This window comes from Pinus tabuliformis, chromosome 1_2, assembly GCF_031772625.1.
Source record: "Pinus tabuliformis cultivar Carrire ecotype Pingquan chromosome 1_2, CPIR1, whole genome shotgun sequence".
Lineage (NCBI taxonomy): Eukaryota > Viridiplantae > Streptophyta > Pinopsida > Pinales > Pinaceae > Pinus > Pinus tabuliformis.
Genome location: NC_142298.1, coordinates 958,640,954 through 958,713,042, shown reverse-complemented (window position 1 = coordinate 958,713,042; position 72,089 = coordinate 958,640,954). Strand labels below are relative to the sequence as shown.

The following is a 72,089-nucleotide window of genomic DNA, read 5'->3' as shown; positions in this document are numbered from 1 at the left end:
GGGTTTTCAGGGGCTGAATCTCTATATGCAATGAAAAAACTAGTTTAAATAGCACAAATCAAGATTTCACATCAAAAACTCCAGCACCAGAAACTCCAAAAGGTCTCACTAAATAAAGACAACTCCATCCAAAACTCTCCTTGATGATTATATTTTTGTGGGGTAGTTTAAATAAAACCTATAAAATAGTCTACAAAATTTGGGTAAGAACTTCATCCAAAACTCTGGTTGATGATTATATTTTTGTTGGGTAGTTTAAATAAAATCTATAAAATAGTCTACAAAATTTGGGTAAGATTATGAAAAATTCAGGCATAAATTTTTTAAAATCTTGGTTATAGCTGTCAAACTGCAGGGTTTTGGGTGCCCCAAAATTTTTTAATGGTGTTGAATCCATTTCCACCATAAAAACGATTCAAACACTCCAACTACTTAAATTTAAGAATAAGTACATCCATCATAAATTCAGTAATCACTAGTTAAATCTATTTGAGTTGAGTAATCTCTCATTAAATCTGTAAATCTGTGTGAGAAACACGAGATTTATCATTAACACATTTTTTTATTAGACATGGTTTAACTATTAAATATTTAAGAGTTTTTTAATCTAACTAAATAATTTTAATTTTTTAGAAATTAAATAATGACTTTTTATTATTTAAAATAAAAAACTCTTAAAACAAAATTCACAACTCAATTTCAAAAAATCCTACTCATTTAAAACATATATATATATATATATATATACATCTCAACATATATATATATATATACATACATCTCCACGTGTATTGTGATCCCCGTCAAAATCAATAAGAAGGAAACAGGTTACAAAATCTAGAGTTCACATTAAAGCGGCCCTTTTCCAAAGGAAACATGTTCCGGAATTTATAGTTGCCTTTAAAACGGTCATTTTTCTGGAAAAGCTCCATGAATTTAATCAGCTCCCTGTGAATTGATAATATCCGTGTTGGAATTTGAACATTCTCAGATGATAATATTTTCACAAGATGATTCCAACTGGCTCGACTTAATGATTCCTCTGGTTGACATTAAATCGGTCTTTCTCTAAAGGAAATATGTTCCGGAATTTATAGTTGCCATTAGGATGGTCGTTTTTTGAAAAAATCCATAAATTCCATCAGTTCCCCGTGAATTGACAATAATCACAGCGTTGGAATTTGAACATCCGTCAGAATGAGGGCATGGTACAACGGTAAATTTATTATCGGATACTAATATTTTCAGAAGATGATCCCAAAAGTCTAGACTAATGATTCGTTCAAAGAAAATTATATTGTCACACTTAAATTGGGTAAGATGCCCGTTAACACACTTGATTTTAATTTTCCCCTCCTGTAGTTGATAAGATAAAGATATCATTATAGTTGTACTGTTTTATATTTTGTCATTTTATTAGCATTTGCTTGGTTTGATGAGATTATAATGTTATAATGTTTTATGGTTCCATGAGATGTAATATTTCTAAAGATACAAATCTTTATTAATCTGGGCAAAAATTATATTCAAAAGAATTTGATTTAGTATTGAATATATGGAGATTTAAATATAATTATGATTATTTATTTATAATTTATTTATTATTATTTAATATGTAATAAACATATTTTTATAAATATATTTATATTCAACTTTAAGAAATAAGATGCAATACTTTTAAAAATATTTTTTAATATTTTTTTTTAATTTTATTGAAATTTTTAAGTGAAAAAATTAAGATCATATCCAATGAAATTTAATTCAAATTTTAATATATCACAATTTAAATATAACTATATTTATTATATATAATTAATTTGTTATTATTTTGATGAGTAATGAAGTTAATGGTTTTTTTTTAAATATAATTTTTAGCAATAAAAATAAAAGTTATAATTTCTTAAAATGTGGAGTTTAATGGATAACTAAATTTAAAAATAATAAACAATTAAGAATTTTATTTGATGTTCTTAAACCTTTTTCTTCAGGTCTAAATCCGTTTTTGAATCGATGGGCTTATCATTAACGAACAATGGTAAACCTATTCCATAAGCACTACTTTCACAAAGCGACTTTTTGGTTTATTCTGGGGCAGATTTTATGTATGGTGATTTTAAAATTGTTTAAAAATTGATTAATAAAAATTATTAAATTTAAGTTATTATTTTTAATTAATTTTAATATTTTTGAATATTTTTATCTTTTCTATATTAAAATTTCACCAAAATTTGTACTACAAAATTTGGATCAAAAAGTCCTTTAGCTAAAGCCAAAAATTTCACTCATCCCTAAACAGCTATTTACAATCGGTATTAAAACGGCAAATATTTAAACGGTAAATCCAAAAAATTGGTACTAAACGGCTATTTTAAAAAGCTAATCCAAAAATTTCACTCATCCATAATCCAAACTATCACATCTGGGAAATTTAAAAGTACTTCCGAATATTTGTGATATACCTGATAAATCTCATTTTCTGTTTATGATCTTTAAAGGACAATCGAAAAATCTATTAGCCTTTCCACATTTTCATGTGTGAATTCCGCAATAAAAAACTAATGTACAGTGTGACCATTAAATTACTTGATTTTGCGTTCCTCCCAAAGTAGATGACGATATCATTTGTGGACTTAAAAAGCATTGCACCTACATATAAGTTATAAACTAAATAAGATGAAGGTACACAAAAGAAAAAAAAGCTTACAGCTTTAGAGTACAACTTACGTGTTAAACCGACCAAGTGCACGGGGGGACTTTTCATTGTTTAAATTTTTTATTTCAGATTTGGCGTTAAACTATTAGCCAAAGATTAAAAAACTTGTTAGCTAAGTCAACTCTATATTTCCTAAGTATGATAATATAAACTAAAAAAGATAAAGGTACACAAGGAGAAAAGAGAAAAGCTTAAGGTGGGCTAAACCAACCAAGTACAATGGTGGGCTAATTCAGATTTAGAAAACTTGTTAGCTAATTCAACTCTAACCCTCTTTTTCACAAGCATGATTACATTATGTATAATATATAGGGGAAGAATAATGGCATTGTAAAGCGCTATCTAAGTTATCAAAAAACTTATTATAATGCTTTTATCGAGTTTGAGTTTGAGCCCGTGTAAAATGATGAGGAAAAATATTAAGTAATGAAGAGTTAATTATTAAAATATATTATAATTGGGTTATTAAATTAGTATTAAGGATAATTATTATTTGATGTGAATTATTTTATTTGTAAAAATTTGTTCCTAATTTATAATAGGATAGTTTTTTATTTATATTAAAGTATTATGAGTATTGAGATGTCATTTTTTTAAGAAAAAAATAAATTTTTAACTAAATAATGTAGTAGTCCCTGTCAAGTGGATGTTATGTTTTTAAAAAAATATTACAAATTTATATATAAAGTGGAATATTTAAGTTATAGTTTTTTCAAAATGTGTATATATAAATGAATCGCAGTTCTGGTTTTTACTACTTCATTTTATTTTGATTTGGGAATATTCATGATTTTTTAAATGGATGGTTATTGTCTTTAAATCCATTTGCCCCAGATATGCTTAGATTTACTTCATGGCTGTGTAGTTTGAACTTTCATGCAAAATAAAATCTAGTATTATTGGTATTGGTGGTTCTATATTTTAAAAGAAAAAAATAGTTTCAACTAGGGCTTTCAATTTAGACTTGTATTTATAGGGCCATAGACACTAATAATTAGATTTAAAATAATAGTTAGTTTAATTTTAATAAACAAAATACAAATTTTAAAATTGATAATAATAAAAAAATTGTAAAAGTTTTATATATATGTTTAATACATTTAGAATAGGTTGTTTTAAAATTTCTGTGGCATTCCACTTTGGAGTTCCTAAGGGAGGTAGTCATATATTTTTGGGGCATGTTCTCGACTTGTGAGGGAGTCAATATTGAGGACCAATTATGGGGGATTGAGAATTACCCCACTATGTTTATGGACTCTACAAATGTTTCACTTTTCTGCCCTATCACTATGGATGAAATTATTATGGTCCTCAAGTATTTTGCGAAGGAAAAAAAGTTTCGGTCCAAATGGCTCAATAATGGAGTTGTTCTTACATTTCTTTGAGTTGATGGGACAGAATCTGCTGGATATGGTTGAGGATTATCGCACTACTGGAAGCATAATAGAGGCCATAAAGTCCATTTTTTAGCTCTCATTCCCAAGGCCTCGCATCCACACACATTACTAGACTATAGGTTGATTTCCCTCTATAATATTACCTATAAAATGATATCCATGATCATTGTTGGTCGTATCAAGGCCACTTTTTCTGAGCATATTTCTCAAGAACAATTTGGTTTCCTTTCAAACCGGTTGATACACGAGGCTATTACCACTGCCCATGAGTGCATACATTTGATTTATACTAAAAAGTTGGAGGCCCTTGATATGAAATTAGATCTTCAGAAGGCCTATGACTATGTTGACTAGACCTTTCTTCGTCTAATTCTTACTAAAATTGGACTCTCGGTGCATAATGTAGAATGGATCATGGCTCGCGTTACCTCGGTAAGTTTTGTTGTTTTGATTAATGGTTTTCCTTCATACTTCTTCAGGGCTTGCAGGGGATTGTGATAGCGTTACTCCTTATTACTACTTCTCTTCATACTAGTCATGGATGGTTTAAGCTTGAAGATTGGAGAGGCTATACCATTGGATACCTTTAGAGGACTTAGGTTGGCTCATAGAGTTTCAATATCACATATGTTCTTCATTGATGATGTTCTCACTTTTGGACTAACCTAGCGATCTCAATGGACTGTATTACATTCAATACTAATGAGATATGGAGCAAAATATGGTTTGGTAGCAAATGGTGGTAAGTCAACCCTTCGTTACTCTAATGGCGATAGGGAGGAGCTTGAATTCATATTTGGCTTTTTTGGAGTTGAGATAAAAAACTGGAGGATGGGTTAACCTACCTAGGATTTAGATTGAAGCTTAATAAATACAAAGTTTGCTAGTGAACTTGGCTTCTCGATAAATTCCATAACATATTGAATAGATGGACTCACAGGTGGATCACATTGGGGGGTATATATACTCTTATTCAGTCAATTCTACAGCAATTATCAGTATATTGGACACTTTTGTTTTCGCTTTTGGTGTCTATTGTAAAGAATATTCAGTCTATTGTGACGTGATTCCTTTGGTATGGTACTCGTGATATACAAAAATTTCATCTAGTAAATTAGGAAGCGATTACAAAGGATAAGGAGAGTGGTGGTTGTGGTTTATTGTAATTGCGGGTTTTTGGTTGGGCTTTTCTTATTAAATCCCTCTGGTGGGCACTTTATGGCAAGGGACTATGGAAGAATATTATTAAGGTGAAATACATGAAGCAAAAGACTAGTATGGAATGGTTCAGAAGGGGAGGGATTTGTGTTAGATCAGGATCTTACATTTGGTTGAGCTTCTACAAAGTCAAAAGATGGTTTTTACATATGCTCCGGTGGTACTTTGGAAAAGGGAACCAAAATTATGATTGGTATAGATTCTATGATAGATTTCTTCTCCTCTAACTGCCTCCTCAAGGGATTAATTGATATTCTTCATGCCAAAGGTATTTCCTTTCTAGACCAGGTTATCAGTCAATAAAGAGGCTATTATCCAAATTGGAAGGACGTGATGGAAATTGGCATGTGTGGTGAATATACAATAGCTTGGAAACAATATATTCAGAGTCTATGCCTAGCTGGTCTGTGTCAGAATGAGAACGAGGACTCACTTACATGGTACAGGAAATTACAACATGGCTTTATGGTGGTCTTGGAAGTATATAGGTATATCCTATCCTCATACTACTCCTTGACTAACTCATGTCAGTTTCAGAAAATTTGGAAATGGAAAGTGCCCTTGAAGATCATCTTTTTTGTTTGATTAGTCTAGCATAATAAGGTCCTTACCTGGGAAAACCTATGCGAAAGGGTTTTCCAAGGACTGGAATGGTGCCCATTTTGTAGGAAATCATTGGAATCAATGCTTCATCATTTTTTGCAGTGCTCATTGACCTTGCATATATGGACTTGGGTTTTGCTGGTAAAACTCCCACTTTCCAACAGTTCACCACATTGGAACTATGTCTCAAATGGTGGGTATCTAGCCATGGGAAGCATAAGTCTGTACCATTATACATATTTTGGGAGCTCTCGCATGAGAGAAACTTGTGTATTTTTTAGAGGACTCCTGCAAATGTTTCCAGGAAATGTTCCTATATTTTGGCATGACTGAATACACAGGGGGGCCTACGAAATATTGTCAAAGCATTGGGATTAAGACCGTGTCACACTCAAATACATTTTCCAGCAGGGTTATTTGAGAGTGTCACTCATGGAGGCATCTGTGGTTACGGTGTGTGGCTCAGAATCTGCTCTCGATCACATTATAAACTTTTCCAGAGTGGAGGACCTCGTACTAACACTAGAGAATAAATCATGACACTTTGGGCACTATTATGGTTTGTTAAGAGACTATCGTTGGATCACATCTTCATTTATGGGGATTTAAAGGCTCTCATTGACGAGATCTTGGGCCAAACCAATTTCGCGCCCCCTAATCTAATTCGTTGGTTGGATCGTATATATACAGGGAATCAAACACTATGGTGTATGGTTTATCAAAATAAGGACTCCATGTTGCTCTGGGCATCCTATGCTATATCTATATTATGGATGGTACTACTAGGGAGGAAGGTGTGTTGCCTCTCTTATAACTAGTTGTTTCTTTTCTTTTGCTATGTCTCTTCAGACGGCTTTTTATTTAAGTTGAATATCTAGTACTTGAGGTTTTTATGGTTTGTTGAACTTAAGGGACTATAAAGATATATATGTTTTTGTTTTTATGGGGATGGAGACATTTTTCTTGAGTTGTGCATTAATTTTTAGATTTTTGAGATCCCTTCCTATCCTTCATATATTCCTAATGAGCTTCCTTGGGAAACAAATATCCAATAATTTATGTTATAAAGGTGCATAACTCAATATTCCAAATTAAAGAATGATCTTCGGATGTTGGAGCTCCCTACAGAGGGTCGGGAAAAATTTGAAATAGTTTTGCACTCTCTAAGTACATTTCTTGATATTTACAAGAACCTTGGGCCAACAACTGATGGCTTTATAGATATGATGAGGCGTAGAAAGGAAATAGTGATGGCTCCCGATAAATGGGTCGACGTAAAATGAGGGTTACAAAAAATGCATGCCAAATCTATGTTTAATTTCAACGAAGAGCTGAAAATAAAGATGTTGAAGGTGCAATATTTCAGGCACCCTAAAATTTCCCACCATTTGTATGATAGATTCCTTGCAGCATATGGAATCACATTTTCCTTATGATGAGTCTTATGAAATCTATGTGCCCATGATGTAGCAATGGATATGGATTTCCCATTTGAACGAACAAAGTTGATTGTACGGTGGAATCGTAGCAGTATGTTAAAGTTAAATATTTCAGGAATAAAGCTATTGTGGGATGCCAATACTCAGTGGTGCCCATTAATCACCACAAGGCATGTTATGACCTATATGATAGTTCTGGAGGCAGGGATTTGCCATGGATTTGAAATACTTTCGATGTGAGGAAGCCTCGCCAAGGGATGGATTGTTTGAGGGACTAAGAAGTAGAGAAGGGGATGCCTTAACTTGGAAGGTGAGTGACTACACAGAGAGGGAGTAATCAGATGGCCTGAGGGACTGAGAAGTAGAGAAGGGAAGGAAAAAAAGTAAATTGGGGTTCTTAGTCATGAGCGTAACTGATTGGGGTCAGAAGCACATTGGGGGTGTGCCCAGAAATAATGAGTTGAAACTATACAATGAGGGAACGAAGGAAACAACATAACAACACTGGAAAAGAACAATCTAAGTTGGTCTGGACATGCCTAAAGCATCCAAAGACTACAAAGAGGATCAATGAAGTTGAATTATGAGTTAATGTATATCATACTTTTATGAGATGGTTGAATTCTAACTTGGTTTTTACCATATCTTGTTTGTTGGTGCAAATGCTTGGAAAATTGTAAATCTTGTAAAAAGTTGAGTCTATAAAGCTCCATGAAATAGTATGTTTGTTTTTCAAGTGTGTTTCATTGTATATGTGTCATTGAACATCGAGGACGGTGTTCCCCTAAGGGGAAGGGGATTTCTACAACATAATTGCTTATTCCCATGTATGCAATGTAAATACTTTTAATTGAGGCGGATAGACATGGATTCCATCAACTGAGGCAAGAGATTGCTTGAGGGAATTATTTTTTTAAATATCAGTCCTAGTTAGTTGAGTGGGATGACTATGTCATAAATTAACTAGTGGAAAAGGGATAGGGACAAGTGTCCTTTGACTCCCTTAGCAAGTCGGAATAGGAAAAAACATTAAAGGAACATGGGATATGTTGTCCAAGAGAAGGGGACTTCTACAACACCATGGAGTAGAGGGGGAAGTTAGTCGTGGATGAGGACCCAAAGGTTATTCAACCCAGGGATACATGCGCTCTCAAGAAGGATTGAAAAATACACAAACCAAAATACGTAGAGGGAGAAAACCTCTTGGCAAGCAAAATCTGCAAAAGAAGCAGAGATAGTGACATTTCAGGACTACTGTGGAAGAGGCAAAAAAGGTAGCAACTCGAGCTACAATTGTTGGGTACTAGAGAGAGCTATAATCTAGCTAAAGAGCCCTATTGAAACTTTTTGTGCATATGCATTACAAAAGATCAGTGGATTTTCTTGAATATGAAGGCATGGTGGCTTGGTGGTGTTCTAGTTCAACTGTGCATTTGTTGAAGGCTTCCCTCTGAAAGCACTCTACCTCAAGCTTTGGAAGTTGGCTCGAGTTGATAGCTACAAGTAATAGTGGTTTTAGCTTGTCTACAATTGAGTGGAGAGTCATTGTGCTAAACGTAGTTGCCAATAGATCTTAAGATAAGTGTTTCTCATGTTCTTTATGTATAATGAAAATATGTTTGCATCTCTAATTTGAAATGGTTCCATTGTTGTGTTAGGTATGATATGTGATTGTAGTATTTACTCAGTTGTCTGATATGGTTGATTGTCATTACTCTTGGAATGTGTTGGATTCGATGTGGTAGATTGATATTATAGAGATTATTACAATTAGGTTTCTTGGCTTGGAGAATGCTCCAATGGTGTTGCATACATTGTCTATTTTATGGAAACCAACATGCTAGTCTTTTAACACTTACAGTGATATAACCATGATTTTATTGCAAGCTCCTACTATCTCTAATTTGTAAATTGGAGTAGGAATAATGGAAAGCCCTTAATCCCAAGCTATATTGGTCACCCTATCTTGTATGGTTGATTTTCCAAGAGAAGTATGTTAGGAATTAGGATCTACATTCCATCCTTCTCAAGGTCTAGGCATAACTAAATCGGTATAAGTCTTGTTAACTAGGGTTTGTGCTTCCTGGACTAGACAAGGAAAGGGTTTAAATGCATTCCCTATTATTATGTTCTTGTTGGATTGTTGATTGATGTTGTGCTTTTGCATGACTGGTTTATGGTTTTCTATGCTAGAAGGAAAGGTTGTTGTGATAAATGTCAATATGTATTGTGACCTTGCATTGGTGATTCCAAGCAAGGAATTCAAATATGAATACCTATCCCAATGTTGTCTATAAGAAGAATAGTTGATCGTCTTAATCTTGTAAGCTTTAAATTTCCGAAGCATGTCTCCTTGGCACCATGGCCTTACACATAGTGCCATCATATAAGAAATTAAATACGAATGCCTGACTTAATTTTTTTGTATGAGGAATGGCTGTATCCATGAGCTTGAAGGCTTTAGACTTCTGCAAAATGGTCCTGGATGTATGTTTGGCACTCATTCCTTTCATGTAGGTATTGCAAATGTGAATACATCCATGTGAGTGCAGGGAACACATGCTAAAAGGACTGCATGTCTTGGGCACTTAGTCCTTCGTATGATTGTTACAAAATTGGTTGAAATTCCCTATGTGTTATATGGCTATGGGACATAGTGATTTTTTCTACTCATAGGGTTAAGTCAATCTTTGTGTATGCTTGAGAAATTAATGGGGTTAGTGATTAGCTTGTGTTGACAACAACATGGTGCACATTATGTGTGCATGATTGTCAATGATATGGATGTGTGTTTAAGTTGCTAATGAGGAGAATGGTTGAGCCTCATGAGCCTAGCAAGGAGCACTAATGTACTTACTTCAACCCAAAATGGTGGCAATCCAAGTGGTGGATCCTTTATAAAACCAATAGGTTCAATACTGCATGATGAAATTATCACTCAGTCCGGTTATGAAAGATACATGGAGAATGGGAGAATGCCATTATGAAAAACCACCAAATTTTAGAATAAGTATGTCATTATGGCCCACGTTCTAGGCAAAATTAGTGTGGCCAAGCCATGGTTAAAATCATTTGTAGATGTTCCATAAGAAAAACCAGATGAAAGTCTTATCTACTTTCCTTAGCCTTTTTACCTTGTCCATGGTCACAACGTGATTTATCAAGCTGAGTAAGGGTTGGATTCAAGGCCAGATCGCTAGCCCATATGACCGCAAGGCATAACCAAGCACAATGCCATCTCAATAATGGTTGGGATTTTTTACGAGAGATCAATGATTGACGAAGAATTCAGGGTGACATAGGGCCATAGGTCATGCCCTAGAATCTCACAAACAATCACACAAATGGTAATGCCCAACTTAATAAGGACGTGGAATATGTGTTAGTTGACATACGTCTCAGACCCTACAGAGGCACAAAGACAAGGTGTGTGATTGGTTGTTTGTAGATTGTCACATGACGTAGAGGGGAAACTTCCAGTTCCCCGAAAACTCTCTCCCAGAAGGTTCAACGGAGTGCATCAGTGAGGCAAGCCGGGGTGACTCATCACTGGGAGGATGTGGTAGGAGGGTCCACCCAAGTATTGGGGAGTGAGGGAACAACTATTGCGTAGAGAAAGGCCCACATAACCAATCACACTGCACACATCATCCCCGTAGGGAAATCACGAGAGGAGATAAAGGTGCACTCCATGGAATGGTTTGGACAGACGAGGCACAAGGGTGATGTCATCCTTGAATGTGGATGCCCAATGAGAAAGAACATAAAGGATTCAGTCAATAGGAAAGGACAACTACTTTTGGATTAGCATAAGATGGGAATAAAAGATGAGTTAACCTGGAGGACCTTTCCCTAAGAAAATCATAAAGGGATAAAGTGTTAAGAGTTAGGGTAACAAATCCATGTGACGGGAAAGTCGTTGATAAGAGATGACCTATCAAATATGTGTGTGTGTGTGTGTGTGGTGAGCACAAAAGGTTAGGTGGTCTGAATTACATATATCTTCATATTAATAGGCGAGACCCAATCCATGAGCAGGTCAACAACCAATAAACAATTTCCCAGTGGCGTCGGGAGGCTAGCCAAGTGGGAATAGCCATGTGGCCAAGCCGATGAGGTGGCGCTCTCTAAACCGTCACGACTTCAACGGTCACATCCCATGATCCGAAGGTCAGATTGAGGTAAAGTTTTATATTGCTAAAATTGTCTCGACGAGATGAATGCAATGGTGATGTCAAACTATGGTTTTGAGGAAGTTGAATAGATCAAAATTTTTAGCCCCCATTTCCAATGACAACACCTTGGATCTTGGGTCAACATAGTAATCACCTCCTCTTAATTAGTGCTATGGTAAAGATTTGGAGGAGGTTACTATAGACACTGTCAAAATAAAGAGGACACAATACCATTGGAAAACTCTCTAAAAAAAGAGAAGATACAATACCATTGAAAGTAACTTTGTGGCAAAGTGAATATCACCAAGTTCAGAGGAAATTCAAAAAGCATGGAAGAAACCTCACATAAATCATTACCCATAAAAATGGCTTCTCTAACAAAAATCATTATTTACATAATTAAAAATTTATTTATTTATTTTCATTTAAAATAATAATAATAATAATTTATATATTAAAAATATGATTTAAATAGAATAAATTAACTATTTAATTAACAATTATATTACTACCCATTAAAGTAATTATAAAATAATAATAAACACAATAAACAAATCCTTAAATGAAAACATTCAATATACAAAGCTTTTTCACAATGTGAATGAATGAGAATCTCATTTAAAAACAGTTAGTTTTTAATGAAATTTTATTGAAACTAAATTATATTTTTCAAGATAATTCTGGGGGTAAATCACATTACAGATTCTTTAGTGATATTCTCAAATAATATCCCATAATATACCTACACGGGAGGGTTATTGCTGATAAATTTTGACAATTCCGACTAACGCTAATAAAGGTTTTCAAGAGAATGGTCGGTCTAACTTTTTTAAAGCGTTGTAGAGATGCATCCGTCATTGCCTATTTTGCTAAGATCAATCATCGTCTTAATTCACCTAAAAATAATCTCATTTTCTTGAAAGTCGACTTGGCTCTCATACGATCTGCGATTCGCATGGTGAGAAGATTATTGGATTTTTTTTATATAAAAAGCTGCTTGCGCTCCACCTTGATTTGTCTAACGCTATTTTGTTTTCACTGTGGGCACGGATTGATGCGTGCTCTGCATTGAAAGCGGAACGTGTGGAGGAGGCCCCGCTAAGAAAAGGCAGTTTACGAAGTTTGATAATTTAGTAAAGAGGAGTTCTCAGCATTCAAGGATTTTCTCATCATATAGCGATTCCAGCAACCGAATAAGCAGTGAACAACTTTCGGCCCTTGGTTCATGGATTGACTTCCAAATTCCAAATCCGGTGTTCCGTTAGAGAATGAGCCCTTAGCCGGGTCCCTCTTCATTTCGATTGAGTTCATTTAGAGGTGGTGTTTGTTAGAAATTGTAATTAATTTTGCATGTGGAGTTGGTTAAACATAGAGAATCAGTTAACTGATTGATTGAGGGTAGAGTGTTTGAGTGTTGAGTCAAATTCAGTTAAATGAAAAATGATTTTTAGTGTATGGTTACATGTTTTATGTGATAATAACAGCCGTTAATGTTTTATGTGTGAATTTATATTTTGTTTCCTCCACCTTTCCAACCAACCAATTAGTATCAGAGTGAGGAAAAACAGATTAGCACAATCCATGTAAGCGGAAAAATATATTTATTCTTATAGTGTTTGAGCATTAACACATCCTACAGTTATACACAGCGCGTTCAAGCTCACCAGAGAGCCGCGTTAGTCCTGGTTGACTTACACCGGCATGCACACAGTTTCCGTGAAGTTCTAAAACGTTAAAGACTAAAGTTGATCTCCTATTCGTGTAGAGCGTTAATCGCATGCAATCCTCAGAGGCGAAAGGTTTTAAAATTCGAAGTCAAGTTTTCATATAACATCAAGACTATAACGTGAAGGTTTTTTATTGGAGCACGAAAAGAGTTCAAGTTCAAGGCGCGTGGGAAAGCAACCAAGTATGGTCAACAATCACGTGAAGGTTTTAAATGAACTTTTGATAAAGGTTTTTAAAAGGCCGCGGAAGGATTGAAATTTTACAAGCTTTTAAGGTTTTGGAAGGATATATTCGAAAGGGATTATTAAAGTTTTTCTTTAAAAGGTATTTTGAAAAAAGAAAAAGGGTTGAAAAGGTTTATAAGAGTTATCAGTGAATTTTTTTTTGGAAAGTTGCACGTGTAAAGAAGTTTTTTGGGAGATCTTTTAAGTGATTTTTTTTTATTTAAAAGAAAATTAAATAAAAGAAAAAGATTTTATTGGCAAGAAAGTTTAAAGCTTTGCAAAGTTCATCGGTCTACAAAAATATTTTGTTTGCTTTGTCAAGTATGACAGTTTTTGTTGTGAAGATTGTGTCTTACAATGGTGCATATTGAAAATTATATTTTTTTGGGGTGATATGGAAGATAGCCTCAAGCAATGAGAAAAATAGCTATATATATATATATATATATATATATATATATATATAAGGAATGACAACAGTCATGGGTCGCAAAGCGCAACTGAAGCATATTAAAAAAAAAAAAAAGAGGCAAAGATCATTGCCATGGTTAGAGAGGTGCAGGCCGTCGCTGAGGAACTGAGAAGTCTAACAGAAGACAAAGAAGAAATCAAGGGTGATTGGTGTAGCTTTAATCTGCGACCACCTCCTATGTTTATAGTATGTGATATTTTAGCATTGAATTTTATAAAACAAGCATTGGATGAGAAATTTTTGTGTAAGATAGCAAAAGCTACAACTTCCAAGGAAGCATGGAAGTTCTTGGAAGCCGAGTTTGGTATAAGGGGGAGTGACATGCAGCAGCAGGTTATGTCACAAGCAAAGAAGTCAGTGGTAGATTTGAGCATAGATGAGCAAGACTCTGAGAGGAAAACTAAGTTTGGAGAATCCCACTCAAAAGTGGATGATGGTTGTCAAGACCGTAAAATTGAAACCCATTATGCAAGCATGCATATGGATGAAAAAGATGCAACAAAAATTGCAGAGAGAGAAGCAACAACCTTTGTGTGTGAAATAAAACAAGAGAATATAAATTCTCAAAGACTCCACTGTAACGTGAATGATACAGATGATAGTGAATCCCACTATGATGAAACACATGCGGATGATAACTGCAAATTTATATGCGAATTGGGGAATCTAGCCACAACTGATGAATTTTGTGAGGTTGAAATTGTCAATGAAATTGACAATGAGCACATGCATGCTCAGATATCCCACCATAGTGTGGATGAACATTATGTTGATGATATGTGTGGTTTCTTTTTTGAAACAAGGATTGATTGTGGAAATATGGTAAGCGCAATGTTTGATGAAACATTGAAGGTTGAAGCTACCACTATAGCAACAAGATATGAAGCAGTTGGAACTGTTCATGAAGCGATATGTCATCTAGCAGTAGTTGATGATAAAAAACAGGATAGAGTGTTTGAAGAGTTTTTAATGAGAATATCCACTAACAACATAATAGTGGAAGACAACCTCCATGCAGTTGAAAAGAAAGCAGATGTAGAGCAGGAAGCTCTCACTGAAGAGAGTCATAATAAAGATGTTTTTAACATTGTTTTTTAATATGGAGGTGTTTAGAATAGCACGGGTGAAAAAGTTGAAAACAAGGTTGTTAATAAATTTAATGCAGATTTGAAGCTCATTGAAGAATGGATTCATAGACCAGTAGAAAAAATTGAAGCGAGCCTTAAAGCAATAACAGGAATACAAGAATTGAATGAAATGGTGAATAATGATCTTCAGTATGCAGATTATAGGAAAAAAACAACAATACCTGAAGATGAAAGTGAAAATAATGATATGGATGCTTCTGAAGACAAAGATGAATGCACTGAAACCATTTTTCAGCAATGGAGTCAAGAAGAGATAAGATTTTGCTATCCGGAAATATGGCAGAAAGAAAGTGAAGAATATGAAGCACAAGAAGCAGAAAAATAAGGCAGTTTGAAGATGCAATGTTGTGGCAGCAGTTCATGGTTGAACGAATATTTGAAGAGGAAGGTGTAGAAGACATGATCCAATTGTTTTTCAGAACAAGTTCAAAACAAGTCAAAGAAAAATTGCAGTAGCAATAAGTAAATAAATCCTACAGCAAGAAAGTTCAACAGAGAATGAAGCAATTTCGAGGATTTAAAATTTGGAAGAAGAGAAAAAGAAATTGCAAAATTGTGAAAGTCTTGAGTCATTGTAAGCCTAGCTGAGACATAGAACAACAGGCATGTTTGAGTGACAGTTGAGTTGTGTTGAGTTATGTTGATTCATACAGTTGTAATTAAGGGGGAGTGTTAGAAATTGTAATTACTCCCGCATGTGGAGTTGGCTAAACATAGAGAATCAGTTAACTGAGTGATTGGGGGTTGAGTGTTTGAGTGTTGAGTCAAGTCGAGTTAAGTGATAGATGACTTTTAGTGTGTGGTTGCATGTGGTTGCATGTCAAGTTATTTTAGGCAAGTCACTAGTTGGAAAAGGTTAAATACCCTTCATCGGGTTCATTGTAAAAATCATGTTTTGTGTGATCAATAGAAGAGTAGCAGCTCGTGTTTTATGTGTGAATTCATGCTTTGTCTTCTCCGCCTTTCCAACAGGTGTTTCTCCTTCACCGACAATTGGCGGATCTCCCGATTCTAGCTGTGTGTTTGAGAATAGCGATGGAGCTTCAGATTCTGCATGTGTGTTTGAGAATAGTGGTGATCCGACTTAGTTATGTAATGTTGTATCTACGTTTTCAACAAATTTAGTGTCCTCCCCCAAGTGTTTTAGTTTTGGTTGACTTCTACGCCAAGTTTGATGACCGGTTATGTTCCGATGGTTCAGTCAACGCATCAGCGTCACCGTCCAACCTATCTGTCGATGCCGCTTACTACTCTGGGGTTGGATTGAAGTGTATAAGCTTCAGTCTTGTCCCGTCCCTTCCCCCCTCATCTACCTTTCGGTCATCTTCCTACCCTTCGAGTTACCCCATTCTAACCTCCTCCCCGAGTCTCCCATCCCTTGTCCGTTCCTTTTTAGAAATAAAATAATATATTCAATTTAATCTCCATAAATAATAATTAATAATTATAGTAATATTATTAATAAAAATAATAGCATTTATTTTAATATTAATCATAATTTTCACATTAACTGTGATAATAATAATATTTGTTTATATGAAAAGACTTTTAATAGTGATATTAATTTATTTTGTAGTGATAATTATGGTGGTAATGTCTTAATAATAATAATTTTAATTTCACTCGTAATATTAATAAAAATTTTATGTTCCTCCCTTAAGAGTGTGATTAATATTTTTTCATTCTCAGTTTTTACTTGTTTAGAAAAGGCTAAATTTCTCCTTTCCTCCTAGAAAGATCCTTGCAGAGGATATTATTTGTATAATAGAATTTGGCATTAAGGATATGGTTGATAATTTGAAATATGTCATTAAGAACGATTGCGCAGTGGTTCTTAGGAAGGCAAAATCACCTAAAAGTAATATTAGTAGCATTGAGTTTGAAGCCCTTAAGTCCCTTAACAAGAACCCTCGTATTGCTATTCTAAAAGTGGATAATGGTGGTGCAGTGGTTATCATGGATAAGGATGAATATAGAAGAAAGATGTTAGACCATTTGTGTAACAATGGTAGTTATAGGAAGCTACAAAAAAACCCCATTAAAAAAGTTGCTAAAGTGGTGGTTGCTGCTATAAAATCTAGTAGCACTGTGTGCTCCATAAACCATAAGCTTATTGAGAGCAACCCTATCATGCCTAGGATTTATGCGCTTCCGAAGATTCATAAAGAAGGCCCCCCCTAGACCCATTCTTAATACAATTGGTGGACCTATTTATCTCCTAGTGAAGTATTTAGCTCGTAAGTTTAAGCCTCTTGTTGGTCATTCTAATTCTTTTGTGAAAGATTCCTCCTCTTTTGTCAATGAGTTGAAGAATTTAAAATTTGAACCAAATGACACTCTTGTCAGCTTTGATGTTGTCTCGCTTTATACCAATATCCCTATTAATGAGGCTGTTGAAGTGATCAACTGCATCATGGATCTAGACAAGGGAAAATTGGTAGATATTTTCCTTACCTCTATCTTTTTTAGTTTTGAAGGTGAGTTCTACGAACAAACCTCTTAGGTTTCCATGGGTTCCCCGCTCTCCCCTATTGTTGCAAACCTTTTTATAGAAGATTTTGAATCCAAAGCCTTAGCTTCTACTCCTTTCAAGCCTAAGCTTTGGAAAAGATTTGTGGATGATACCTTCATCAACTGGCCTCATGGTCGTGAGAAGTTAGATGTTTTCCTCCAACATCTGAATAATCAGTCTAGCTCCATTAAGTTCACAATGGAAATTGAAATTAATGGTAGCCTTCCTTTTATTGACGTTCTTATCTCCAAGAAATATTATGGCTCTTTCTCTCACCAGGTCTTTCGGATGAAAACCCACACAGAGCAATATATTCACGCTAGCTCCCACCATTTTTTGGCTCAAAAGGTTGGTGTTCTCAACACATTGACCACTTGGGCTCTCAAGGTTTCAAATGATGAGCACTTGGAAAATGAGAAAACCTATATCCTTAGAGTCTTTGAGAATTATGGCTATAGTAAGCTCCAAGGTCTTAGAGCTTTCTTAAATGTGAGCAAAGGTCTGAAACCAAGGAAGAACCCTAGGGATTTGGTTGGCAGTGTTCAACTTCTATTTATCGAGGGTACTATTGACAAGATTGCTTGTATTTTAAGGAAACAAAAGATCTCTTCAACCTATAGACCCTTCAACACCATTCATGGTTCCCTCCAATCCGTTAAAGACCTGTTGGACCCAAAGAACATGAAAGGTGTCTATTTTATCCCTTGTTCCTTTGGGACCCCATACATTATGGAAACTTGTCAACCTATAAATCAAAGAAATCAAGAGCATGCTGCTGATATCAAGCATTGTAGCGTGTGGTCCTCAGCTCTAGCTAAACATGCTGAGAAGACAAAACACAACACTTGTTTGGAAGAGTCTAGGGCCATTGCTAGGATTAACCCCCATCACCGCAAGTTTTGGGAGGCTATCAAAATAAATAAAAAAATCTCTCATACGTTGAATATCGATGACAAATGGAAAATTAGCAGTTGTTGGATCCCATCTCTTTTCTCCTAGATTTTTTCCTTCTCCTTCGTATCTTCCCCTTTCTTTTGTGATATGTCCCTTTTTTCTTAATTAATTAATTAATTAATTATTAATTATTATAATTATAATTATTTTATTTTATTAATTAGTGATAGATGTTATTATTTATTTGATTCCTTTATTTAATTTAATTTAATTTTTATTTGATTTCTTTATTTTAGTTTCATTTTATGCACTTTGAGTGGGTCTAATGGATAAGAGCATGTGTTTCCTCCTAAGAGGTTAGAGGTTCAAAACTAGAGGGGTAGAGTATGTATGTCTCTCATACACTAATTTGGTGTCTAGGTTATTATTCATTTATTTTTATTTTTATTTTGATTATTTATTTAATTTTAGTTTTTATTTTTTATTTAATTTATTTATTTATATATATTTGTTTTGTTTTTTATTTTATTTTTGGAATTATGATTATAATTGTATTAAAATAATTAGTGTTGGTTTTTTTTGTTCAATCACTCTTAAGAGATGGTTTCTAATAATATTAAGAATGGTTAAGGAAAATAATAATGTTTTTTATTGATTAGATATTAAATTTTAGGGAAAGATTTCAGTTATTAGTCATTTTTCATTAAATAATATTTTATTAATTCTTTTTTATAATTAGCAATATCCTAGTGTATCCCTTGGCAATGACTTTAAAATTGGATAATAATAATAATATTTTTTTTTTCATTTTTCTTTTCTTATGTTAAGTTAGTTATTTGGTTGTATTTTCAATTCTTTATTTTTTTATTTGTTTATTTAATTTATTTATTTATATATATTTGAGTTTTTTTTGGAATTATTCTCTTGATTATAATTGTATTTCAATTGGTGTTGGTCTTTTTTATGATTAGTTGGAGATGATTTCTAATAATATTAAGAATAGTTAAGGAAAATAATAATGATTTTATTAATTAGATATTAAATGTTAGAGAAAGACTTTAGTTATTAGTAATTTTTCATTAAATAATATTTTATTGATTCTTTTTTTATAATTAGCAATATTTTATCTTTCATTTTTTAAGGTTCAATTTAATTATTTAATTATTTTCTCTTCAAATTTTATTCAAACACAATTATGTAGTATATATTAAATTGTATGGATCAGAAGGTTCATAAACAATCTTGACAATGAACCATACTTAATAGTTAGAAACAAATGGACTCAAAAATTTGTAATGTGATTTACCAAAAAAATTATCATAAAAAATCACTATAAATCATAAAAATTTACATTCTCAAATAACTCATCTATTTTTTTCGCATTCTCGTAACCTATTTTAATCAGAGACATTGATTGTTGCAGTGACATTATATGAGTAAAATTGAAATACCACTAAAAGAAAAACCAAATCTTATTAACATATTAAACAATAAACAATGTATAAATCAATTCTCGAACTCATCTTAGATCAGCTTAAGGTAAAAGTCTCTCCTCGTGGACATGAGTGCCACTGTCAATGCTACTACATAATATCCAGCCAATGATATTTATGATTTGAACTATAACGATTCGAACAGCTAATCTATCTTTTCCTATGAGAAAACCTAGGTTAATATCATGCTACAAAGAAAAATTCTGGAAACCCTCAATCCAATCCTATAATGGGTTCAACCTACAAAAACTTTAACCAATTTTGTGACATTCGCCTCGAAAATGCATTTTCTTGTTCATTGATGCCTGCAAACGCGAGCAATTGTCCAAATTTTACCCGATTTGCAAAAGAATCCATGTTGTGGAGAGAAATGGCGATCTATTTTATAGACGCATAATCCATCGAAAGCACATCTGTCTCGCCATCTCTGAACTCTGGCCCATTTCCATTTGCCCAACACAACATCCGACCACTCGCTTGAGAAGAACCCAAATGGATCAAGTCTCTGCTTTACCTCCAAGAATTTCTCTAGGTTCACAGCTCTTTGAGTAGTTCCATCGAATGTAAACACTCGATTCTTCGCCCAGTGTGGCCTTCCACCATATTTTTGTAGAAGCAGCTGCTTAATCTCTTCCATTGTTTGGAATTATCAGAAATTCCCACACACTCCAGATAAACTAAGGAAGAAGTTGGACAACAAAGGGGAGAAATGTATTTTCATTGAATACAGTGAGTAATCCAAAGCTTACAGATTGTATAACCCATCCACCAAGAAGCTTATTGTGAGTAGAGATGTTCAGTTCATTGAGGAGGAAGCTTGGGATGGAAGCATAGAGAAAACAGTGAATGTTAAAAACTCTTTGTCACATGATGAAGATGATGTGGAGATGGCTGAAATACATCCTCAAACAGCAGCACCAACACAAAGGCAGCAAGGGACACCCACGAGGAGAAATGAAAGTGCTTCTCCAAGCACATCACAAGGAGGAAATTCAAGTGCTTCTTCAAGCACTTGTACACCAAATGAAAGAGGTAAGAAGTTCAGAAATCTAAGTGACATTTATGAACAAGAGGCAGCAAATGAAGGTATGAATTCTTTGTTTGCTTTATATTGTCATGTTGATGACCCTGTTCATTTTGAAGAAGCAATTAAGGATAGGAAATGGATAAAAGCTATGGATGAGGAGATCAATGCCATAGAAAGAAACAAGACATGGGATTTAGTTGAATTACCAAAAGGAAAGGAAGTCATTAGAGTTAAATGGGTCTACAAGACCAAGAGTAATGTTGAAGGCAAAATAGAAAGACACAAGGCAAGACTTGTTGTCAAAGGATATAAGCAGTAGTATGGGAGAGATTATGAGGAAACTTTTGCACCGGTTGCTAGAATGGAAACCGTGAGAGCAGTGTTGTCCATAGCAGCACAAAACAAGTGGAAAGTTTACCAAATGGACGTGAAGTCAGCATTCCTAAATGGAGTGTTAATGGAGGAGGTTTACATTGAACAACCTCTAGGCTATGAAAAGAAATGCCAAGAACACAAAGTGTGCAGATTGAAGAAAGCTCTTTATGGGCTGAAGCAAGAACCAAGAGCGTGGTACAGTAGGATAGATTCCTATCTATTGGAAAATGGATTTGAAAAATGTGAGGGAGAACCCACCCTCTACATCAAAGAAAAGGATGGTAAAATACTAATTGTTGTGTTATATGTTGATGATGTTATTTTCACAGGCAATGATGTTTATCTTATTGAAAATTTCAAAATAATCATGAAAGAAGAATTTGAAATGACTGACATGGGTTGGCTGAGATACTTCTTAGGAATAGAATTAGAACAAAATGAAAATGGGATTTTTATCTCACAAGAAAAATATGTTAATGAAGTGTTGGAAAGATTTAATATGCAAGAGAGCAAGGCAGCAATCACTCCCATAGTGATGGGATTAAAACTCAGCAAAGAGGACAACAGCAAGGATTTTGATCCTAGTTTGTACAAGAGAATAGTTGGCAGCCTCATGTATTTGACTGCAACTAGGCCAGATATAATGCATGTTGTTAGTTTAATTTCCAGATTCATGGAGAGGCCAAAAGAAGCACATTGGCAGGCAGCAAAAAGGATTCTGAGGTATGTTAAAGGTACTAAAAGGTTTGGCATTTTATATACCACTTCAAAATGTTCAGATCTAATTGGATACATTGATAGTGATTGGGCTGGAAGTGTAGATGATCGGAAAAGCACATCCGGTTATGTTTTTCACATGGGTTCAGGAGCTATTTCATGGGCTTCTAAAAAACAGCCTATTGTAGCATTGTCTACAGCAGAAGCAGAATATGTGGCAGCTACAACAGCAACATGTCAAGCAGTTTGGATGAGAAGGATGTTAAGGAGCTTATGCCAAGAGCAAGTAAAAGGAACTGTGATTTTTTGTGACAATAGCTCAGCTATTGCATTATCCAAGAATTTTGTGGTTCACAAGAGAACGAAGCACATTGACACAAAGTTTCATTACATCAGGGAATTCACAAACAATGGAGAAATTGTTTTACAACACTGCAGAACTCAGGAGCAGGTTGCAGACATTCTGACCAAGCCATTGGGCCAGAAAAGTTTTGAGTTTTTGAGGAAATGTTTGGGTATGACTGATAACCCAGCAGATTGAAATTAAAGGGGAGTGTTGAAATTGTAATTTCAACTGCCGTGCAGCGCCAGTGACCATTAAACAACGACCGTAAAACTGTTTCCAGAAAACCAGCCAGACTTTATCGCACCGCTTTTCATGAGACGGTGGTATTTTCCGGAGGGGCAGCGATAACACCCAGCAGCAGACACATGGACAGTGGTTTTGTCAGAGCAGTTTTTTCCCAGAGCATAAAGTTCGTGTGGATTGAGCGAGCGATAACCATTCGATTGAAATCTTGGTTTGAAGCCATTCGATGGAAGTCAACAATTGAATGTACACGCCTGCACCAAATTACGTGACATAAATTAGAATTTACATTAATCGCCAGTGTTTTCCAGTAAAATGATTAATGAAATCTACGATGATTGGTAAATGTAGGTAAAAGATTTATGTTATTTTGTACGGGAGTATGGGTCATGTAAAAATGAATAGTTATGTTTTGTTGCAAAATATGTAATGTGTTCTTTTTGGTGTTCATTGTAATGCAAGGGAAGCACACAGTAGCGCGTGAGAAAAAAATTACACAGCAATGTAAAGAAAATTTGTATGCAGAGACAAATTTTTATTTTGGAATGTAGCACCGTGAATGAAGAAATTTACACACAACAGTGTAATATTGTGAAGACAGAGACAGAGTAATTTGTTCTTTTTGTGGAACTGAACCGTTCCTGGTGTAATTTCTCTGTTGAGAGGAAGATCTTTTATTTTGTAACAACTACTGCAGTTTTATTAATGAACACAAAGTTTTATGAGTGTGTGAAAACTCTGTTCTTTCCAGAAAACAACTTGTTAGCTTCCCTGTGTTAAGATCCTGTGTAAAAAAAGAGCATCATTCTCTGTTCAGTTTTTGTTTGGAATTATCAGAAATTCCCAACATGTCACTGCTGCTATTTCTTCTTTATTTTTCAAATCTGCTTTCATTCTGAGAGGGAACATCTTGTTCCTTGTCATCTTTACTTTAGCAATACATTGTTTGCTGGGTGCTTTATCCATGATGGTGCATACATCATCCACAAAGAAAACATTGTACCCCTTTTGAACAAGCTGTCCAATACTTAAGAGGTTACATTTCATTCTAGGAACATAATAAACATCTGCTATGGTTTTCTTTTCACCTTTCTTTATTAAAACTTTTACTTCTCCTTTTCCCATAACAAAAACTTTATTATCAGTCCCTAGTGTGACTTGTGACTTCACATTCTGATCTAACATAGAAAACAGGGCTATGTTTCCTGTCATATGGTTGCTGCAACCGGAGTCTAGAAACCATACATCTTCACCTTTTTCTTCAGCCATATTACAAGCTAAAAACAAATTATTTTGGCTGATATTTTCTCTAGTGAAATTGGCACTAGTTCTATTACCCATATCACGTTGCTTCTTCCTACATTCATTTGCATAATGCCCATATTTTTTACAATAGTGACATTGGACATTGGATTTATCATACTTTTGTCCTTGAGAATGATGTTGTCCACTTTGTTGGTTGCTGCCTTGGCCTTGGTTTTGATTTGGATTGATGCCTCTTCCTTGAGCATTTGCTGGACTGTTTCTTCCACCTCTGTTTTGGCTTCTGCCTCTTCCTCTCTTGTTTCCTCTACCTTGACCTCTTACTCTTCCAAAGAACATCTGGATCTTGAAGGCATGTTCTAGAGATGAGTTTTCATTTCTACTCAATCTTTGCTCATGTGTTATCAGTGATGCATGTAGTTCATCAACTCAGAAATTTGTGAGATCCTTTGTCTCTTCTATGGTGGTGACAATCACATCAAACCTTGAGGGTAGGATCCTCAATAGTTTCTCCACAATCCTCATTTCTTCAAGAATCTCTCCATGAGACCTTATCTGTGTGACCAGACCAATCACATGTGTGAAGAATGAGTCAATATTATCTGACTCCTTCATGCAAAGATTTTCAAAATCTCTCCTCAGCAACTATAGTTTTGTTGTCTTCATTTTCTCCATGCCTTGATAGGCTATCTTGAGAGTTTCCCATGCTTCTTTAGATCTCTTAGCTGCTGCTATCCTTGGAAGCACACTCTCATGCACTGCTTAGTACAAAAAACAGAGGGCTTTAGAATCCTTCTTCCTATTGCTCTTCAACAGATCCTTCTCTACCTGAGTTAAAATATTAAACTCATTTTCATCTACTGGTTCTTCAAAACCATCTTCAACAAATTCCCATAAGTCTTGTGAAGCAAGCAAAGCTTTCATAGTTATTGCCCAATAGTCATAGTTTTTTCCATTAAACTGTGGGAGCTGAGTATTAAAGATACCCATACTAGTGCTGGCTCCAACCATTCTTGCACTCTTAACTATGCTTCAAAATACTTGACTGTGTTTTTAAAATAACTGACTGTCTTCAATAGTAACACAAAAAATTGACTTGAGAAATACCTTGGATTCTTTCTTGACTAAGTCTTCACTCTGCTGGAGAAGCTGTTGCAGTAAGAAATCCTTCCTTCAGCTTCTTTGACACCTTCAAAGAGCCTGGACAAGCTCTGATACCATGTTGGGAATTTCTTATAATTCCAAACAAAAACTGAACAGAGAATGATGCTTTGTTTTTACACAGGATCTTAACACAGGGAAGCTAACAAGTTGTTTGCTGGAAAGAATAGAGTTTTCACACACTCATAAAACTATGTGTTCATTAATAAAACTGCGGTAGCTGTTACAAAATAAAATATCTTCCTCTCAACAGAGGGATTACACCAGGAACAGTTCAGTTCCACAAAAAGAACAAATTACTCTGTCTCTGTCTTCACAATATCCATCACATCTTCATTCCACCTGGGGACATTCAGTTGGCGAGAGCGATAGTAGAAGAATTCTATATCGACAATGTCCTCATTGAAGCCCAAGTAGGCCTCCGATTTCTTAATAAAACGCATCAGAAATCCTCCGTAGTAGTCTATCCCACAAAAGGCCTTAGGGTTTAGGCCACGGAGGAGCTTTATGTCTTCAATAGCTCTGGCGATACTGAAAAGAGGAATGGCGATGGACGTGTGGAAGAAAAGGCTCTCGTTCACTCTCGAATCCCACCTGCAGTTGATATCATTTGCCCTCAAATGATTTGCATTGGCCAGGCATATGTTTGCCTTGTGATTATGGTCAGTCTTGGGGTCAGACTGGCATCCAGAGGAGGACTACATGTAGTTGTTATATCCCACGACAGGGTATCCCGTGAACTTGTTCCCATCGTTCAGGAATCCACCTCCCGCCTGGATTGTCTGGCTCAGTCCGGTACTCGATATCTGGCAGAGCATGCTAACGTTCTTCGTTGCTTGTATCTGTTCCTCTGCAGGGCAACAAGTCGTAATAAACTACGCCAATTTGTATAGTGGATCCTAGGGTTCGTTAATACTCCAAAAAATTAAAAATATAGAAAACAAAATCCATTTATACTTAAAATAGACAACAGGAGCAAAAGCTCAAGAGAGTTGCAGACAGATATATGGCAATTTTATCGCCATGATGAATGGCAAAAGTTACTTAGATCTGTGGAAAATGGTGGTGGATGGGGTGATCATGAGTTGAAACTAAATTTGATTGTAAATTTCCAAAATATTTTGGAATAATCAAGTTAAGTTAAGTTAATTATTTTACTTTACTTTTATATTAGATTCCTAAATATTCATAGAATTGGCAATTAAGATAATGATGGCTTTGTTAAGCATATTACATATTAATGCTTATATATTTTTGTGGAAAATTCTAAGAATACAAATTTAGAATGAAATTTAGAATTTTTTTAAGAATATTATTAATCTGTAAAATAATCGGTTATATTTTTATAAAAATATTTAATTTTTAATATAATTGGTCATATTTTTATGAAAATATTCAAATTTTTAATAATTTTAAATTTTTAATATAGTTGATTATATTTTTATAAAAATATTCAAATTTTAATAATTTTATATAATGGTAATTATTTTTAAGATACAATTTTTTATTCTATAAAAATGGAATAAACTAAACATGATTTTTTTGTGAAAAAACCTGAAAATTAGCCTAACACTACATTTTCATATTTTCAAACATTTCGCGTTAAAACACACAATAAATCATTTTTATTGCTTTTCCATCCCATCATGGCATGAGAATAATGGAGGAAAATGCTTTTTCAACCTATAAACTAATGATTAATTTTATTGATTTTTCATTCTGTCTGCTGGATGAGAATGCCTTTTCAACGGATAAGCAAAGGATAATAAGGCAATCCAACGGATAAGAAAAGGATAATAAGGCAATCCTGCACGAATGCCTTTCCAACGGATAAGAAACGGATAATAAGGCAATCCTGCACGAATGCATTTCCAACGGATAAGAAACGGATAATAAGGCAATCCTGCACAAAGCTTAATATTGGCCATAAAACCACTACATTTCAGCATGGATTGGCTATAAAACTAAAACGATTAGATTGACATATGTTTCATTTTTTCCTTCATGCATTTCGAGCTGATGAACTGACAATAAGGAAAGATGGAATGGGCTCGCCATGAATTTGCAATGAACCTCTGCAGTGACGTTAGGTTTTAACATTAACCCACAAAAAATTAGCAAAAGAAGTAGGAATTTTTGAACATGGATTCAAATCCGATCTGTGCTCGATGCTTCTCTTGCATTTAATATGAAATTCTTCAAATAAGCTTCCTAACTAACAATTAGGATCTATGAGGGCAAAATAAGTTTCCCACCGAACAACGATTAAGTCAAAAGAAGGGTGAAAACGTACCTATTTGTCTGCTCTGGACGATAGTCTGCACTGTCTGCGGTCGGAAGAGAATCTGTAGGTTTTTTCCTGTTGGAATATTAATTCCAACTGCAGCCAAGCTCGTGGACGCAGCATGGACAACGGCGGCATCAGGACTGCGCACCCAAAACCTCAGCAGCGCGGTGGATTGACCGGAATTCGGCACCGGATTCTCTCGGGCCAGCTTTCCGACGAAGGAATAAACCGGCAAGGAGCTCCGAGAAAATTTGGAGCCGCCACGTGTCATTGCCCTGACGTAACGCAACGTCATCTTCTCGGGGGTTAAAGTCCTGCTGCAAACTGCCCTCCGATATCCACTCCAGCCGTCTGATGGGGTTCTTCGTCCTCCGCCGTCGATCGCGTAAGCTGCATACGGGCCTGTAGCGAATTAATGTTCCGTGGAGTGGAAGACTATTGGTTGACCGCCGAAAATGGAAGAGTTAATGTTATTAATGGTTGGTCGTAGTGTTTTGTTGGAGGCCCTTTAATTTGGGTATGGGCACATACGTATTTATGTTTTTTATATGTTTTATATATTTTTATATATATACGTTGTCATAAAAGTATACGGTGTGGAGTTTTTAGATAGTGCGTGCTGCAGTCTTCATTGGTTGTGTGTGCCTGCAAGCAAAAGGAAGTTTTATGGGCATGGTTGCTGCGCACGATGTAAGTGCGATTTTTTATATATATGTGTTGCCCATTAAAAACCACAGGTGAGCGTGGATTGTTTTAAGTGTTGGCCATTGTAAAAATGATGGAGGCAGCATAGTGCACAGCAGTGCGTAGTAAAGCAAAGAGGAGATGAATGCACAGCAGTGCTATCCGCAAAGATGAAAGGTGCAGCAGCGAAAGAGCAGGGAGAGCTCAGAATGAAGACCAGCATGTGAAGCAGGGGAAGATATTGCACAGCAGTGCATAGATCTTTTTATGTATTGGATTTGCATGGAAATGCAAAAGAAAAGAGTGCTCAAGCATTCTTGAAATTGTGAATGTAATTTACTGCATATGTGTAAAATATTTTTACAGCAGTATGTGTAAAAATAGTTTTACAGCAGTAATGTAAAAATGGGTTTTACAGCAGTAAACCCAGCACAGTGAACTCTCAGGTGGAGAGAAAAGACAGAGTTTTTGTTTTTGCTGAATGCAAGTTTTTGGTAGATCCCTCTGAGTGAAAGAGGATGAATGTGTATCAGTGTTTTTGTTTTAATGAATTGAAATGATTTTATGGCTGTGTAATACTCTGTTCTGAGTTATTTTTTTTGAAAGAGGTTCTCTGTGAATGATCCTGGAACAGTGGAAACAGAGCATTGTCTCTGTGTTGGTTATTTAGTTGGTTTTGGTAATTTCCCCATTTAAAAATACCCAACAGTGGTATCAGAGCTAGTCCAGGCTCCTTGATGGTGACAGAGCTGGTTCAGGCTCTTTTAAAGTGTCAAGGAAGCTGAAGGAAGGTGTTGTTGCAGCAGTCAAACCTCTCCAGCAGTGTGAAGTTTCAGCCAAAAGGGATTAAGGTATTTCTCAAAGCTTTTTTTTGTGTTACTGTTAAAGGAACAGTCAGTGATTAAAAAACACAGTCAAGTATTTAAAGCCTAGATAAGAATGGCAAGGTCAAAGAAGAAAGCCTCCAAGCCTGTTAAAAATGTGTCTCCCCCTTCTACTAAACTAGAAGGCAATCCATTAGAATACATTTTATTTGAAACCCCAAAGTTTGATGGAAACTTTGATGTATGGGAAATAATGATGAGGGCTTTCCTAATGTCTGAGGGGATTGAAGTCTGGGAGTCAGTGATTGATGACAGCAAGATGGATAAAGAATCCATGGAGTATGATGCACAAGCAGCGAAACTAATCTTGGATGGACTGCCTGATTCTGTGAAGAAGAATCTAGGAAAATATTCATCAGCAAAGGATATTTGGGACAGACTGCATGACCTTCATGCAAAGGGAGCACTGACCATGACAATGAGTCAAGAAGAACCCATCATAGAAGCTGAAAATGAAAAGCTTGAACTTATCAAGTTTCAAGTAAGAGAAAGGGATGAAGAGCTTGCCAAGCTTAAGAAGGAGCTTGATCAATGCAAGAAGAAACATCATGAAGAAGTCATATCCATGACAAATCAGCTGAATAATGCAAAGAAGCAAGCAGATGTCTTGACAAGTGAACTTGAACAAAGACAAAAGAGAGTGAACAAGCTTGTAGAAGAGATTGGACAGTACAAGGTAGAGGTCTCCTCCCTTAAGTCCGAACTACAAGAAGCCAAGAAGCAGGCACAAGGAGCTGAAAAGAAAATGAAGAGCAGTCAAGCAAAAGATGAAGAAATCTCCAAAATGAAGACAGATATTATCTCCTTCAAAATAGTAGCAGCTGAAGCTACTCGTAGCAAGGAAGAAACTGAGGGACAACTAGCAAAGAAAAATAATGAATGTGAAAAGTTAGAAGAAGAGATTGTCCTCCTCAGGAAGAAGGTTGAAGGGATGAACAAGATCATGAAGAGCTCTCAAGCTTTGGATGACATGCTCAGCTATCACAGATCTCCATATGATAAATCAGGACTTGGGTATGTAGCTGAACCCTCAAACAAGGATGATGATGCTTTAAGCAAAGGAGATGTGAAGAAGCTAGAAAGAGATGGTGATGCTCCTAGTTCCAGCAAAGGCAAGGAGAAAAATGAAGGCTGCAATAGAAGAGATCCTGCTCCAAGTAGAAAACCAACTCCAAGAAGAAATGTAGCTGATGTCAAAGAGGCAAGATGCAATGGTTATCATCAAAGGATCTCAAGGCAGCAAGACGTCAGAAGTACATCAAGAAAACCTCCATCTTCCAGGTACCAAAGTTCATTTTTTGGTTATTGTTATGCTTGTTCAAACTTTGGTCATATGGCAAAAGAATGTAGAGCATTTCATGGAGATAGATGTTGTGGTCCCCGACAATCTCCAAGAAATAATTCCACAAGAAGAAATCATGAATTCTTATTCATGAATAAAGTTGAATGCTTCAAGTGTCATAACATTGGGCACATGGCACGTGACTGTAACTTAACATGGGCTCTTACACAAGCTAGACCCATGCAAAAGAACAAAGTTACACAAGTATGGAAAAGAAAAGAAATACAGTGTGAAAGCCCCTTAAGCAACGCAGCTGATCTAAGTTTGTTTTGAGAAGAGTCTGCCAAAAGAAGACAAGCATACATTAAAGGGGAGCTTGTAATTTTTGTTGCTGAACTGTATTAACAGTCACTCCTTGATGAAGACCTTTTTATAAAGGAAAAATATGAAGTTAAATCTGCCATAACAACAGAGAAGGAAAAGGGGACAGCGCTCAAATGTAAAGAGCAGCAGCACAAGAAGAAAAGTATGCAGAGCTTGGAGACCCTCACAGCAGTGGGAAGACAGAACATAAAACAACAGTTTGGAAATTTTTTTGTGGAGCACATGGATTAGAATGAACAGCAGTTTAAAATTCTTTTTGTGGTGCACATGCATTGAAATGCATAGCTATGGAAGGTAGTTTCCTTCTATGAAAAGTGAGAAAATATATTCACAGCAGAGTGAGTATAATACACAGCAGATGGAAATGTTTTGTATTGGGAATGAAAATGCAAAACAGTGAGAAGAAAATGAGAAGAAGGCAAAACGCAGTAGAGCGTAAATGCCCAGTGGCTGAGAATGCAATGAAATTCTTTCACACAGCAGTAAAAAAAATGTAATTTTTTTTATGCAATGCAGCATGCAAAGAAATGCATAAAAAAAATAGGGGCAGCAGACTTTTAATGCACATGGGTGAATGATAATGTGTGGCAGCAGAAAAATGAAAGGAATTGCACAGCAGTGCATTATGTTAAAAAAATGTAACTGAAGATTGTGTGAAGCAAGGGTGCATAAGAAAAGGCAGCAGCCTGTGTTTTTTTTGTGGAGAATGAAGTGCCAAGAGTATGGGCACACAGCAGTATGATAAAACAAAAGGCAGCCACAGTGCAAATTGGAGAGGCAACGCAGCAGCAAATAAAACCCAGGGATGACAGTCTATGGTTATGGGTATGGACAGCAGTGAATATAAAAAAAATTGCAGCAGCAAGTGTATGGACAGCAGCAGCTTGAAGAAAAGTTTTCCCATCGTGAAGAAGGAGAAGCACACAGCAATGCAAATGTGAAAAATGCAGCAGCAAGAAGTTTTGAACAGCAGCACATGCAAAAGAAATTTTCCTTACAGCAGTAAAGGTAAATGTAATGAATTTGTTGTTCATTGAATTGAAATGCAATATATGCAACAGCAGTGAGTGTAAGAAATGTTCACACACAGCAGTGTAAATTTGTAAGTTGGGACAGTGTAATTGTTCCAAGAAAGACAGAGTATTTTGTCCTTGAAAAGTGCAGAAGCAGTGCAAGTGTAGACACAACAGTGTGGGATAGACACAGCAAAGAAGATGGCACAACAGTGCAGCAGAGAATGTGCAGCAGCATAAAAGAACAATGTAATGAGTTAGCACACACAACAGTGCAATGATTGTTTGTTTTGGAACTACATTTGCAGCAGTCATTTGGTTAAACCCTCTGTTGAGAGGAAGATGCTTTTTAGCATTGTTTGGTAAATCCCTCTGTCAAGAGGAAGGTGCTCTTCAGCACATTGTAATGGTGAATCCCTCTGTCATGAGGAAGGTGCTCTTAAGCACAGTCACATGGTGAATCCCTCTGTCATGAGGAAGGTGCTCTTACGCACAGTTTCAGGTTAATCCCTCTATTAAGAGGAAGACAAATTTGTTGTTTGTGAACTGCATCAGAAGCAGTTGGTGAATTCCTCTATGCGAGGAAGATTGGTGAATCCCTCTATGTGAGGAAGTGTTTGGGTAAGATTGAATGCCCAGCAGTTGAAATTAAAGGGGAGTGTTGGAATATTAATTCCAACTGCAGCGAAGCTCGTGGACGCAGCATGGACAACGGCGGCATCAGGACTGCGCACCCAAAACCTCAGCAGCGCGGTGGATTGACCGGAATTCGGCACCAGATTCTCTCGGGCCAGCTTTCCGACGAAGGAATAAACCGGCAAGGAGCTCCGAGAAAATTTGGAGCCGCCACGTGTCATTGCCCTGACGTAACGCAACGTCATCTTCTCGGGGGTTAAAGTCCTGCTGCAAACTGCCCTCCGATATCCACTCCAGCCGTCCGATGGGGTTCTTCGTCCTCCGCCGTCGATCGCGTAAGCTGCATACGGGCCTGTAGCGAATTAATGTTCCGTGGAGTGGAAGACTATTGGTTGACCGCCGAAAATGGAAGAGTTAATGTTATTAATGGTTGGTCGTAGTGTTTTGTTGGAGGCCCTTTAATTTGGGTATGGGCACATACGTATTTATGTTTTTTATATGTTTTATATATTTTTATATATATACGTTGTCATAAAAGTATACGGTGTGGAGTTTTTAGATAGTGCGTGCTGCAGTCTTCATTGGTTGTGTGTGCCTGCAAGCAAAAGGAAGTTTTATGGGCATGGTTGCTGCGCACGATGTAAGTGCGATTTTTTATATATATGTGTTGCCCATTAAAAACCACAGGTGAGCGTGGATTGTTTTAAGTGTTGGCCATTGTAAAAATGATGGAGGCAGCATAGTGCACAGCAGTGCGTAGTAAAGCAAAGAGGAGATGAATGCACAGCAGTGCTATCCGCAAAGATGAAAGGTGCAGCAGCGAAAGAGCAGGGAGAGCTCAGAATGAAGACCAGCATGTGAAGCAGGGGAAGATATTGCACAGCAGTGCATAGATCTTTTTATGTATTGGATTTGCATGGAAATGCAAAAGAAAAGAGTGCTCAAGCATTCTTGAAATTGTGAATGTAATTTACTGCATATGTGTAAAATATTTTTACAGCAGTATGTGTAAAAATAGTTTTACAGCAGTAATGTAAAAATGGGTTTTACAGCAGTAAACCCAGCACAGTGAACTCTCAGGTGGAGAGAAAAGACAGAGTTTTTGTTTTTGCTGAATGCAAGTTTTTGGTAGATCCCTCTGAGTGAAAGAGGATGAATGTGTATCAGTGTTTTTGTTTTAATGAATTGAAATGATTTTATGGCTGTGTAATACTCTGTTCTGAGTTATTTTTTTTGAAAGAGGTTCTCTGCAAATGATCCTGGAACAGTGGAAACAGAGCATTGTCTCTGTGTTGGTTATTTAGTTGGTTTTGGTAATTTCCCCATTTAAAAATACCCAACATTTCCCTCTCCCGGAACCAAAACAGGAACCCGGTCATCTATCCTGTAAACGACCCGACGAAGAGAAGGATACCACGTTATGTCCCCAAACTCGTGCCGTCGGGCAAAAGGCACGACCGCACCTTGGAGATCCAAATGTGATCCGAGAAATGGCTCCCAGCACTCCGAGAGAGATCTTTGCAGCCTTCAGATCCTCGTCATTTTGCGTCAGTCTGACCAGCTTCGCATAACCCTCGTAGGGCGGCGCGGGAACCACCAAGCTCATCGCCACCACGTATTCAAAACTCCGCTGCCCTTTCCCCAGAGCCCGCTACCGTGAGCCGCCGTGCTCACGACGCCGGCCATGGAAACTGCGTCCCGGTAAGTAGTATGCGGCAGAGTCAGCCCTTCCGCGGCCAAACGTTTAATTAGGTCTTTCAATTGAACTCCGGCATCGACTGTAACGGTCATGGAGCTCTTGTTCACCCTGATTCTTGAACTGTAGTCCCGAGTACTGATGAGAACTCCGGCATTGCCACCCGGGCAGGCAAACCGGTTAAAAGTATGAGACCCGACGCTCATAACTTTTATCTTTCGCCCTTCCCTCACAGCGCCTGATACGGCCTCGATAAGCTCCTTCTCGCTTCTCGGGTACACAACTCTTTCGGCCTTGCAGACCTTCCGATCCTGCCGTGACCCTCTGAAATTCGTTATGTCACAGCTTCTGAAGCCGCATGTGACCGTTGGAGCCGAACAAGCAGCAGCCACAGAGACCTGTATGGCGATCAAAACGAGTACCCAGTACCCTATAATCGCGATCCTCATTATTGAATTCTTGCAGCAAACAATTGGAAGCCGGGATACTTTGACTATCGGTTAGAGCCAGCACAATCATGCAAATAAATCTAACAAAGATTGCAAAATTTCACGCTGAGAGAGAGCGAACAGCTCCATTGCCATTAATAATTATTCGAGAATTCCTGTTGTAAATTGCGTAATCTTCGTGTGTAATGATAGTAGTTTCGGTGTCCTGTTACCTTCACGAAATGGCATCGTCGGGTTCGGTGGAAAAATGTACGGGGAGTTCGACTTTTTCAGAGTTTATCAAATGGTGTGCCAACGACGCCTGGTTTTAATGTGGGTCGCATGTTAAATTGAATGATGGAGGTTGGTGATTCCATTATGGCGTCCACAGCAGAAACAGCAGGTTGGAGAAGATTAGTGTGGGGGCAGAGGCACGGAGTTCATGCAGTGTGACATTCACTCTTTTTCTTGCAATGTTCTGGATGCTTTTATTATATTTAAACTCGGGATGCGGGACAGAAGATGGATTCATAACTCTCCTTGAAAATTATAGTTCTGTTCTCTGTCGGCTGAAATTGCTTACTTAAATACTGTATTTAGGTCTAGGAGTAGGGACATCCATCACGAATTCAGTAATCACTAATTAAATCTGTTTGAATTCAGTAATCGGTATCATGGTTTTTTTGAAAATTTTCAGTTGGTTTTGTTTTGTTTGTTTTTTCTAATTTTTATAAAATTTGATAGAATTTATTGAAATCACAAGCGAAAATTTTCAGTTGGTTTTGTTTTGTTTTGTTTTTTCTAATTTTTATAAAATTTGATAGAATTTATTGAAATCACAAGCTCCATAGGTAACCCCTACACAGTTGAAGTGCTCTAAGTTTTTCAGGGTGCTGAACCCATATATATAGTCAAAAAAACCTGTTCAAATAACACAAACCAAGATTTCATCTCAATTTTTTCTGCAAAACACTGACAAAAAAACAAATCCTATTAATTTTATGTGAAAACACAAAAATTATCATTAACACATTTTTTATTAAACATGGTTTAATTATAAAATGTCTCTGACTAAACAATATTTTTATTTAAATAATAATTTTTTATTATTTAAAATCAAAACTCTTAAAATATTAAAATTATAGAAAATTCACATGTAATTTCAGAAAATCTTTACCAAATTATAAACAATTTTCAAAAACAAAATATATAAAAACAAAACAAAAAAAACATCTCATTGCAATCAAAAACAGTAAAAAGGAAACAGGTTCCGTTCCAAAATCTAGAGTTGCATTAAAGCGGCCTTTTTCTAAAGAAAAGATGTTCCGTATTTTATAGTTGCCATTAAAACGGACATATTTTTGGAAATGCTCCATGAATTTCATCAGCTCCCTGTCAAGTGATAATATCACAGCGTTGGAATTTGAACGAACATTCTTCAGAATGAGTCCATGGTGCACTTCATTCTCAGATAATAATCTTTTCACAATATGATTCCAACTGTCTCATCTTAATGATTCCTCTGGTTGACATTAAAGCGTTCTTTCTCTAAAGGAAATATGTTCCGGAATTTATAGTTGCCATTAGAACGGTCATTTTTTGAAAAATCCCATGAATTCCAGCACTTCCCCGTGAATTGACAGTAATTACAGCGGGAATTTCAACATTCGTCAGAATGAGTGCATGGTACAACGGTAAATTCATTATGAGATAAGATGATCCCAAAAGTCAAGACTAATGATTCGTTCAAGGAAAATTATCGTATCACACTTAAGTTGGGTAAAATGCCCGTTAAGGTACTTGATTTTAGTTTTCCCCTCCTACGGTTGATAAGATAAAGATATCATTATAGTTGTACTGTTTTATATTTTGTCTTTTTATTAACATTTGCTTGGTTTGATGAGATTATAATGGTATATGATTGCATGAGATGTAATATTGTTAAAGATATAATCCTTTATTAATTTTTTTTTTTGGGGAAAAAATTATATTCAAAAGAATTTGATTAGTATTTAATATATGAAAATTTAAATATAATTATGATTATTCATTTATAATTTATTTATTATTATTTAGTATGTAATAAATATATTTATATTTAACTTAAGGAAATAAGATGCAATACTTCAAAATATATATATATTTAATTTTGTTTTTGAATTTTTATGAAATTTTTAAGTGAAAAAATTAAGATCATATTGAATGAAATTTAATTCAAAAGTTAATATATCACAATTTAAGTGTAACTCTATTTATTATATATAATTAATTTGTTATTATTTAGTAAGTAATGAAGTTGATGGGTTTTTTAAATATAATTTTTAACCATAAAAGTAAAAGTTATAATTCCTTAAAATGTAGAGTTTAATGGATAACTAAATTTAAAAATAATAAATAATTAAAAATTTTATTCGATGTTCTTAAACCTTTTTCTTCCTAACTTGTGTCTAAATCCGTTGTTGAATCCATGGGGTTATCATTAACGAACCATGGTAAACCTATTCCGGAAGCAATACTTTCACAAAGCGACTTTTTGGTTTATTTTGGGCAGATTTTATGTGTCCTGATTTTAAAATTGTTTAAAAATTGATTAATAAAAATTATTAAATTCAAGTTATTATTTTTTAATTAATTTAAATGTTTTAAATATTTTTGAATATTTTCATCTTTTCTATATTAAACTATGATTTTAATAATAAATATTAAAATTTCACCAAAAATTATACTACAAAATTTGGATAAAAAATCATTTAGCTAAACGCCTATTTACAATTGATATTTAAAAGCAAACCCAAAAATTTCACTCATCCCGAAACAGCTATTTACAATCGGTATTAAAACGGTAATATTTAAACGGTAAATCCAAAAAATTGGCATTAAAACGGCTATTTTAAAAAGCAAATCCAAAAATTTCACTCATCCCTAATCCAAACGGGTTCATATTAGTGAAAACTATCACATCTGGGAAATTTAAAAGTACTTCCGAATATTTGTGATATACCTGATGAATCTCATTCTGTTTATGATTTTTAAATTTAAAAGTACTTCCGAATATTTGTGATATACCTGATGAATCTCATTTTCTGTTTATGATTTTTAAAGGACAATCTAAAAATCAATTAGCCTTTCCACATTTTCGTTTGTGAATAATTAGTATTAAGAATAATTAATATTTGATATTAATTATTTTATTGCAATAATTTGTTTGTGATTTATAATAGGATAGATTTCTATTCATCTTAAAGCATTATGAGTATTGAGATGTCAATCTTTTTTTTAAGAAAAAAAATGAAATTTTAACTAAACAATATAGTCCTTGCCAAGTGGATGTTATGTTTTTAGAAAAATATTACAAATTTATATATAAAGTGGAATAAGTTATAGATTTTTCAAAATGTGTTTACATAAATGAATAGTAGTCTTGGTTTTAACTATTTCATTTGATTATGATTCAAGGAATATTTTTGCATATCATGATTTTTTAAATGGATGGTTATTGTCCTTAAATCCATTTGCCCCAAATATGCTTAGATTGACTTCATGGTTGTGCAGTTTGAACTTTCATGCAAAATAAAATCTAGTATTATTGGTATTGGTAGTTCTATATTTTAAAAGAAAAAATTGTTTCAACTAGGGCCTTCAATTTGGACTTGTATGGCACTAATAATTAGATTTAAAATATTAGTTAGCTTAATTTTAATAAATAAAATACAAATTTTAAAACTGATTATAATTTTTCTTTCTGTAAAAGTTATATCTTTATATATATAAACTTGTATGTTTAATAAATTTAGAATATGTTGTTTTAAAACTTATGTGGGATCAAGATATGATGTAACATAGATCAAAGAGGATTATTTTAGCCATATAAGAGACTTCATGGCGACTCAAAAATAGGGCAACCTTGATCAAAGAAGGCAATCAAAACACATGCTTTTTCATCAATATGCTAATTGCAGAAGGAACTATAATTCTATCTCGGACATTAAATCAATCTCTGGGGTCAGAGAGCATTCCACTTTGGAGATCTTGAGGGAGGTAGTCACATATTTTTGGGGCATGCTCTCGACTTGTGAGGGAATCAATATTGAGGACCAATTATGGGAGATTGAGAATTATCCCACTACGTTTATGGACTCAACAAATGTTTCGCTTTTCCGCCCTATCACTATGGATGAAATTCTTTTGGTCCTCAAGTATTTTGCGAAGGAAAAAAAGTCTTGATCCAGATGGCTTGATGATGGAGTTGTTTTTACATTTCTTTGAGTTGATGGAACATGATCTCCTGGATATGGTTGAGGAATATCGCACTATTGGAAGCATAATAGAGGCTATAAACTCCATTTTTTTAGCTCTCATTCCCAAGGACTCGCATCCACACACCTTATCGGACTATAGGTCGATTTCCCTCTATGATATTACCTATAAAATGATATCTAATATCATTGTTGGTTGTATCAAGGCCACTCTTTCTGAGCATATTTCTCAAGAACAATTTGGTTTCCTTTCAAACTGGTTGATTCACGAGGCTATTACCACTGCCCATGAGTGCATACATTCGATTTACAAAAAGTTGGAGGCCCTGTATATGAAATTATATCTTCAGAAGGCCTATGACTATGTTAATTAGACCTTTCTTCATCTAATTCTTACTCAAATTGGACTCTCGGTGCACATTTTGGAATGGATCATGGCTCGCCTTACCTCGGTAAGTTTTGTTGTTTTGATTAATGGTTTTCCTTCATACTTCTTCAAGGCTGGCAGGGGATTGTGATAGGGTTTCTTCTTATCACCACTTCTCTTCATACTAGTCATGGATGGTTTAAGCGGCTCATAGAGTTTTGATATCACATATGTTCTTCGTTGATGATGTTCGCACTTTTGGACTAATCTCACGATCTCAATGCACTGTATTACATTCAATACTAATGATATATGGAGCAAAATATGGTCTAGTAGCAAATGGTGGTAAGTCAACCCTTCGTTACTCTAATGGCGATAGGGAGGAGCTTGAATTCATACTTGGGCTTTTTGGAGTTGAGATCAAAAAACTGGAGGATGGGTTAACCTACCTGGGATTTAGATTGAAGCTGAATAAATATAGGGTTGGCTAGTGGACATGGCTTCTGGATAAATTCCATAACATATTGAATAGATGGACTCACAGGTGGATCACATTGGGGGGTATATATACTCTTATTCAGTCAGTTCTACAACAATTATCAGTATATTGGACACATTGTTTTCGCTTCTAGTGTCTATTGTAAAGAAGATTTAGTTTATTATGACATGCTTCCTTTGGTTTGGTATTGGTGATATACAAAAATTTCATTTGGTAAATTTGGAAGTGATTACAAAGGAAAAGGAGAGTTATGGCCAGGGTTTATTGGAATTGCGGGTTTTTGGTTGGGTTCTTCTCATTAAATCCCTCTCGTTGGCAGTTTATGGCAAGGGACTATGGAAGAATATTATTAAGGTGAAATACATGAAGTGGAAGACTGTTATGGAATGGTTCAGAAGGGGAGGGATTGTTGTTAGATCAAGATCTTACATTTGGTTGAGCTTCTACAAAGTCAAAAGATGGTTTTTACATACGCTCCAGTGGTCCTTTGGAAAAGGGGACCAGATTATGATTGGTATAGACTCTATGATAGGTGTTTTTTCCTCTAGCTGCCTCCCGGAGGGATTAATTGATATTCATCATGCCAGAGGTATTTCCTTTCTGGACCGGGTTATAAGTCAATGGAGAGGCTATTATCCAATTTGGAAGGACGTGATGGAAATTGGCATGTGTGGTGAATATACAATAGCTTGGCAACAATATATTCAGATTCTATGCCTGGCTGGTCTGTGTCAGAATGAGAACGGGGACTCACTTACATGGTACGAGAAATTACAACATGGCTTTATGGTGGTCTTAGAAGTATACATGTATATCCTATCCTCATACTACTCCTTGACTAACTCATGTCAGTTTCAGAAAGTTTGGAAATGGAAAGTGCCCTTGAAGATCATCTTTCTTGTTTGGTTAGTTTGGCATAATAAGGTCCTTACTTGGGACAACATGTGCAAAATGGTTTTCCAAGGACTGGAATGGTGCCCATTTTGTAGGAAATCACTGGAATCAACTCTTAATCATTTTTTGCAGTGCTCATTAACCTTGCAGATATAGACTCAGGTTTTGTTGGTATTAAAACTTCCCACTTTCTAACAATTCACCACATTGGAACTATGTCTCAAATGGTGGGTATGCATCCATGGGGAGCATAATTCTGTACCATTATACATATTTTGGGAGCTTTCGCATGTGAGAAACTTGTGTATCTTTTAGAGGACTCCTGCAAATGTTCCCAAGATATGTTCCTATATTTTGGCATGACTTAATACACAAGGGGACCTATGACATATTGCCAAAGCATTGGGATTAAGACCGAGTCACACTCAAATACATTTTCCAGCAGGTTTATTTGACAATGTCGCTCAGGGAGGCATCTGTGGTTTCGGTGTGTGGCTCAGAATTTTCTCTCGATCACATTATAAAATTTTCCACAGTGGAGGACCTCATACCAACACTAGAGAATAAATCATGAAACTTTGGGGAATATTATGGTTTGTTAAGAGACTATAGTTGGATCACATCTTCATTTATGGGGATTTAAAGGCTCTCATCGACGAGATCTTGGGCCAAACCAATTTCGCACCCCCTAATCTAAGTTGTTGGTTGGATCGTATATATACTGGGAATCAAACACTATGGTGTATGGTTTATCAAAATAAGGACTTCATGTTGCTCTGGGCATTGTATGCTATATCTATATTACGAATGGTACTACTAGGGAGGAAGGCATGTCACCTCTCTTATAACTAGTTGTTTCATTTTTTTTCCTATGTCTCTTCAGACTGCTTTTTATCTAAGTTGAATCTCTAATACATGAATTTTTTATGGTTTGTTGAACTTAAGGGACTATAAAGCTATATATGTTTTTATTTTTATGGGGATGAGAACATTTTTCCTGAGTTGTGAATTAATTTTTAGATGTTTGAGATCCCCTCCTATCCTTCAGATATTCCTAATGAGCTTCCTTGGGAAACAAAGATCCAATAATGTACGTTACAAAGGTGCACAACTCATTATTCAAAATTGAAGAATGATCTTCGGAGGTTGGAGCTCCCTACAAAGAGTTACGAAAAATTTAAAATAGTTTTGCACTCTCTAAGTACATTTCTTGATATTTATAGGAACCTTGGGCCAACAACTGATGGCTTTATAGATATGATGAGGCGTAGAAAGGAAATAGTGATGGCTCCAGATAAATGGCTCAATGTAAATAGGAGCGTTACAAAAGCACATGCCAAATCTATGTTTAATTTCAAAGAAGAGTTGAAAAGAAAGATGTTGAAGGTGCAATATTTCAAGCACCCTAAAATTTCCCACCATTTGTATGATACATTCCTTGCAGCATATGGAATCACATTTTACTTATGATGAGTCTCATGAAATCTATGTGCCCATGATGTAGAAATGGATATGGATTTCCCATTCGAATGAACGAAGTTGATTGTACGGTGGAATGGTAGCAGTATTTTAAAGTCAAATATTTTAGGAATAGAGCTATTGTGGGACACTAATACTCAATGGTTCCCATTAATCACCACGAGGCATGTTATGAACTATATGATAGTTTTGGAGGCAGGGATATGCCATGGATTTGAAATACTTTCAATGTGAGGAAGCCTCGCCAAGTGATGGATCGCCTGAGGGACTGAGAAGCAAAGAAGGGGATGCCTTAACTTGGAAGGTGAGTGACTACATAGAGAGGGAGTAATCAGATGGCCTGAGGGACTGAGAAGTAGAGAAGGGAAGGCCAAAAAGTAAATTGGGGTTCTTAGTCATGAGCATAACTGATTGGGGTCAAAAGCACATTAGGGGTGTGCCCAGAAACAATGAGTTGAAACTATATGACAAGGGAATGAAGGAAACAACACAACAACACTGGAAAAGAACAATCTAAGTTGGTCTGGACATGCCTAAAGCATCCAAAGACTACAAAGAGGATCAATGAAAAAATGTATGAATTATGAGTTAATGTATATCATACTTTTATGAGATGGCTGAATTCTAACTTGATTTTTATCATATCTTGTTTTTTTGGTTGAAGAAAATGCTTGGAAAATTGTAAATCTTGTAAAATGTTGAGTCTATAAAGCTCCATGAAATAGTATGTCTGTTTTTCAAATGTGTTTCATTGTATATGTGTCATTGAACATCGAGGAAGGTGTTCCCCTAAGGGGAAGGGGATTGCAACAACCTAATTTATTATCCCCATGTATGCAATGTAAATACTTTTAATTGAGGCAGATAGACATGGATTCCATTAACTGAGGCAGGAGATTGCTTGAGGTAATTATTTTTTTAAATATCAGTCCTAGTTAGTTGAGTGGGATGACTATGACATAAATTAACTAGTGGAAAAGGGATAGAGGCAAGTGTCCTTTGACTCCCTTAGCAAGTAGGAATAGGAAAAAAAATTAAAGCAACATGGGATATGTTGTCTAAGAGAAGGGGACTTCTACAACACCATGGAGCAGAGGGGGAAGTTAGTTGTGGAGGAGAACCCAAAAGTTATTCAACCCAGGGATACATGCGCTCTCAGGAAGGATTGAAAAATACACACACACAAAATACGTAGAGGGAGAAAACCTCTTGGCACTCAAAATCTGCAGAAGAAGCATTTCAGGACCACTATAGAAGAGGCAAAAAAGGTAGCAAATCGAGCTACGATTGTTGGGCGCTAGAGAGAGCTATAATCTAGCTGAAGAGCCCTATTGAAACTTTTTGTGCATATGCATTACAAAAGATCAGTGGCTTTTCTTGAAGATGAATGCATGGTGGCTTGGTGGTGTTGTGGTTCAACTGTGCATTTATTGAAGGCTTCCCTCTGAAAGAACTCTACCTCAAGATTTGGAATTTGGCTCGGGGTGATAGCTACAAGTAATAGTGGTTGTAGCTTGTCTACAGTGGGGTGGAGAGTCATTGTGCTAAACATAGTTGCCAATAGATATTGAGATAAGTGTTTGGCACTCATTCCTTTCATGTAGGTATTGCAGATGTGAATACATCCATGTGAGTGCAGGGAAGACATGTTAATAGGACTGCATGTCTTGGGCACTTAGTCCTTTGTATGATTAAATTGGTTGAAATTCCCTATGTGTTATATGGGTATGGGACATATTGATTTTTTCTACTCATAGGGTTAAATCAATCTCTGTGTATGATTGAGAAATTAATGGGGTTAGTGATTAGCTTGTGTTCAGGAAAACATGATGCACATTATGTGTGCATGATTGTCAATGATATGGATGTGTATTTAAGTTCCTAATAAGGAGAATGGTTGAGCCTCATGAGCCTAGCAAGGAGCACTAATGTACTCACTTCAACCCAAAATGGTGGAAATCCAAGTGGTGGATAATTTATAAAACCAATAGGTTCAAGATTGCGTGATGAAATTATCACTCAGTCCAGTTATGCAAGATACATGGAGAATGGGAGAATGCCATTAAGAAAAACCACTAGATTTCAGAATAAGCATGTCATTATGGCCCACATTCTCGACAAAATCAGCGTGGGCGAGCCATGGTTAAAATCATTTGTAGATGGTCCATAATACAAGCCAGACATAAGTCTTATCTACTTTCCTTAGCCTTTTTACCTTATCCATGGTCACAACGTGATTTATCAGGCTGAGTAATGGTTGGCTTCAAGGCCAGATCGCTAGCCCATATGACCGTAAGGCATACCAAGCACAATGTCAGCTCATCCATGGTTAGGATTTCGTGCAAGAGATCAATGATTGACGAAAAATCCAGGGTGACGTAAGCCCATAGGTCATGCCCTAGATGCTCGCAAACAGTCACATAAATGGTAATGCCCGACCTAATAAGGACCTAGAAGATGTTGTAATTGACATATGTCTCAAGCCTTAGACTGGCGCAAGCGCAACTTGCGTGATTGGCTGTTGGTAGATTGTCACATGACGTAGAGGGGAAACTTCCAGTTCCCCGGAAAATCTCTCCCGAAAGGTTCAATGAAGTGCAATAGTGAGGCAAGCCAAGGTGACTCATCACTGGGAGGATGTGGCAAGAGGATCCACCCTAGTACTTGGGAGTGAGGGAACAACCAGTGAGTAGAGAAAGGCCCACATAACCAATCACACCGCACACATCATCCCCGTAGGGAAACCATGGGAGGAGATGAAGGTGCATTGGATTGGGATGACGAGGCATAGGGGTGACGTCATCCTAGAATGTGGATGCCCAATGAGAAAGAACATTGAGGATTCATTCAATATGAAAGGACAACTACTTTTGGATTAGCATGAGATGGGAATACGAGATGAGTCAACCAGGAGGACCTTTCCCGGAGAAAATCGTAAAGGGATAAAGTGTTAAGAGTTAGGGTAACAAATCCATGTGACAGGAAAGTCACTAACAAGTGATGGCCTATCAAATATGTGTGTGTGTGTGTGGTGAGCGCTAAAGGTTAGGCAGTTTGAATTACATATATACTCGTATTGATAGGCGAGACCTAATCCATGAGCGGGTCAATAACCAATAAACAATTTCCAGTGGCATCGGGAGGCTAGCCAAATGGGAATAGCCATGTGACAAAGCCGATGAGGTGGCACTATCTAAATCATCGGGACTTCAATGGTCACATCCCATGATCCGAAGGTGAGATTGAGGTAAAGTTTTATATCACTGAAATTGTCTCGATGAGATGAATGCAGTGGTGATGTCAAACTATTGTTTTGAGTAAGTTGAATAGATAAAAAATTTAGACCCCATTTCCATGGCAACACCTTGGATCTTGGGTCAGCATAGTAATCACCTCCTCTTAATTAGTTCTATGGTAAGGATTTGGAGGGGGATTATTACAGACACTGTCAAAATAAAGAGGACACAATACCATTAGAAGACTCTCTAAAAGACGAGAAGATACAATACCATTGAAAGTAACTTTGTGGCAAAGTGAATATCACCACATTCAAAAGAAACCCACATAGCATGGAGGAAACTTCCCATAAATCATTATCCATGAAAATGACTTCCCTAACAAAGATCATTATTTACGTAATTAAAAGTTTATTTATTTAATTAATTTTTATTTTAATTTAAAATATTAATAATAATAATAATAATTTATATATTAAAATATGATTTAAATAGAATAAATTAGCTATTTAACTAACAATTATATTATTAACCATTAAAAAAAATTAAAAAAATATGGAAAATTAATAAACACAATAAAAGAACCCTTAAATGAAAACATTCAATATAAAAAGCTTTTTCACAATGTGAATGAATGAGAATCTCATTTAAAAAGGAAGTTATTTTTAATGAAATTTTATTGAAACTAAGCTATCTTTTTCAAGATAATTCTTGAGGTAAATCACATTACAGATTCTATAGACGACATTCTCAAATAATATCCCGTGCACGGGAGGGTTATTGCCGATAAAGTTTGACAATTCCAACGAACCTTGCTAAAGATTTCCAAGATAATGGCCGATCTAACGTTTTTAAAGCGCTGTAAAGATGCGTCTGTCATTCCTTATTTTGCTAAGATCAATCATCGTCTTAATTCACCTCACAATAATCTCATTTTCTTGAGAGTCGACTTGGCTCTCTGACGGTCTGAGATTCGCATGGTGAGAAAATTATTGGATTTTTTTTTTTAATCTAAAAAGCTGCTTGCGCTCCACCTTGATTTGTCTAACGCTAATTTGTTTTCACTGTGGGCACGGATTGATGTGGGCTCTGCATTGAAAGCGGAAGCTGTGGAGAGGCCCTGCTAAGAAAAGGCATAGGAAAAAATCTGTATAGTATTATATTGAGACAATATAAAGAGTACATATGAGATACAGCAAGAGCTAAATAACTAGCATCCTTGCGATCATATGGAATAAAAAAAATAGTTTATTAAATTTGATAATTTAGTAAAGCTGAGTTCTCAGCATTGAAGGCAAATTTTCTCCGTATAGTGATTCCAGAAGCCGAATAAGCAGGGAACAAATTTCGCCCCTTGGCTCATGGATCGACTCCCACATTCCATATCCAGCGTTCCGTGAGAGCATGAGCCCTTAGCCTGGTTCCTCTTCATTTCGATTGAGCTCATTCACAGGTGGTGTTGCTCCTTCACCGACAATTGGCGGATCTTCAGATTCTAGCTGTGTGTTTGAGAATAGCGATGGAGCTTCAGATTCTACCTGTGTGTTTGAGAATAGTGGTGTAGTGCTGTATCTGCGTTTTCAGCAAATTCAGCGTCCTCCCCTAGCGTTTCAGTTGTGGTTGACTCCTCCGCCAAGTTTGATGACGAGTTATGTTTCGATGGTTCGCATCAGCGTCACCGTCCAACCTATCTGCCGACGCCGCTTACTACTCTGGGGTTGACTTGAAGGGTATAAGCTCCAGTCTTGTCCCGTTCCTTTCCCCCTCGTCTACCTCCCGGTCGTCTTCTTACCCTTCGACTTACCCCATTCTAACCTCCTCCCCCAGTCTCCCGTCCCTTGTCCTCCCGGTCGTCTTCTTACCCTTCGACTTACCCCATTCTAACCTCCTCCCCCAGTCTCCCGTCCCTTGTCCGTTTCCTTTTAGAAATAAAAATAATATATTCAATTTAATCTCCATAAATATTAGTAATATTATTAATAAAAATAATAGCATTTATTTTAATATTAATCATAATTTTCACGTTAACTATAATAATAATAATATTCGTTTATATAAAAAGAATTTTAATAGTGATATTAATTTATTTTGTAATGATAATTATGATTGGTAATGTTTTAAATTGGTAGGGATTTACTTTACCTCTATCCTTTTTAGCTTTGAAGGTGAGTTCTATGAACAAACCTCCAGAATTTTCATGGGTTACTTGCTCTCTTCGATGGTTGCAAACCTTTTTATGGAAGATTTTGAATCCAAAACCTTGTCTTCTGCTCCTTTCAAGCCTAAGATTTGGAAAATATTTGTGGATGATACCTTCATCAACTAGCCTCATGGTCGTGAGAAGTTAGATGTTTTCCTCTAGCACCTGAATAATCAGTCTAGCTCCATTAAGTTCACAATGGAAACTGAAATTAATGGTAGCCTTCCTTTTCTTGACGTTCTTATCTCCATGAAATATTATGGCTCTTTCTCTCACCAGGTCTTTCGGATGAAAACCCACACAGATCAATATCTTCACGCTAGCTCCCACCATTTTCAGGCTCAAAAGGTTGGTGTCTCAACAAATTGACCACTTGGGTTTTTAGGTTTCAGATGATGAGCACTTGGAAAATGAGAAAACCCATATCCTTAGAGTCTTTGAGAATAATGGCTATAGTAAGCTCCAAGGTCTCAGATCTTTCTTAAATGTGAGCAGAGGTCTGAAACCAAGGAAAGACCCTAGGGATTTGGTTGGCAGTGTTCAACTTCTATATATCCAGGGTACTATTGACAAGATTGCTTGTATTTTAAGGAAACAAAAGATCTTTTCAACCTTTAGACCCTTGAACACCATTCATGGTTCTCTCCAATCTGTTAAAACCCGTTGGACCTAAAGAACATGAAAGGTGTCTATTTGATCCCTTGTTCATGTGTGACCCCATACATTAGGGAAATTGGTCGACCTATAAATCAGAGAAATCAAGAGCATGCTGCTGATATCGAGCATTGTAGGGCACAGTCCTTAGTTCTAGCTGAACATAATGAGAAGACAAAAAAACACACTTGTTTGGAAGAGTCTAGGGTCATTGCTAGGATTAACCATTGCCATCACTAGAAGTTTAGGGAGGCCATCGAAAATAAAAAATAAAAAATGTCTCATACGTTGAATATGGATGATAGATGGAAAATTAGCAGTTGTTGGATCCCATTTATTTTCTCCTAGAATTTTTCCTTCTCCTTAGTCTCTTCCCCTTTCTTTTGTGATCTCTCCTTTTTTTTAATTAATTAATTTTTTAATTATTATAATTATAATTATTTGATTCCTTTATTTAGTTTCATTTTATTTTTAATTGATTCCTTTATTTTAGTTTCATTTTATACATTTTGAGTGGGCCTAATGTTTAAGAGCATGTGTTTTGTAAGGACCTGCGGTTCTTACCACACGCTCCGGCATGAAGTGCGACCTGCGACGGTGAAAAGTGCGAGCTCTTTGGAGGATGCAATGTGTTATGCGCATATGTATGAGGAGAACAACACGTTTATATGGCGGATAGCATGTATGGAGGCCGACATGTGGTTTAGGGGCTTATGCGATGAAGTGTGGGCGTAGGGAGGTCGGCTGGGCAAGCCACCACCACGCCCTACACTTGATATAAGTTGGAGAATGCGTGGAGGTATTCTATCATCGCAACTCACTCAATACATCTTCGCTCATGTAGAGAGGCGCAGATCTGCAGTGCGCAAGTCTAAGAGGGGGAAGGCGCAGATTTAAGGATGCGCCCGTTCTTGGGCGGTCGTACACGGTGAAGCGCGGTTGTGGGTGAAGGTGCGGGCAGGAGCGCCCGGGGGTTGGGTGAGGGCGTGCACGGGTGTGTGGCGCCCGGGTTATGCGACGGGGTGCCCGACGGTGAAAACGGAGGAGCGCCCGATTTGTGCGAAGGCTTGGCGTGGGTGTCTTGGCGACTCGGGTGAGCGCCCGCCCATCGTGCAAGTGTGCACGAAGACTTGTTGGTGTGTTGGGTTGTGAACGGAAGTGTGTCTCGGTTGGAGGCACCCCTGTGTGGCGACTTAGAGGCGTGCCCAAGTTGGGCAAACGACACAACCGTGAAACGAAGGTTGGAACCAGAGGTCGTAGAGTTGGGCAGGCGGTACTACGTGCTGTTCACACGATTTGGGCATTTGTCAAGAGTTGGCAAGTGGGACTGCGTGTGGGCAGGTGTACACGGTTTGGGCGCTTGCAACCAAACGAAGAGCGAACCGGCGAAGACGTGCAACAAGGTGAACGAAGAGTTGGTGAGTCGTGCGGCGACCGTGCGGAGGTGCCGACGAGCTGGGAAACCGAGTTTGCCGAAGTTGGAAATTTGGCTAAGTATAAATTTGGGGTTTCCCAAGGACTTAGCCTATACTTTGTAAAAGTGGAAAATTATACATATATTGATATTCAGGCAGACTCATATTGCAGAGAGTTGCCCCTCCCTTTATACTGTTGTGCATTTCTCTTGTATAATGCTATTGATAATGAATGTGTATGGGTGTTCATTGGTATAAAGGCACATTAATAATACTTGGTAACGAAAATAAAACTAAGTATGGAATGTTAAGGCGTAGTCCACGAACATAAGTATTGGTGAAAAGAAAGCGTTCGGTGGTGCTACACCTCGCTATAAGCGGTTGAAAGACTACCGCAGGTGTAGGGGCGTGACAGGTGGTATCAAAGCTGGCTGATGACCAGGTTGACGATGAAGTGCTGATCCCACTGCACTATCGTGACAAGTGGTATCAAAGCTCGGTTGGAGCTGATGTTAGAGCAGGGTTGCTCGTGAGAAGTGCAGGTGGGTAAACTTGGAAGCTTGACAATTAATGACAGTGGAAGCAGGTACTTGCAGGTGAAGGAAGTTGGTTTCACATACAAGTGGAACAAGAGCTGGTTCATGGTTGCAGGGAACTTGGTGAAGCTGGTGAATGGTGAAACAGGTTTAGCAGAGGAGAAGCTTTATGCTTGGGCCAAGCTGAACGACAAGGCATGGCAGGTTTGGAAGAATGCAAAGGGAAGCTCTTGTTGACCTTATACAGGTTGAAGCGGATGAAAGAAGAGAATCCCCGGATTCCAGATGAGCTTGAAGTCTTGGAAAAGAATGTTGAAGACGAACTTCTTCAACTTGGTTGGACAATGGAGCAGGATGAAGTTGCAAATTGTGCTTACTAGGAAGAGGAAACCGTGATGATCGAGGATGTTGCAGATGTGACAACGATGGAGGATGAACTTGAGATTGATCAAGTTGGACCAAGATTGTGCAGTTTGCAGACATGGATGGATGAGGATACTCATATGGAGGAGCCTCATGATGATGATGATGAAGTAAGTATTGATACTTGTGTTTCACTTGAGCATTTGGTAGATGGATCGTATGCAGGGAAGAGCAAAGTCAGTTTGCCAATGCAAGGGAGCATCTTACCATGGATGTCTATGATGATACCTTGTATGGAGAAGCAAGGATTGTTGACCGTTGCAGGACTTGTTGGGGTTGTTTGTGACCTTATGGTAGAAGGTACAAAGGCCCGTGACAAGGGAGGAACATGATGATCGTTGTGGAGGAATGGGTCATGCTTTAGCCACATGGAGAATTGGCTAAGTACCCGGCATGACTCATGGACAGATTGAAGGGAACACACTTGAGGTATGATGATATGGTTGGGTGACCGAGTTCACTAGACCGAAGATTGTAGACTTGGATGAGGATGACCGATTGTTGTGATAAGTCTACTTGGTTGGACTACATGGGCAACTTAGTCATGGACATCAGGTTGGAGACATGGAGCATGGCAGTCTTATGCAGGGACATGGTGCAGGAGCACTTATAGAGGTGTCACTTAGGGGCATCCAATGAGGAGTGCCAAGGCAGGGATGTTGTGCAGATAGATTTGCTAGTGTGACATGGAGACTTATTACTTATGAGCCGATGGAGAGGTTGTACACTCTTGTACAACAAGGCCATGGACTTGGATGGAGTTGTGAGCAGACTATGGAGCATTCCTACTACATGGAGAGCTGAGGCATCTTGCAGAGACCTTTGGGCCGAGACTTGTATGCTTGCTAGGATGTTGGTTGGGGATGACTTATGGAGCTCATGATGACATGAGATTTTTGTGACTTTTGGGGACTTCATATATGGTGGACTTGGGGGATCTGATGCATTGAGGAGCAGAGGTCAAGGACTTTGATGCAGGTGCATACTTTCAAGTACATGCATGGGTATGGCTTGGAAGAGTGACTTGATGTGGAGGATTGATAAGAGACACTTTGGAGTGATGGAGTTACGATGATGATGGTGCCTTGGTGGCTACACTTGGGCATGGGTTGAGCCGAGACTCAACCACTTTTGACACATGGGAGCTGATTGATTTATGATCATGGGCAGCACATGGATAGATGAGACAAGTGTATACTTGTTTCTATGGCAGACTTGAGGGATGGCACATTGCAGATATGATGGGGGTTGCTTCATGGACCTGGATGTGGCACACCGAGAGTTGGAGATTGATTAGATGATCTCTTCATATGGAGGAGATACACATATGGATGATGTTGGGTTAGATGTGGCTGATTTCATGCAGTGCATTGACACCAAACATCATGGACAACATGTTGCAGATGAGATGAGGACTACTTCATGGAACTGAGCATGGCTTGTATGGAGATGGATTCTTGATCGAGTTGATGATGTGACAGGATGTTCTGAGAAACAACTGATGATGGCATGAGGATGTGCATTCTCATGGCTTGAGCGTGACAGTTGTATTAGCTACCCAACTAGTTCAGACATGAGGGCTAGCGGTGTACAGAGATGTGTTAGCATTGTTGGAGTATCATGGCAACAGTTCACATGAGGATGACACATGATGAGGTCGACACGATATGTTGCAGTGAGCATGTACCTTGGGATGGAAGGACCAGCCTTCCACAATGGAGAGCAGCATGTGGAGATTGTGACACGGTGATCGATGGTCATGGATTGAGATGATTTCCGATGGATAACATACCGATGAGGTGTATACCTTGGTATGGTGATCTTGGTGACAGATGGTTGTCGAGGTGAGACATGATGGAGACAGTGGTTCTACATATGTTGTAGAGATGGTTGTAGTATGTGGAGGAGTTGACATCATGGATATTGATGATCTTGGTGGATGGCTACCAGGATGATATGTTGTCGAGGACGACAACGACTTCAGGTGGTGGAGGATGTAAGGACCTGCAGTTCTTACCACACGCTCTGGCATGAAGTGTGACAAGGTTAATTTTAGGGGCGAATAATAGCCCAAAGGCGAAATTTAAGGCTTTTTATATTTTAATGGGGCGAATTTTTAATTAAAATAATATTTTTTTTTATATATAATTAGCCCATATTTTATTTAAAAATTAATTTATTTTTTTATTTTAGCCCAGGGCGGATAAACTAACCGAATCGGATTTGATCAAAATAGCCCCATTTTGATATTTGCGGAATCGTATTTGATCAAAATCGCCCCCATTTTGATTTACAGTTTGGGTTTTCTGGTCTGGGAGTGGTTTGTGAGGGTCGATTTGGTCATGGGATGAGGGTTGATTTGGTCATGGGATGTTAGATTTATTTTGAAATGGAGGGTGGAGCGAGGGCGGCTCCCTGTTTTTACGGATTCAGCCCGCTGTTTTGGTGTATATGGCTCCCTGGGTCCCTGTATAAAAATGGTTTTGAAATAGGTTTTTTCATCCTAGTTCACAAATCTAGCAGCAGCAATTTCGATGGGATATTCTTGCATTTTCAGATTTCAATCAGCTTATTCTTCTCTGGTTTCGGGTTTCTTGGATTTGAACGGCTCATGATTTCTTTTCTCAGGGATTGCAATTGCTTTCCGGAAGATGGGGTATACCTGTTCATGGTACTTCTTTACCTTCCCTTAGACTTGAGTTTTGTTTGGTTCTTGTTCGTTGGGTGATGATAAAAAATGTAATATTCATTTGTATTTGTTGATTTTATACTCATGGAACTTGTTTCTTATTTGCAGCGGTTTATAATTCACCAAGTACTCGGTATAACCCACGCATTCGTGTACAAACCAGTGTAGACGAAATAACACGAATATCTCCGGTAGTCAGTCCATTTCCATCAGCCGGCCGGTGGGAGCGGTAAGTGTCTTTTGGTTTCTTTTATGTGATAGCTAGTTGATGTTCTGTTGATTGTTTATCGATGGTAGTCTAGTGGATTCAATCTCTCTAGTCAATGAGATGGTCTGATCAGATGTAAGTGATGATTTTAGAGTTGATGTAGGTTTGCTCTTTCAAACCAGCAGCACCCAGCCGGGATAGCCTTTCCTTAATGCTTCTTCTATGAAGTGCCAGGACACAGATATAGGGTTGGTTTCAGGGCATAGGAAGTGAAGATCTGAGATTGCATTACACGATCTAAAAGAGCGAAAGGCTTCCTAGTGGGCTCGGGTTCCTGGTATAGGTATAAGAAAGCCAGTAGAGCTAAATAGAGAATGGCTGGAACATAAGGTGGCGTGTCTGCTTGAACCACCTCCTATCTAGTAACATTTGCCTGCCGTTGTACTCAGTTCTTTAGTGCTCTCGTTCTCCTTTTGGACCAGTTGTCCATTCTCCTCACATGCAAAGCATGCATTCACATAAAATTCACCAATTTTAAAAATAAAAGGTTACCTGGCCTCTTCTGATGCCTCCAACATCAAATTTTGTCTTCCTTCCATGCTTTAGGAAGGTACTCCTTCTCTTTCTTCTATTCTTATGACAACTATGAATGATTGTCCCTCTTGAAAATCCTTATCATCTGCATCTATACACATAGCATCAGTATCATAATCACCAAGCTCTTTAGCCCCATATGGTATATATGTTAGTGTTACGAGCACTTCTAGCTAACCTCCCATGAGACTTTCATTTATTGTCTCATCGACATCCTCTTTGTGTAGCTCCCTCTACTGTTATGATGCTTTTTCCACCATATCTTCTATCAACAAATCCATATGTTGATTTGAACTCTTTATGCAGTCCATGAGACTCTCTGATAGTCTCTCTTCAACATCTTCCTCATCATCAAGGACTATTCCCTGCTCTGGTTCAAAATAGTGAACTAATTCAACTTTAGGCTCAACAGGAGCTTCATCTTCCTCCCTAGTTTTCTAGCTTTAGGGGGCTTCCTCTTAAAATCTTTTTTCTGACAAGTAATTTGGCCTTCTTCCTTAGGTCCCATCTCTACCTTTGGTATTCTCTTTCAAGCCTCATTTTGACTATGTTGAATCTCTCCTTCAACTCATAAATCTCCTTTTCAATTTCTTCTTTACTCATGCCATTTTCCTTGGCATGCTTCTCCCTTTTGTTATGGCCTCTCTTTGAATTATGTCCATCAGTAGCCATCTTCTTTCCTCCTTTCTTGTGAGCTTTCTCTTGCTCATTGTGAGCTACACTCAAGCCCCTTTAACAATTCTTCTCCATCACTTGTTACCCAATATCTCACCCACTTCACCTCAACCTAGGCTTTTGGTATTCCTCTGGTTCCCTCCTCTGGAACCCACTTGAGCATGCTCTGGTCTTCTATGGCTTCTATACTTTTCTCACCTTTTGAGAACTCCACTTGTTCTCTTCTCTTTGAGGACCTCAGCTAGAAACCTTCTATGTTTTGTTTTGTAGCCTATTTGTCGTAAGTTTCTTGCCATACACTTTAAGAACTTTATTGGTCCTCTGTTACCACTCCTTCTACTATTACCACTGTAAGGATTAACTCCTTGTATACATTTAAAAAAAAATACAAACCAGTTACCTACTAGTTCCTTAACCTTTGAGGCCTCAATATCTCAGTTCTTCCTAGCTCTACACTTGGTTGGTACTTCTTTAATATGCTCCAATCCTGTATTCCGTTCTCAATCTCTTTCTCTCCTCACTTTTTTTCTTAGGTTCCTCTTGCCCAAAATTTTCTTGGTTTCTTTGTCTCAACTTTGATGTCTCTTCTTCACGAGCAATCTTATAAATCTTTTTGGTTCACTGCAGAAACCTCCTCAATCACTTGTCAATCCCCAAGAGCATCAATATTGCTCTAGTACCACTTAATGCATACCTTTTGGCTACTCTCATATTTCCATCATTCAACGTAGTCCATCTCATTCATTCACCTTCCCATTTTTGGCTCTTCCAGTCCCTTTTTCTAGCAGCCTTAACTGTGGAACCTTACGTTATGACCCACTAGTCAATTGCTCTATTCCTTTGACCTTTGACATAACAAACAATCTTGATTTTCCCAGATTTTCCACAAGTTCTTTCTCACAGTGACTATACTCGCCCCTGTCTTGCGTTCTAAACCTCCCTACTACCTTCAACACAACCACCCTTAATAAATATCTTCGCATAACCCACTTAGTTGTTCTAGGTCACTAGACAGTTCTCAACCTCCTTAGTTGAAGATTTGTTCCCACTGTGCCTTGAAACCTCACAGAATCTGTGTGTAATAATTCTCCCAGGCCAAACTTGAAGTCAACACACACACCTGTCTCCTGGTATTTGAAAGCACTCAATCTCAATAATAAAGGTGCTTAGGCCTAACTTTACTCATATTACACTTGAGGTACTTGAAGCGACAGCAGCTCTCTTCTCAAGCGGTATGTGTTCTAGTTCTCAAGTGTAATATGAGTAAATTTAGAATGTACTGCCGTTTGACAATACTTGTAAGCACTTTGAAGCAAATGTGGCCTGAATGCTGTTTGAAACTGGAGATACTGATGACCTCAATGATGTGAAAAATTGGAGATACCGTATGGCCTCAATGGTGTTTGTAATCAAAATCTGGATTGAACACAGTGTCTGTATAGACTGTTGTATAGACTGTAGTCTAATTATGTATAGACTGTTGGTCTTAAGAGCATGCGATCATTGATCAAGCCATCATGACCCATGGCAGCTTTGAAGGGATAAAAGGAAGACGTGTTGAAGCCAATGCTGCCATTGGAGTTTGATTCTTGAATATCATGGAGATTAAGAAGAATTATGTTCCATGCTCAAGGTTAATTACAGTAACGTTTTATGTGCTTACTCTACAAATGAATTTGAACAAGTTTTTCATGGAAACCTTTCGAAAAGAGAAAAAAGACCTTGCATTATAGTTTATTGGTGGATTCCTATATTTTCTTGGTTGTTGTTACATGTTGACTATTGGAAGATCTGTTTATATTAGTGAGAATCTTTCACCTGAAAATGGAGCAGTAAAGGACATATTAACTGTTATACGCTTTTGATTTTTCTGCCTTTGAGAACCTTGTGAGTTGTATGTCATTGAAGGGTGACTTGGTTTGAATAGTTAGCTTTGGAGAGCAGTTAGAGGAAGAAATAACTCAAACCCAAACTCAACAATGGAATTTTTATCAATGTGTCCATTCCAATAGATTATTATTCTAAATCTGGATGATGTGGCAACAATAATTATATATTTTTTGGAATGTACCTCAGTGAATGATCACCTTTTGTAATATTTTAAGTGCCGCTACATAGAGATGTTATTTCTATGCTTAATTAATTGCATTGATGTGCCATAGAGCAATGCAATGCATCTGGATACTTGAAGTCTTGGAATTGCAGAGCAGCATTTGCTTGATTCCTTGGTAGCTGTTTGAAGATCCTAACCAAACTGATGTTTCTTTCAGAATTGTGGTTCTTTGTCATAGTAGTATAGTACGCTGTTCCTAAGATTACCTTTTGTTCTGTTCTGAGATCTGTAGAGAATTGTTGAGCAAGGGGGAGGATAGCTTCATCTTAAAGCATCCCTCTACCCAACGTTAAGCTTGATGGGAAGAATTATCCTATCTTCAAGTGAAGGGTGCTAAACATATAATTGAAGAATTGATTGTTAATACTTGTGGAGGGTAAGAAGACAAATTGCATTGTTGCTAAAGAATTAGTAAAGCTATAAGACAAATTGCACTGTTATATAGAGTGTCTATACAACAGTCTATATATTACAACTAAGTACAATGTGGAGAATAGGAAATGGAGAGAAAGTGAGAATAGGTGAAGATCCCTAGGTGAGGTTTAAAAGGCTCCAGGAGATTAATGAAGAAACTATTGAGACCCTGCATAACAATGGCACACAATCAAGCTGATATTGTGGATCCAAATTTGACCACCATGCAGAAACAGCACTAGATATCAGCAAGGTCAACAGGTTTGGAAGGATATTCGTTTGACAATCGAGTTGGCTATGTTAACAACTTAACATATTGCAACTAAGTACAATCAAAATTAGAGATAAGGAGGATGAATTAAATTGGTCTAACAACCTTGATTCAGTCGGCTACACAGCAAAGCTTGGTTACAAAGCAGTGCTCACAGAGAAAACACAAGGGGAGCCAGTATGCTGGTAGAGAAGCATATGGAAAATCAAAGACTAAGTCAAAACTAAGTTGTGTTTAGAAAAAAGATATTGAAATTTAACTGAGGATATAAACCTAGGATACCTACCACAGTCCGGGTAGAATTTGAATATTTTTCTAAATTCTTAACCAGACCATATAAGGGTTCCCCTACATATTAGCTAAGTCACCTGACACGGGGATTCGGGACACGTAGGATTCGGGATTCGTGGTGTCAGATTCGGGACACGCTGACCCCCGGAACAAGACACGTTAGGACACGTTATATATTATTTTATTAATATATATATATATATATATATATATATATATATATATATTTAAAATATATATATATATATATCTTAAAAATTAGTTATTAGCATATTTCTTACACAAATTTTAATTAATGATACAAATTTATTGATTTCAAACATAGATCTTCATCTATAGCTACTAGCATGCATAGTACATACAAAATTCAAATAAATGTCAGTGGTACTGGTCACATAAATGATAAATGATAAATCTATTAAAAATTTAAATCATGATTCATAATTCATAACTGAAAGACAACTTACAACTACAAGATAGTAAGATAAACACACTGACAACTGTAGTTTTCTCATTAAGTCATCAAATCAAAATCTGTTACATAGGTAGTGTTGGTGCAATGCCAATGGAAAATAGAAATAGAAAATATAAAACAACTATAGGTATACAAGCCTCATGCCCTCAAGGCATCAATCAGCATCAGAATCAGCATCACTGTCCCCATCATCATGGTCCCCACTACTCTCCTCTGCATCCTCCTCCTCCCCTGTATCCATAGTCGCCTCTGCATCTGCTGGTATGGAGGTTGAGTCATCAAAACTAATAGGGTCTAGCACTGGATCACCGAGATCCATGTTGGCCAATGCCAACTCAACAGTGGTGTCCAGACCCATATCTTCAGGAAAGACATCCCACATCTTTGTCTTTCCCCTCAACCACTCTTCCCTCTGCCTGTAAATAAGACGAAGGTTGGTGTGCACATACACCATTGTCTCTGCCCTGGACTGCTCAAGCTTGTTCTTCTTCACAGTATGCAAATTCCCATATGTGCTCCAATTCCTCTCGCAACAAGAGGATGAAGTCACCTGAGAGAGGAGCCTCATGGCTAACTGCTGAAGAGGACGGCTTGTTGCCCCATGATTTGCCCACCAAGAGTAGGGCTTCTTAAGCCCCCTATCTCTAATCACATCATAACCTCCAAACCGACCAGTGCCAGTGGAAAACTCTGCAAAGGAATCCTCCACCTCAGCAAGCAATGCACTATCCTGATAAATCCGCTTCAATGCCTCTTTCCTCCCCTGTGAGATTTCACCATCCATGTGAGGAGGGAATCTGCGGGAAGGTCCACCATTCAGCCACTCATGGCTGTAGTATTTGGGGTTCAATGAGTGAGCCAAACAATGTAAAGGTGTACAATTCTTGTCCCATCTGCGGACAAGAATATCATGTATGGTATCGCAGAAGGCCTCTGGTGATGTCTCATACGGGGGTCACTCACTCTGTAGAATAATGCTCCTCACAGACTCAATCATGGAATCCCATCCCTCATAAACCTCTCCTAGGATGGGTTTGTCTGTATCTGCAACTCGAAGCAAAGAGATGATAGGGTCCATGATCCGAATAATTAGATCTACCCTCTCCCACCAAGCATCATCTAGTACCGTGTCCTTCACTCTTTTAGAGGCTGCCTGATCTGTCTTTCTCCAAAAAGACCAAAACTCAGAAATAACCATGGACCCAAGAGCAGTCTTGACCTCCCTCAACCTCTTCAACATCATGAATGAAGATGCAAACCGTGTATCAGCAATCTTCAACAATGATAGATTGTTGTACTCCTTGTAGATAGTGAGGGCATTTGTATGATTTTGCACAAAGTTACGGATATGTCTTGCATCCTCAATAATGCTTCCAATCCAAAGCACATCAGAAGCAATGGATTTCAGTGCTAAGTTCAATGAATGGAAAATGCAAGGTGTCCAAAACACTTGTGGATATTTAGCTTCCACAATCATGCCAGCCGCCTTGCAAACAGGTGCATTATCTGTAATGATTTGCACACAAGAATCAACACCTACCTCTTCAACAACTCTAATAAATAACTCACCCATAAATTGTGCATCCTTGTATTCGCCAAGTGTATCCACTGCTTTCAGGAAAACTGGACCATTCAAGGAAGACACCATGAAGTTGATGATTGGGTGTCGTGCTGGATCTGTCCATCCATCAGAAACAATGCTAACCCCAGATGTTGGCCATGATGCCTTAATAGGCTCGAGCATTTTTTGCACCTCTTTTTTTGCCTTCGTCAGCAATGTGGTTCTCAGCTTCTCTGACCCAGGAGGCACATACCCTGCTGGAGCCCCTTGAGTTAGAGCTCGGCACATCTCAACAAATAAAGGTGAACGTGCAACATTAAATGATATGAAGTTTTGATAGAAGAAGAAGGCAATGGTGAGATCAAGCTCGTCCCGTCTCTCTTTTTGGAAAATCCTGTCCATTGGACCAAGTGATCTTCTTTTTAATGCTTGTCCCCCAGTAGAAGTAGAACTCTCAAATGGAAATTTGGTGGTGGCTTTCCTCAAAAATGGAAGGGGGTCTTCATTCTTGCCCTTGGGTGCTTTTGATTTTGAAGCCAGTGCCACATGTTCCATACCAACATGGGCCTCCTTTTCCAATTCTTTTCTCTTTTGTTTAGGAATATCTTTACAAGCTCCAATCCCCTTACCAGGTATAGCCAACAAATGTGCTCTCACACGGTGATATGTGCTTGTGTAAGAAAGGTTACAAAAGCTGCATTTCCATTGCACATTGCCTCCTCCCTTTCCCTTGCTGTTTGACCCATCCTCTCTTGCGACATATTTCCACAATGGATATTTTTCATTGTCTTTAACTCCTCTTCCCTCAAGATTACTTGCAGCAGACTCTGATGATATTGGGGGAGGAAGAGCATCTCTACCCATGACATTCTTGCCCTTCCTTGCTGCCCCTGCCGTTGATTGAGCCATGTTACCTCAACCTGTAAAAAAAATGAACAAACAGTCAAACTGCTGTAAAAATTTAAAAATGCAAACAACAAAAGAAATGAACAAGAATCAAGTTCATTTTATAGTATATAGCAGTGGCTCACTGGCTGTATAATGTATTCTAAATTTCTATGTTGCTGTATAAAAAATTAAAGACAGTGTTCTTTGATCTTTTATGAAAGGTCATTAAAGTGAGAACTAGCTGTATGAGTCTATGACGTATACAGGCATCTACTTCGCATTTATTAAGCAGAGTAATTAGTCATATTCTTTTATAATGAACTACCAGAAATAACCGAGTTTCAGTGAATGCCATTATGTTAATAAATATCTTGCTTTGCTGTAATGATCTGTTTGGTCCATTCTCCACCACTTGGCACATGCCTGGGCCAGTGGGCAGACATATTCCTCTAGGCTCTTGCTATTTTAACCTGGGTACCAGCTATGATATCAACTGTCTTAACCATTATTTCAAACCCCAGGCAACATCATCTACTGCTCTTTACACCATTTGTGAATTGTTTGGACATCTTGTAGCAGTTCAACATCATGCAAATTGCACTGGACGATTGTGATAATGGTGCATTTCGACATCTAACTTGCTAAATATTAGAATTCCATTTCCATTATAATGAAAGAAATCTATTCATTTTTGTTCATCTTGCTGGGAAATTACAGTCAATCTTAGTGTTTTTAACTTTTTATGGATATAATCCGTTTGCAAGTCTGAATGCTACTTCCTAGGAAGTAAAGGTTCTTTATAGCTGTGGATATACCTGTATAAATTTTACATGTATATGTGCTATAAATGCATTTACTTTAGGTAAAGGTCTCAAAAGACGGAGGTCTTTTGAAGGTCATTTACTAGGTTCTGAATATAGAAGTTTATATGCGTGTGCACTACCCGATAAAGATTAAGTATTAACCCGTTTATATGCGTGTGCATTAACCCGATAAAGATTCACAAAAAAATGATCCGTGTCTGCTGTTACAAGGCCAAGATTAAAGACAGTGTTACAAGGCCAAGATAGCAATAGGAATACACTGTACAGTGTACAGTTAAAACTTACAAGTCATTACATCTATTAACAGTAGCATCGCACAACAGCTCAGCAAACTAACCTGCAATGCGGTCCGCCGCTCCTCGCTGCAATGATGTAATGAAGTTACGGTTTGCAAATCGCTCCAAATCGCTGTTTCCTTTGCAAATGCGGTCAAATGGGAATGACAACAGCGAATTTAAACCTAGCAGCAGCCCAAAAAACGAATCCGAAACCAGGATTCGATTCCAAAATCGTGACACGTTATTCATTTTTTGAACACGCCCAGGACACGACGTACCAGAATATGACACGACGAGTCCTTGCAACATGACACGTGTCAGGACAGAATCGTGTCCGATTCGTCCGATTCGGGATTCGTCCAGGGGTTTGGACGAATCCGGTTTCATAGCATATTAGCATCACTAGTTGTACTTTGTAGTCCCATTTACCTATCTGTCAGGCTTTATTTAGACTTAAATAAAATTATCTTGCCTTATCTACATTGTTTCTCAGCCTTATATCTTATGCTACAAAATTAGATAGAACTTTGTAATAAAGGCAGGACAACCTTTCAATCTGAGTCTTGACTTGCAGCATCCTACAAGTTGGTCAGGCTTAAATTTTTTTGTTGGCAGGTATTGAACGATGATACTATATCTATAAAATATATTTCTTCTATACTAACTGTATTGCCTAGAATATTTTGGTCATTGAAGTTGTGGGTTGGCAGGCTCTAATAGCCCACTTGGAGCACAACCCCTTGAAAAATTCGGCTTTAAGAAGAATTACATGAGAAAATTGCTGTCACTTAGATGTCAGTAAAAACAGGTAGGTCTTTAGACTTTTGATCATAGTTGAGAACATTCCTGAGATAACTTTATTTGATACTCCAGACTATAAAATTTCTGAGAATGCTGCAAAATGGAAAAACTGGAACTAGACATGCTTAAACCTTCTGCACTCCTCAAAATAGTTCCGCTTACACTGTTTGATTTATAAAACAGAGAATGCCAAGCCAACTGAGCAATGGCATTCATCAACTCCTATATCTTCAGACTTGATTGTTTCTCTTGAAGTCTCATCTTCCTAAGGCTAGTGATTGGTCAGAAAGAAGCCCTGACTTTCGGTAGATGAGCTTTTCTCTAAACAAACCTCTTGATGTGGAAGTAATAGTGGCTTTCCTTGACCCTGTCAAGACTTCCAAATTAAGCTTTCCATCTTATTATATTTTAACCATTTATTTTTCACATGCTAAGGGATGGAGGCTCTACCCTTTCCATACTTAGATTTCTGGTTGCTCAAATTTCTTCCTCAGGTAGCAATACCCTTTCATTTGGCTTAGCATTAGCTTTTGAGTTTTGGGCATGGTAGACATACTGTAAGCTGGCTTGGGAGGAGGGGACCAGGTCCTGAATCCTGTCAACCAACTTCTGTAGGAAATTAGGAATAATTCAAAGAAAGTGATGTTGTTTCAATGTTATACAAATGAATTATTATATTTTATGTCTTAAAATTTAATAGTTTCCCATTATCATTGTTAAATAATTTTTGTGAAATTCCATTTTGCCTCAAAATTCAATTTCTGATATATGTTCTTTCAATGTTGACTCAACAATTATTTTGCAAAGTATAATTCTATTTTCTATGAACAAGTGAATTTATATGAAGCATATCTCAACGCTTGAAAACTGTTGATGCAGGTTTGCAGATCGATTGGAAATTTTACTTGTGGAATATTTAGTGAGATGTCAAAAGATAATCATGGGAAGAAACCATTAAGGCAAACAGATGTATTATCATACTTTCAAAAGGCTCCATCCAAAAATACACATTCTCTTCATGATTCAAGCTCCTTTGAACAATCTGTTACTGAGAGAGAGGTTAACTCTTGTGGAAATGCATTTGATATCCATACGATGGATGAAGAAATAGGTTCCTCAAGTGGTCAGGGTGAGATAAATGCAGTTTCAACAGAAATTGGTGATGAAAATGTTAAAGATTTTTCCTTGGAAAGTGACACAATCCATTCGCGGAAAAGGAAAAGAGGCCAGTGGGCCATAGGAAGACGATTCCAAGAAAATTGGGTCTCAAGTTTTCCATTTATTGAAGAAATACCTCCTACAAATGAGAAAGAGCTTTTCCGACAAGTTAGATGTATTGCGTGTAGTTGGAAAACTCAAAAGGAAGTGAAATTTCAGATGAAGCTAGATACGGTACAAAAGCATGCAGGAAAGGTGTATGAAAAGAAAATTGTAAATGGTAAAGAGAAATCTATTGTTAGATGGAAATCTTCCGAGGAATGTCGACATGTTGAATATGCAGAAGAATATAAAAAATATTTATTATGTAAGAGGAAACTTGAGGCGGACGGAGGAACCATCATATCTCTATTTGAAAAGACGATGGAAAGAAATTTGTTATCCAAGACGATACAATTGAGCACTGTATTTCACATCTTATCTAAAGGTCGTCCTATGACAGATTATCCAGATCACATGAAATTACTATCTTTTCTTCAAGTGCCAAACTTTCCATCTTCTCATTGGTCTGTAACTAGTGGTTGGGGATGGGCAGGATATCTAGCTCAAGTAGAAAAGGATGATTTGAAAGAGAAGATTGCAAATGCTAGGTTTTTGGCATTGTCTTTAGATGAGGTTACAGCTATAGATAATACTTCATGGATTTGCATGAGCATTTATATGGTTAATGACCATATTAGACATTCCTATCTACTTGGGATTAATAAGATGAGAGAGACTTCTACAGCTGAAAATATTTATGAACTTGTTCTTAATGGATTGAAGGAAAGTGGTATGGATGAATTAATGATTGCAAAAAAGTTGGTATGTGTTGGAGCAGATGGAGCAGCGGTAATGCAAGGACAAAGGAATGGCCTTTGTGTTAGGCTACAACTATCAGCTTCACCATATATGCTTAATATTCATTGTATGGCTCATAGGATGAATCTTGCATTTAAAATAGTAAGCAAGTTTCCATCAGTTTCAAAAGTTGAAGATCTTGTACGTGAGACTCATGCATACTTTTCTTGTAGTCCCAAACAATATTTAGAGTTTCAACAATTTGCAGATGGTATTACGGATGGAAAAAAACTACTGAAAGATGTTGATACAAGATGGATCTCATTAAATGGACCAGCTCAAAGACTATTTAGTGAGTTCAAATCTTTGGTAGGGTTGATGTATGAAAATCGCTATAGTGTAGACAAAGCTCAAGATCTTCTTTCTCAACTAACTAATATAGAGACATTATTGACATTGGCTGGAATTCTTCCTATGCTACATGAAATGAATGTCCTCGTGAAAATGTCTCAGAATCGCACAATGTATATTGCGGAATACACAAATGCAAGAAAGTCAGCATGTCTTGCATTGGATAATTTGTATATGATGCCAGACTCTTTTACTGGTCCAGAGTTTAAAAGTTGGACTGAGATCATCAATATAGAAAATACTGAAAATTTTTTGACCTTTGATGAAAAAGGGATACTATGTATCGTAGTGCGTGGGTATATGGTTCCCTTTCATTATATTAGTAAGACAGGACGAATCACCAAAGATTGCCCCGTGTCAAGAGACCAATTTGATAATATTGTGATTTCAGTGAGACAAAATTTGATAGAAATTGCAAGATCACTATCATTAGAGATAAGAGAACGATTTCCTCGAGATGAATTGTTGGAGGCCATGTGTGTGGTATACCCTCAATATTGGAACATTTGTCAATGTCGAAGAACTTTAAAAGCTGATTTTCAAAAAAGATTAACATGTTTAGTAGACCATTTTTGCAAGAAAGTCTGGATACATGGAGAACAAATTGAAGGTATTTTAGATTCATCAAAATTGTATCAACAAGGTGGACGCTTTGCTGAAACAATGTGGAAGCAATATCCTTTTTTGGAGAATCCTAATGAAAATGGTGCTATAACAAGATTATGGACTACTTTAAGTGCTAGCCAATACCTGCAAGAAAACATATCAGAATATTTCAAATTAGCAGATTTGTGTCAAACCATGATTTTGGGATCAGTGGAGGATGAGAGAATGTTTAGTGCATTATCATTCTTGAAGTCAAAGTTGAGGAACAAGCTTGATAAACATGTGGATACATGTTTAAGATTATATGTAACAAAGTATGACATTGACAATTTTCCATATGAAAGAGCGCTAACTCTTTGGCGATCAGATTGTGATAGAAGGGGAGAAAACAATATAATAAATCTATCTAATGAACTTGATATAGAACATAATGTTTTGGAGGCTCATAATGACAGTTCATTTAGAGAAGATCATGTTCACAATTTAGAAAATGAGGACCAAGATGAGAATTGGGAAATTGAAATACCCTAGGACTCTTATTTTGGTATACATGTTCCATTGATCATGCAAAATTACTATATGTCAACTTCAGGGAAAAATAGGTTCTATATTTGTATTTTTCATTGTAACATTGCAGCAACATTATTTTGATGTGTGTTATTTTAAGATTGATGTTTCATATTTAATCATTACATTGTTTGTTTCTTATCTGTGACAGGAAATAAAGCTGGATTTGGTGAGGTTGGGACCTATTTCTTTTCACATAGATAGTGTCTGACTATTATTAAATGATAAATAACAAATTTAACAAGACTTTCAAGTCATTTGCTAGCCATTTCTTGTCAGTGATTTGTCAGCCATGTTTTCAAGTCTTTTAGGTACTAAGTTGTTCGGGTCCCCACATGTCCTTAGGACCATTAAGGGATGAGATAACATGAGTCAGTCCAACTCATGCCTCGAATTTACTTTTTACCTATTGATGTAAGTGTTTTGTTACCACTTATCACCAACAAAATTCTACCATAACATAAACCAACTTGAAGACGACACTTCTCATCTTCCTTTTACATAAATGCTCTATGGATCTCCCTACTATACTTTTCCGAGACCAACGTCCCTTCTTGGTAGGTCTCTCCACCATACCACTAATCACACAATAGTAACTACTGCCTTCTATAAATCTCTCTAGTCTCAGTTATTTGTGTCCCTGTCACACTCGACCAATATAATCTTGCAGGTCTACTTTTTTATCATATCTTTATTTTTTGTTATTTTTTGTATTTAACATTAGTACCATCCAAGAGTAACGAGTTAGTGTCCTTTGGATTTGATCTTTGATTTGAAATGAAGTCAGATTTGATGAAGCTGGGACCTATTTCTTTTCACATAGACAGTGTCCTAGTATTAAATGATAAATAACTAATTTAAGAAGTCTAACGCTAAGCAACAATGGGCTTATTCAAGTACATGAAATTGCGTTGATGTCTAGCTCTAATATCTTAGAAAATTTTAGCAGTTTGTTTGCTGCTTGTTTAGAGGATTTTGTCAAGTTTGAAATTTTTGGTTTATTTTGGTTATATTTTTTTAGTCGCTTGACTCATTTCATGCATAGATCGACAGATCTAGTTTTATTTTTATAATTATTGTTGTTTTCTTTATATATTTGGTGGTTTGAGGAAAGATATTTGATTTCCTTTCACTTTGTGGCATGATTTCAACATCTTCACCTTTTAGAATATAGTAAAATATTATTCTTATTTTATGTTTTCTTGGAAAAGAATTATTGATATTTGGAAAGGGAAATAAGCCCTAGGTAGCTAAGCGAAGAGAAAAATGGTCTATGTACTAGGTTCCTGCGCATTCATCGTAGGAGACCTATTGGCATGAGACCGACATTCCTTTTATGCAATTACACTTTTTCAAGGCGGAGCTGAGTTTGCTGACTTGGGAAGAACACTGACAGCTGATCATAATGCTAAGGAGATTATAATGTTGGTTTCAAAAACAGGATTGTGAAAATTGTTTGCACTAGTTCTTCTTTTGGTCATATTTACTACCAAATTTGTGTCTTGCTGATTTTTTACATTTGTAATGACCTTGTGCAGAGATGGTTTGAAGAGCCCGATGTTAGAGTGTGAAGACTCTCTACAAACCACAAGGACTACATTTTCTTGGAGGGCACTCAATGTTCTTGGTGTTGCTGAGTCTCTTCGCTCGAAGCGTAAATGGATACAATGGTATGGCCATAACATCACTTAATTTGATCCTCTTTACTAATCTCCTAATATCATTTCAATACATCAAATTGCTTTGTTTTCATGGAATCCAAAGATACATCAGTAATGTTATTTTGTCTTGGAAATACTAAATTATTTTGTTTTGATATCACCTAGTTTGAGTTGTTCTTTGCAACTACCACTTGATCATTTAACAAGCATTTGAAATTCAAAGTGAAATAAAGCTCTTTTAGTTTTTTTCCAGAAGAAGATTAGATGTTGCACTTGGTACCATAGGCCTTGTAAAAGGGTTGTACTCCATTTCAGTCTACGACAGTAGACTGATTTCTAACTGCTCCATGTACCCACATATGATATAATATTTTTCATTTTTGGCTTGCTGAATATACAAAGAGAAAATTGCTTAACAATATTGCTTAATTTGACAACAATTTTACTTTTATTTGATACAAGAGTGGAGGTAGTCTTAGATTTTACCTATTTCTCAGTAGTTGTTCTCCTTCGACAACAACATCATCCTTCAACAAATACATTCTAGCTTGTACAGAGGAAAGTCGATCTTTAGTAGAGGGCACATAAGAGATCCTCTAATGGAGGCGCAATAGTTTAGTAGGATCACTGGATGAAGCACATGTATGAATGTATTGTCTTCAATTAGGAAGGCACTGTTACCCATCGAGGGGAGGGCATGCATGAATGTAACAAAATCACAACATCACAAAGATGTGGTATTTGTTTTACAACATCACAAAGCTCTCGCTGATCTAACAAAATCCAAAGCAAGGTTTGTTTAGCTGAAATCTTTGAGATATTTTATATTTGACAGAGATTTGTTTTGGAAAGATACAGGAGGAAGTTTGTAGATATTTTGTTCCTTCAATTGATCAACTTGTAGATATTTTCACCAAAATCTTGTTGGATTCCACCTTCACTAGTTTGTGACATTGTATTGCCATTTAGGGGTGATATTGTTTTATAATAGCATCTCTCTACACTCTTATATAGTTTGTTGCCTTTGAAAATGTATGGGTCATGTAGATTTTTCATGGGTTTTTCTTTCACACTGAGCACAGGAGAAGAATCATGGAGTTCAGGGGTAGTTGTAGGATGCAAGAGACTCTTGGGTTTTTTTGAAATTGCATCTCACCATGAAGTTTCACTTGGGCACACTTGACACATATTTGAACTAGGGTTATGATTACATTACCTTTTGTTGCATCACTGAGGGAGAGCCTTGTTCCTATGTTGAAGCTAAGGCTCTGGATCCCATTGGTGAATAATATGAGGAAGGGAGCCCTAGAATAGGAGCCTCCTATCACATTAGGAGCCTAGAACATGATTTATGGTAAGGGGGGTCATAAACAACCAAAAGGAGGAATCCCCTTGCACATTGGAGGTCCAAAGTATGAAAAATGGTAGGGAGAGTAACACACCCTATCTAGGACGATGCCTAGAGCATGATAGGTGGAAAGGAAAGAGGCTAGAGGATGAAAACCCTTACTTGAATGATGCCATGTGGTGGTAGAAGCTCTTGTATGGTTAAAATGATGACACTTGATGAGAAATGTTCTACTTCAAGGGTGAAAAGAGGAACATTTTGGTAACCACCCCTTTGAATAGGGATGTCTTCTGCATGAAGGCTATTAAAGTATTCTAAATCACCTTTACAGGGTGTTACATATTATTTGTGGCATATTCCACATATTTGGAGGTGTCTTTCAATTTTTAGATATCTGGGGCAAGGGCACTTTGCTCGAGACACATTCTACATTAAAGGATGTTAAAGCTCCTTTATGAGGTTTTTATGTATTATTCAAGGCATATTATGCATATTTGGAGGTGTGTTTCACCTTTGATATATTTGGGGCAAGGACACTTTGTTTGAGGCTACATATTTGAAGGAAAGCCCTTTGCATGAGGAGATACCATGTGGTGTGGTTGACATGGTCCAAGCCCCTAACAACAAATGCATACTATAAGGAAATGAGGAGACGGGAAGTGGCAAGTGGATCTATGCATTGGAGAAAGAGGTCCCAAGGCAAATTTGTACTTGTGAGCCAAAGAAAGATCATATTAGAACATCATTATCACTCTAGAATAGGAGCAACTAGGGTTTGGAGAGCTCTCTAGAGAGAGTGCTAGGGTCAAAGAGGTCCTAAAGTGTCTAGGAAAACCTTAGGGAGATTCCCCAAATTGGGAGGTGAATCAAATAAACTATAACTTACCCTCTCTAAACCCTAAAAGGGATCAAGCCTTAGTTTGGGAGGATGGAAGCCTATAAATGTCAACCTTTTGGCTTAGTCATGACTCCTAATCTTAAGTCCTTGAACATCTTCATGTGTATCTTGTAATACAGTTTTTATCCTATGTATTATGAACTTGGTCACATGTTAGGGTTGACTATTATAAGGTGGTTATGATTAATATCCTATATAATCAAGGGCACTTGCTCGATTTGATTTTGGGCCTTTTACACCACTTTCTTTCTTCTTCTCGTTTCTAGATCATTATTTATTTCTTTCAATTGGTATTAGGGTGTGTATGGTCTTAAGAGCATGCGATCATTGATCAAGCCATCATGACCCATGGCAGCTTTGAAGGGATAAAAGGAAGACGTGTTGAAGCCAATGCTGCCATTGGAGTTTGATTCTTGAATATCATGGAGATTAAGAAGAATTATGTTCCATGCTCAAGGTTAATTAATTGCATAGAAATGAAAGGGTAAGGCTTACAATATTAGAACTTCTGTAAATGTTTTCCCTTGGTTAGTTTTTAAAGGTAATGGCTAAACCAGCAATTACCTTTAAAAAGATCCAATTCATTTCTCAGAGTGGTGCAAGTATTGCACTAGGCCCTCTTTATTTTGCATGGCCACATTTTTGTTCAGGCTAAAGTTGGATTTTTGATCTTCTTTTTTTGGTTTTTTCTTTCTTCTTGTTAACCCGTAACAGGGTTTCTGCAATAGAAGAGGGGCTGTGTATTCTTCCTGACCAGTTGGCCATTGCGGTGGCACATTGATGACAACCAATCTATGTTCTGAAGGACACAATTACATTATATACCACCTCTATGCCATTTCTGTAGATCAAAGTGCCAGACATTATGCACAGATTGAAGTCAAGGACCATGTAGGCTGGTGCCACTTGTTCGAGATTCAACTCTTGGGAAGAACACCATTTCCAAGGTCCTCCAAACTTGTAAGCAGCGGCCTACAGTTCAACTCTTCATTTAGTTGAACAACACTGTTGGTGGACCATCCTTAGCATTAACCATTTTCTTACAGTGAGCTACTTGGTTCTTGATATTCTTGACAAGTAGAGCTACCCTTACTAGCACTCAACTGTGTAAAGCGCCTTTTCCAATTTTTCCTGAATCACTGCCATGTTAACTCTGTCCATTGAAGGAATGCATGCAGAAGTTTTTATATCCTTTGTTTTATGTTAAAGTGTTTGGATCAAACAGTAAACATGCAGGTATCCTCCTTTTTTTGTTAAGGGCTTTGTAGTCCCTCATACCCTAGTCTACCCAGATTGTGGAACATGTAGTTTAAGGGGTTAATTACTCTGTCTAGTGAGGCATTTTGTTAATTACTCTGCCTAGTGAGGCATTAACAGTAAACATGCAGGTATCCTCCTTTTTTTGTTAAGGGCTTTGTAGTCCCTCATACCCTAGTCTACCCAGATTGTGGAACATGTAGTTTAAGGGGTTAATTACTCTGTCTAGTGAGGCATTTTGTTAATTACTCTGCCTAGTGAGGCATTAACAGTAAACATGCAGGTATCCTCCTTTTTTTGTTAAGGGCTTTGTAGTCCCTCATACCCTAGTCTACCCAGATTGTGGAACATGAAGTTTAAGGGGTTAATTACTCTGCCTAATATTGTAAGCCTTACCATTAGAAGGCTTACCTTTAATTGCATTGATGTGCCATAGAGCAATGCAATGCATCTGGATACTTGAAGTCTTGGAATTGCAGAGCAGCATTTACTTGATTCCTTGGTAGCTGTTTGAAGATCCTAATCAAACTGATGTTTCTTTCAGAATTGTGGTTCTTTGTCATAGTAGTATAGTACGCTGTTCCTGAGATTACCTTTGGTTCTGTTCTGAGATCTGTAGAGAATTGTTGAGCAAGGGGGAGGATAGCTTCATCTTAATTTTAAAGCATCCCTCTACCCAACGTTAAGCTTGATGGGAAGAATTATCCTATCTTCAAGTGAAGGGTGCTAAACATATAATTGAAGAATTGATTGTTAAGACTTGTGGAGGGTAAGAAGACAAATTGCACTGTTGCTAAAGAATTAGTAAAGCTTTTGGCGCACAATGAAGATGTGCAGTACATTATAAGTTTTACTATTGC

The 72,089-nt window shown here is 37.1% G+C and overlaps 1 long non-coding RNA gene and 1 pseudogene across 1 annotated transcript in view; one reads left to right on the top strand and one right to left on the bottom strand.

Moving 5' to 3' along the window:
• Nucleotides 1–20,311: 20,311 nt before the first annotated feature.
• Nucleotides 20,312–34,463, bottom strand: LOC149209147 (L-gulonolactone oxidase 3-like; annotated as a pseudogene).
• Nucleotides 34,464–67,153: 32,690 nt separating this feature from the next.
• The window catches only part of LOC149209146 (uncharacterized), a 5,730-nt gene continuing 794 nt past the window's right edge, over nt 67,154–72,089 (top strand). Inside the window, exons 1-2 of the long non-coding RNA XR_016252184.1 lie at nt 67,154–67,489; nt 67,604–67,735. This is a non-coding gene — a long non-coding RNA (uncharacterized LOC149209146). The remainder of the gene's footprint in view (nt 67,490–67,603; nt 67,736–72,089) is intronic.